Source organism: Crinia signifera, chromosome 2 (assembly GCF_055691185.1).
Source record: "Crinia signifera chromosome 2, ASM5569118v1, whole genome shotgun sequence".
In the NCBI taxonomy this organism is placed as follows: domain Eukaryota; kingdom Metazoa; phylum Chordata; class Amphibia; order Anura; family Myobatrachidae; genus Crinia; species Crinia signifera.
This window is the reverse complement of record NC_139218.1, coordinates 381,433,933-381,506,021: the sequence shown is the minus strand read 5'-3', so window position 1 is coordinate 381,506,021 and position 72,089 is coordinate 381,433,933. Positions and strand designations below refer to the sequence as shown.

General features: G+C 47.7%; 1 protein-coding gene across 2 annotated transcripts; it reads left to right on the top strand.

Moving 5' to 3' along the window:
• The first annotated feature begins 11,744 nt into the window (after positions 1–11,744).
• On the top strand, positions 11,745–69,536 carry RAB38 (RAB38, member RAS oncogene family). Of its 2 annotated transcripts, none has more exons than XM_083170160.1 (3): positions 11,745–12,148; positions 39,807–40,087; positions 69,310–69,536. In XM_083170160.1, the coding sequence occupies exons 1-3, from the start codon at positions 11,947–11,949 to the stop codon at positions 69,460–69,462; spliced, it is 636 nt and encodes a 211-aa protein (XP_083026286.1). In that variant the 5' UTR covers positions 11,745–11,946; the 3' UTR covers positions 69,463–69,536. The 2 variants fall into 2 exon arrangements, with proteins under 2 accessions (XP_083026286.1, XP_083026285.1); XM_083170159.1 differs by lacking the exon at positions 11,745–12,148 and adding an exon at positions 34,716–35,183.
• Positions 69,537–72,089: the final 2,553 nt, after the last annotated feature.

Here is a 72,089-nt window from a genome sequence, read left to right as displayed (position 1 = left end):
CCATTTCCAGAAATGCCGATTGTCCCTGCCCCCCCGAATGCCTCTGCCTGTCAATCTGGCAGAGGTAGAAGGGAGAATGCGTGTGATCATTTAGGGCCCGTACTGCACATGTGGCCATTGACAACAGTACAGTATATAATGTTAAATCAGGCCCTCTGTTATGGCAGGGGTCTCCTATGTATAGGCTCTCACCAACCTTTGTTGGCATGCCAAATTAAATCCCACTAAAAAAGTTGTTAGTAACATGGGTTTTGTGCATTTTGTATGAATAGTGGTTTCCTACTGCCTACGGGGAGTAGCGCGAATGCGCGAGCCAAAAAAGTGACATAACCAGCGAAAAGATGAGCGATCAGGTCTGAATAAGGCTCATAGTCATGTGTATGATTAATCAATCATATAAAACAGGTGATAATAATCAACATTTTCATATGTAGGTTGAAACACATTCATTAACTGAAACAGAAACAGCTGTGTAGGAAGCTTAAAACTGGCTGAGGCTGTGGAAGACAGTTTCATGTTACAGGTCATACACATGGCAAGACTGAGCACAGCAACAAGACACAAGGTCTCACTCCCCCGGGGTTGTGTGTGTGTGTGTGATGCAGCCGCCGGGGGGGGGGGGGGTTTAGGGTGGTGTCCGCTGAGCTGCTCCACGGGGTGGAAGAGTTGCGCCGCTCACTTCCATCCAGGGGGGGCCTGCTCCCAACTGCCACCCTCCACTGGCCGGTGCCCCAGGCTAATGACTAAGGGGCAGATTTATTAAGCTTGGAGAAGAGATAAACTGGAGATAAAGCGAAGAAAAGGTAAAAGGAGATAAAGCACCAGCCAATCAGCTGTGTTTGAAAAAGACAGTTGGGAGTTGATTGGCTGGTGCTTTATCTCCTTTTACCTTTTCTCCGCTTTATCTCCAGTTTATCTCTTCTCCGAGCTTAATAAATCTGCCCCTAAAGCTGCCTAGCGGTGGCGCTGACCTGGCTGCAGTGATGTTCGGCACCAAATGTAAGCTCCCAGCAGGGCCCTCAAGAGCTTTTCCTTCTCTTACTTAAACCATCTTCGATGGCACCAAATTCTGCGGGTTTTTACCACCCTGATACTTATCTCAGTAGATCCCGCCCAGGTCGCATTGTATATGTGATCGTATAATAAATCGGCACCTAAGTCCGCTACTTGCCTTCTACAGCACTTTTGCTCAGGGGAATTTGAAGTTGAAGCAAAGACACCAATCAGAACTTTTGGTGGATAATGCTCTGTGTTGTCTGTTCTTGAGCCATAGGGTCCTGTGTATTGCACTGTACACTGTAGTGCGCTGATGTCATGACCCAGCCTGTCGAAATGAGTTTCCGTTCTCCATCCTGCACAGCAGAGGACATGCCCCTCAGCGTTCCTGAACTGAGACTGCATGTAACAGCAAAATCTCTTATTTGGCACGGGTGCCGGACGGGGTCCCGACAGTCGGGATCCCGACAGGCATTTACCCGACGTCGGGATCCCGATTGTCAAAACACTGACAGACGGGTTCCCAACGGCCACCTGCTATTTTCCCTCGTGGGGGTCCACAACCCCCATAGAGGGAGAATAGAATAGGTGGTGAGCGCAGCGAGCCACCGTGCCCGCAGCATGGCAAGCGCAGCGAGCCTGCAAGGGGCTTAGTTGCGCTCACCATGTTGTCTGGGTCCGGCCAGTCGGGCTAATGACTGACGGGATCCTGACTGTCGGACCCCTGTACCACACCATTTGGCACTATGGGGGTTATTCAAACCTGATCGCACAGCTGCATATTTGATCGTCTGCGCATGTGTACGGCCCATAGTACGCATGCGCAAGGGCATCCTAAAATAAAATCCTGCTACTTTTTAATATTTTATAACTGGCCGAATGCAAGTTGATTGACAGGAAGCCGGCGTTTGTGGATGGTATCCGGCCATTTTCTTGGGGTGTCAGGGAAAATGCAGGCATGTCCCGGCGTTTGAGGGGAAAGCGTGTGACGTCAGACCTGGGCTGTGCACAGTTTGTATATTAGGATTGTGCGCCAGGCACTTTTTGTTTTTTTTGTTTATTGGTTTTGGATCCGGATCTCTCATCGTGTTTTGGATCTGGATTGGTTTTGCCAAAACCACCCTTTCAGGTTTTTGTTTTTGGCATACTTGCCTACTTTTTAACTCTCCGGGAGAAGCCCAGAGAGGAAACTGACAGCAACACTTCTGGGGGCGGGGGCCTGATTTAGACATCATCAAGCCCCGCCCCCAGCACTGAAAATCCCCCCGATTTGCAGGACCTTGGGGAGGTGGCAGGACTACATGGCACAATTTGCATATTTAGTCCCCGCCCCCTCCCCCACGAAAATCCGCAAATCGTGGTAATTCAAGGAGGCAGCCAGGCAGATTGCGGAGGGTGAGGGAGAATCCGGGAGGATTGCCCATCTTTCCAGGGGGCCAGGAGGGGGACCTGATTTTCGGGATCCTCCTGGCCAATCCGGGAGGGTAGGCAACCCTGGGTTTTGGATCTGTATTTGCTTGGAAGAAAACAGAAAAACAGCTAAAATCACAAAATATATATATATATTTTTTGCTTTTTGCTCCTACACTATTATTAACCTCGGTAACATTCATTTCCGCTCATTTACAGTGTATTCTGAACACCTCACACTTCACAATGTTGTTTTTAGGCCAAAACGACACAGATAGCGGCACCGCTGGAATTATATGGCACAGATGGTGGCACCCATTCAGTAAAAAAAAAAAAACCACACATATGGCAGCGACCCTGGAATTATACAGCACACATGCTGGCACCCCTGGAATTATATACGACACATGGCAGCACCCTTGGAATATGATGGCACCCCTGCACTGGTTTGGCACACTAGGCAGCACAGCAGTTCCCATATAGTAGCCCCCAGCCCCAGGGTGGGATTAAGAATAAAGACTGCCAAAACACAGAGTAAAGGCAGTATAAACTTAAAGACCATAGGACCAGATGTACTAAGCTTCAAAAGTGATAAAATGGAGAGCGATAAACAGCCAGCCAATCAGCTCCTGCCTGACAATTTTCAAATTCAGCCTGTGACACGGCAGGTAGGAGCTGATTGGCTGGCTGTTTATCACTCTTCATTTGATCACTTTTGAAGCTTAGTGCATCTGGCCCACTAACTGGTCACTAACATAACAATATTAACAGGAGAACCTTGCATGTAGATCACACATATGTGTAATGTCACTGACTAGTTCAAATAAACTAGGAGGCAAGTTCAAATGTAGGGACATGTTATAAAGCAAAGGTAGGAACATTGCGCTAAGAGAGTACATGTAAACCCCATGGGTAAGCGTGCTAGTCAGGGCATCTGCATTATCAGAGAGTTGTACCCATAATATATGTGGTCTACATCTGGAGGTGGGAAAGAATAGGAAAAAATGATATGGAAGAGTAAGTACAAACCTTCTGGTACTAGATGTCTTGTGGGATCTACAATGTACAACAGGCTGATAATCTGAGAGTTCTAAATGAGGAAGTGTCCATAAGGGGCTCAGGTTAAAGGATCAATGGGTAACTGCGGGGTGGGGGGATATATATACACCACATGAAAAGCCTGTGTTTGTCCCTCTGTACCTAGCTCTGTTGGAGACCTCACAGACTCAGCACTGACTAAAAACCCTCCCATGACAAGGCTGCTGCTGCGGTCCTCCACGGGCCTGAGAAGCATGTGATGATCTCCACCAATCAGAGCCTCTGACCTCTTGTGCAAAGTATAATGGGACTTAGTTGACATCCAGTAATGCACTGCACACTTGTGCCGTCAGTGTGCCTTGGCTCCCGATGCTAAGCACCATTAATCATTGGCAGATAGGTGTCACATTGGCAGATAGGTGAAGCAGCAGCACTACCCCACTCCCATGCACAAAACCTTTAGCTAAAAACAAAATAAATGAAATACATGTCAGCCACAGGGGGCCCTAGATAGAGGGGCGCCCAGGGGTACTGACTCCCTGAACCCCCCTTAATCTAGCCCTGTCCAGCCCTCAGTAGTGCCGCTATAATAAAACTCTTTTAATAGTTGTCCCTCTTAGTCAGGGCTGGGCAATTGCGGCCCTGCAGATGTTGAGGAACTACACATCCCAGGATGCTTTGCATTAGTTTTGCTATGTGGCCATGCTGAAACTGATGCAAGGCATGCTGGGATGTGTAGTTCCTCAACATCTGGAGGGCCGCAACTGCCCAGCCCTGCTCTTAGTAGTTGTCCCCCTTAGTAGGTGTCCCCCATAATAGGTGTACCTCATAGTAGCAGCCCCCCCTCTCTGCCCCATTACAGCAGACAGCACAGGACACATCTGTGATGTCTGAAATCAAGTGTGGGAATAAAGATGGCGCTGGTGACCGGGACTTCCAACAGCGGGAAGATGATGGAAATGGCAGGAAGGCTAGAACACCTTGCGAGTTGCCTTGGATCAGGTAAGTTAGGGGGGGTTCTGCTCTCTAGGAACCGAACCCACTCATGCCTAGTATACAGTATATACAGTATACAGTATGCATAGGTGTGCGTAAAGGCCCCCATACACTAATACAATTTGGCCCTAGGGAGAAAATACTGACCAGGATTTGTCCTTACACTGTTGGTCTCCTGACTGTCAGCATCCTGTCTGCTGGGATTCTGTACCTAACCCCACTGCATGACCAATTGCAGAGTTTACTTTGATAGACTATGAATGGTTCATCATCTCTTCCATTAGATTTCAAACCACTGCTTGCTGGGAATCATTGAATCTGATGCGGTACTTGTGTATTATCACGGCGCCCACTTTTACTACGTACGCAAACGTAGGGAAATCGCATCGCATTGCATGCCGTTATGGTATGGCATGCGATGTGATTTTGACGCTTATAATGGCATTTAATGTAATATAGCATTAAATGACATATAATGTCATTTTTAATGCCCCCCCCCCCCCCGCCCCTAGTATAGATGTGATCCCGAAGGACGGTGGTATGCGTCCGACCAACCTTTTCATACCCCACTATACACGTGTGGCGAGCGCAGCGAGCCACCAAGCCCGAAGCGTGGATGATGGATGGATGGATGGATGATGTGGATAGTGACATTATATGTCATTTTACCATTAAATGGCATTATTCTAGGTTCCATCAGAACCGATATCTCATCGCATAGCATGCCATACAATAATGGAATGCGATGCAATTTTTTATCGCATCCTATCTTTTTAATGGATTCACTGACACAGAGCAGTGAATACATTACATAGGAAAATCGCATCGCATTGCATGCCATACAATATGGCGTATGTAAATGCTGGTGGTGTTACAGATAGGCTGTGACCCACCACGGGGAGGTGTTTTGAGCACCCAGAAACCACATCTCCCTCCTCCGGCACTGGCCTGTGGTATATATCGGCTCCCGTCTTCTTGTGGTTGTGTGTTTGTGGCGTAACTCAAATGTCTTCATGCTGAAGAGAACCAGAAGACAGAGACACTATATGTATTAATATTGTGAACTACATCCCACCCACCGAACATCGCAACAAAACGAATCATACTGTATATGCTTTAACATATGAGATTAGTATCGCAAGGGACAGCTCTTCCGAAAAAGAGCTACCCTTTCAGCGGGTGTCAACATGTCTTCTTTGGCTCCTACTGGTGATGTCGGTGTTGCTAGGGAAGAGGAGGTTACTAGATTTGGGGAACGCTTTGGGAGGCTGCTAGCAAAGGAGATGGGTATGGATCATTGGTCAGAAAGCAACTAGGTCGACACCACAAGGTCGACATGACTGAAGGTAGACAGGGTCATTAGGTCAACAGGGTCATTAGGTCAACATGGCTAAGGTCAACAGTCAAAAGGTTGACATGGAGTTTTTCACTTTTCGCTGTGACACACATTTTGCACAGTAGAGGACATGTTGGTGTATCAGTAAAAAGGGCTAAGAAGTCCACCCATCAGCTTCTACATATCATTTTATAGAATGCATTTTGTAAATGCTACCTCAAGTCTGTTTGGATGCTATGGGAAGTGTCTCCATTCTTCCCTGATACATCAACTCCATTTTGTTTCAGTTCAGAGTGGACTGACAGACTGGTTGAACTTGCAAAATGGCCGCCTCCACTGTGTGTTGGCAACAGATACATTTTATTGCCATCATCACTACAGAAGTATATTTGCATTCATACATAATGAGCGTATAATATTTGTTTTCACCTGTACATAACAATTACCTTAATAAGCCAGTAATTGCTTACTGGTTTGGCCACGTTGAAGGCATTCATTAATGTACACCCTAAACTTTGCAAATTGTTTCAGTGCCCTGTATGCTCTTGGCGTTCATCTTGTAAATGCAGCAGAGACACTTGGGATAATAACGTGTCTAAGGATCACAGTTACAAGGTATGCTTGAAAGCACAAAGGAACGGTAATGGGTGTAAAATATATGCAGCAATTGCCTTTAAATAAATGTTTTGTGACTCATTATCATGCAAAAAGCCTCTCTTCCTCAGAGAATAAACGGAAACTTGTTGTTCTAATTTGCATACGTCAGTATGCAATGTAATTATGTTGACGAAGCAAACCTCTAAATCTGAAATCTGTGACAATGTGCCTCCTATACCACTGTGTCATAAATCTCCACAAACAACGATTTCAGAAGTACAGTAGTTTTTGATTTTTTTCCTGATTTTTCCTAAAAACTGTCATCTTATGAGTTGTTAAGACTTAATAATGACAGAAAAAGGCTCCCTTCTTAGCGTGAAGGTAGAATGTTCTGATTAACCCCTTGTCCCATGCCTCCGGCTTTACAGTGGTCTTAAAGACGACGGGGGATGTGGGAACAAGGGCAAGAGGTGGCATGGGGGCGTGGCCACAATGGCGAGATTGGACCACCATGACTTCTCACCTCTGCCCCATGACATGCACTAAAAAAAGAGGCTCAGCAAAATCAAAACAAACAAATCCCCAGATCCGGACTGGATTCATCCCAGGGTTCTAATGGAATTAAGGGCCTTATTCTGATCGGTGCGGATATTCCCGCATGCGGACGGACCGCCGATGTTGATCGTCTGCGCATGTGCAGAGGTCACTCTGCGCATGTGCAGGCGATTTCGCCGCACGGATTCTTTATGCGCCGCACAGGGGGCGTAGAGGGGCGTGAGGGGCTACTTAGCCTCATTACCCTATGCATACGCCCCGCGTTTCATGGGCGTTCCCATGCAAACGCGGGGCGTATGCATGGTAATGAGGCCGTGACGCGTGGGTACGGGGCGGGCATCTGACATCGCCGGATGTCAGCTGCCCGCCCCCATACATGATTTCACACGGACAAGTGTCCGTGTGGTCTTGTGTTGCGGGACCTGGTGGAGCGTGCGGCCCTGCATTCGATGTTCGGCGACCATCGAATGCAGGGGCTGCTCCCAAGACGGAGGAGGCGTATCCCCGTCCAATTTCATGCGGATCGCCACATATCCGCGTACGGACAGCAGGTGGCGATCCGTATGGAAGGCGGGGATTCGCCTGCACGGTTGCGGCCGCATATTCTGATCGGGCCGCACCGCACAGAATAAGGCCCTAAGAGAGGACCAAGCAAACTCTCAGTATTATATTTTCAAGAACTCATTTTCATCTGGTAAGGTGCCTAAGGACTGGAGAATAACAGATGTAGTACCATTATTCAAAAAAGGAAAAAGAGATGACCCAGCAAATTACAGACCTGTGAGCTTAACTTCAATAGTGGGTAAATTATTTGAGGGAATTTGAAGGGATGGTATCCAAAAAACATTTAGCGCTCCATAGTATAATCAGTATTTACCAACATGGGCTTGTTAAAAAAACAGCTTGTGCCAATGAATTTAATAATTCACAATTTACAAGGAAGTTAGCAACAACCCAGACAATGGAAATGCTGATGACGTGGTCTTCATGGAGTTTGCTGAGGCTTTTGATACTTTTCCACATAAGAGGTTGATGAATAAAATGGAGAATTTGGGACGAGGTGTAAAAGCTTGTAGATGGGTAGGGAACTGGCTGTGCAATAGAGAACAGAGAATGGTTGTGAACGGTGCAGTATTGAGTATGATACCAGTAATAAGTGGAGTTCCACAGGGTCCGGTGCTAGGGCCTTTTTTATTTAACATATTTATTAACAATATTGTTTTATACTCAGTATATTTTGTATACTCAGCAATGTCTCAATCTTGGCTGATGACACAAAACTGAGCAGAGTAATTAGAACATTCAAGGATGTCTTCATGCTTCATAGCGATCTGAATAAACTAGAAGAGTGGGCAAAACATTGAAAAATGAGGTTCGATGTGGATAAGTGCAAGGTATGCATCTTGGGAGACATAACCAGTGTGCTTGTTACAACTAGAGATGAGTGGGTTCGGATCCTAGAGATCCGAACCCCCCCCCCCCCCCCTGAACTTACCTTATGCGAGGCCGGATCCGAGGAGTTTGCTGGTTCGCGCCATCGTCCCGAGTCCAAAATGAGGCCGAAACGTAATCATCCCCCGTCGGATTCGGATCTCTATAAAAGACCTGGCTCCGGCGCCATCTTCATTCGGCAAGTGGAAGTCAGACAGCACGGATGTGTCCGTGCTGTCTGCACAGGAGAAAACAGCTATGGGGGACAAAACACCACAGTGTTCCCCGCATACTGAGCGGGGAACTAATAATTGAACAAATAAATGCTGCTTAAGGGGGACATCTGTATATATCGGGGAACATAAAGGTACATTTACTAAGGGGGAACTAATAGTGCAGGAACTTTTGTGCATCTCTACTGTACATCTACTAAGGGGAACTACTGATGGGGAAACAGACTATACTAAGTGGAAAACTATTCAGGTTACAACTACTAAGGGGGCATTACTAAGGCTACTACTAGAGGGGGCTGCTATATGGGACTACTGTGTGGGACATCTAAGAGGCTCCCTGAAAAAAAAGTTTTTTTGTTTTTCTTTTACTACAGGGCTGCCCCAAATTAGTCCGGCTGTGCAGCCCAGTGTCCTGTTTCAGGCCAGGGGAGCTGCCCCTATTTTTTAATTGAAATTAAAAAAAATTGTTTTTTTTTTTTTTTAACCTGCAAGAAGTGTTAAGTGTGTCATATCAGTCCAGCTGCTCTGCCCAGTGTCCCGTATCAGTCCAAGGGTGCCCGCATGTATGCCGTATAATTCCAGGGGTGCCCAGTGTCCCATATCAGTCCAGGGGTTCCCGCATGTGTGCCGTATAATTCCAGGGGTGCCCAGTGTCCCGTATCAGTCCAGGGGTACACCATGTGTGCCGCATAATGATATGGGTGTCCCCATGTGTCCCGTATCAGTCCAGGGGTGCCCCATGTGTCCTGTATCAGACATGGGGAGCTGCCCTTTTTTTATGAAAATAAATAGACTGGAAATGAGTGGAGGTGAATGCTATTGAGGTTAATAATAGCTTAGGAGCAAAAAAAAAAAAATTTTGTAATTTTAGTGGTTTTTATGTTTTTTTTTAGAAAAAAAAAATCAGAACCCAAAACCCACAACCCAAAACCAAAATGTTGAGGGGGTGTTTTGGCAAAACCCAGTAGAACCCAAAACCTGAAGGTAATCAGAACTCAAAACCCAAAACTTGAAAAGTGGCCGGTGCACATCCCGAGTTATAACCTAAACGGGGTGGCACTGGGTAAATCAGAAGGCCAGTAGGGAACAAATTAACTTTTTGGAAGGTGCAACAAAAACACGCTAGTACCAACTCTAGCCCTGCCTGTTGGGAGGGGCGGAGTCGGCAGGGAAGGAGAGTTCCACCACCTCACCATGACCATTTTAAGCACTGGTTGGGCCCATTCCTACAAATGAATGTCGGAATGGATCTGACACTAATACCCCTTTACCTCTGTCCACTTTACCTCTCTACAAAGCTTAGTGCATCTTCCCATCTGGGAGTTATTATAAAGAGTGCAGTGTATCCATTATGTGGGGAGAGGATAGGGGAAACACAGTAGTTAGGGAAGGAATGGTATTTGTACACATGTTTTTTATCGTTCCTAAATGACGGGAGTTTAGCATTTATTTCAGCTTCTGTTGGCAATACCCCCATCGTGGGGGTATTGCCAGCATTCCAAAATGAGGTAAACCCCTAATAACAGGGTTTTTACTGAATTTTTGGTTTAGTGCATCCCGCTGCTAGTCTGAATACATCTCGATATGTGACCCTTAGTGCAAAAGTGTAAAAGTCACATCAATAGTTTAACCTCCTACCAGGGTTGAACTGGCCCATTCATTAGAAATATGCTACCTTATGCTACACAGAACTGCAGTGTATTATCCATGGTGCAATGCTGTTATTTATCTGACACAATAATACATTATTATACATGGTTAGCCAAACCTCTGTGATAACTGACCACACCCCATCTGGAGGCTAGCCACGCCCCTAAGCATGGGACTCTACCACTGCATTCTCCCGGAGAGCCCTCCATGCCTTATACTAATTCACAACCAATCCTTTCTTCAAAAAAAAAAATAGTGGTCAACCTATTGAGTCAACCCTATGACCCATACCCAAATAAATATTGAAAATGTGCAGTTAGTAATAACTGCACCTGTGCACCAGCTAGGTGGCCTAGGAAACTTCACCTATTGATAGATATCAAGGACCGGTTTGGCTAGCCCTGCCTTAAAATAATGAGACCCTGTTGGAACCTGGAACCTTTAATCAGGCCGTGTTAATAACACTTATACCCCCTTTCACACGCTCAAGCAACTCAGGCTATTGCCGTGCCAACCCGGGTTGTTCTGCTATGTGAACGCACCACTGAGCAAATTCAGGGTCGAGCATCTCAGCATTTCATTCCTGGTCACAACCAGGGTTGAACACGGCTCTGACCTGGGTTGCTGAGCAGTTTGAACCAGTAACCCGGGTTCTATGGAGGCGCTTGCATACAGCAGCAGCTACAAGCGCTGCCTCCTCCCCGCCCACAATGATACGCCACCGCTCTACCCCATCTGACATCAGCGACCCGGCTTATTGGTCGCTGTGCTAGCTTTCACACCACAAATGCTGGGTCGCTCCCGGGACGGACCCGTTTCCAAATCCCTGGTGTGACCCGGCGTTTGCAGTGTGAAAGGGGTATTACCGTAATCTACCTGGTTTGTGCTCTTCACTCGTAATACTAACTTCAAATACTGGGGACTCTGGACAAAGCAAGCTGCATTTTCGATTTGTCCAGCAGGGTGGCGTACCATGGATGCACTTGATATTTCATGCAGCCATGTTCCGTTTTATGTGCATCGGTCAGTGTAACGTAGTATAAAACTTTTTTTGCATTATTTGTCCTTATAAAAGCAGGATTCAGACGATTACTACTCTGGATTAAAATGTCCGCATACAGCTTTAAATATGTACATCAACCCACCCGCACTTATTTATAAAATGGGCAAAGCACAGACAGAGGGCCAGATTCTCTAAGCTTCAAAAGTGATAAAATGGAGAGTGATAAACAGCCAGCCAATCAGCTCCTACCTGACATGCCACAGACTGTGTTTGAAAAATATCAGGCAGGAGCTGATTGGCTGGCTGTTTATCACTCTCCATTTTATCACTTTTGAAGCTTAGGGCATCTGGCCCAGAGCCACTAGTGGCATACGGGCGTATGAGCTGGGAAATACAAGTTTGCCGTTTTCAGATACCCATCTCGCTGCCCCTTCAGTCTTATCCTGATCTACTGTAAACCACAACGCTCGTATCCGTCTCCTTTCATCTCTTCCACGTCTAGCACTGTTTTTATGTTTTTGTTTTATAACATAAAACTTTGACAGTCTCTTCCCAACTCATGTTGTGTCATTCTTTCTGGGTCTGTCTCTTTCTTGCTATTTGTTCTTCTCCCTCATCCCTCCCCCTTTTCCCTCCTCCTGACCCTGGCAAGAATTCTCTACGGAGCATGGGATCATTCTGCTGGGAGTTTGGGAATTAAGATGCAGAGTCACCACACGGAACACCTATACAAGATCCTTGTGATCGGGGACCTGGGCGTTGGCAAGACCAGTATCATCAAACGATATGTCCACCAGAACTTCTCGCCGCATTACCGCGCCACCATCGGGGTAGATTTCGCTTTAAAAGTTCTCAGCTGGGACTCAAACACGGTCGTCCGGCTGCAGCTATGGGACATTGCAGGTGAGTGACGCAAGCGTTGGTCTAGTCAAGGGTGTAGCTACCATAGGTGCAGGGGTGCAGCTGCTATGGGGCCCAGAACTGAGAGGGGCCCACCTTCCTTGTGTTATATATATTTATCAATATAGTGGCCCTTCCAAACTTTTGCTATGGGGCCTACAAATATCTAGCTACGCCCCTGGGTCTAGTCACCGGGTAATCTGAATAAGGTACATATCGTTATACCCCTTACCCAGTGAGTCATCTTTTATTTTCTTTCAAAGTCAACTTTTTGTTTAAAACTTTTTCATTACATCAGACGTCTCAGAAATCGTTTCAGTGTAAGAAAATGTTTTTTTTTTTTTTTTTTATTTTGAGAGACTACGTCAAAATTCATAAATATTCATAAATACAGAATTTCTTGAGAGTGACAGAGATAGTGACACCTCTTTTCGATGGTTCAGTGGGCACAAACTTTATTTAACCCTTTGATTGAATTTGTCAAAATAGGTGTGGAAATTGCCAAGCAAACATTTGTATTTATCATAATGAGCTGTAATGTTACCCTATATAGGAAATATCATCTTTTTTTTTTTTTTACACAACATTTTTTATTTGAATTTATTGAACAAATGTGAGCGACGCTGGCATTTTTAGAGGATATTTTCTCACAGATGTTGGCACTCAAATGGTTAATAAACTATATTATTAAAACTTAACTGTAAATTGACCTTCAGGCTGTGCATATGGTGTATATGAAACATAAATGAAATCTTTGTTTAGCCTTGGATCCGATCCCCGTTACGGGATGCAATTTTTTTCCCCCAATATGGTAATATGCAATATGCCAATACATCTGCTCCCAAGCATTGTAGAGATGGGAGACTGTGGGCCAGATGTATCAAACTTCAAAGAGTGATACAGTGGAGAGTGATAAACAATCAACCAATCAGCTCGTACATGTCATTTTTCAAACACCTCTTGTAATATGGCAGTTAGGAGCTGATTGGCTGGCTGCTTATCACTCTCCATTTTATCACCTTTTTGAAGCTTGATACATCTGGACCATATTCATGTATAAATAGAAATTGTTCAAGAATTTGGGGAAAGTTTACTAAAGTTTCAAAAATGTAAGCGGTTATGTTGCCCATAGCAACCGTATTCTGTATATCATTTTCTAGGATGACATAGAGAAATGATAGACAGAAACAGACTGGTTGCTAGGGGCAACATCATTTTTTTTTTTAATTTTTAGAAGCATTAAATTTACCCCTTCGATTCTATTCAAGAAAACTATTATTTGACAAAAAAAAAAAACCTGATAGATCAGATACCTGCAATTACATAATTTGTTTAGATTATATGGCTTGGTTTTATTAATTAATAATGTTATTACTGTTATTGTTAGCATTTATTTGTATAGCGCCGGCATATTCTGTTGTACTGTACAGTATTACTATAGGTACTGTATTTTTTTTATCTGCTCAAGTCCATGACAGCTGAGCTTGGAACAGTTCTCTGCAAATACATTTACAGGAATATGTTAAATATCACAGGCCAAGCACACATTTCACTAGATTGTTTCCCCTTCATCACCGCACTTACTTTGTGCCATTGAAAAAAAGAGAAAAAAGACAATCGTCATCCATGAAACAACATATAAACATGGGAAACATTTGACATTTATTGCTTTAAAAAACGCTGCTTGTATGATTTTCTTTGATAAGAGTGATCTTCACAGTCACGCATAAGACCCCAACAGTAGTCAGCCATCATATCCCTATCCCATCTACCCTGGTACCTTTCCATCACTTTTATGTCTTGGTGAAATCTCTCACCTTGCTCCTCACTATAGTCACCTAAATTAACTGCGAATCTGTCCAAGTGACTGTGAGGAATGTGTACTTTTATGCTCATATTTGCAACTAACTAAAGGCCTTATTCTAGTTCACTCTTTCTGACAAAATCCTTCTTAGATGGACAAAACCATGTACACTGCAGGGGGGCAGATGTAAAATGTGCAGAGAGAATTAGATTGGGGTGAGTTATTTTGTTTCTGTGCAGGGTAAATACTGGCTGCTTTATTTTTACACTGCAATATAGATCTCGCTTTAAAGTAAAACCCCACCCAAATCGAATTCTCTCTGCACATGTTACATCTGCCCCACCTGCAGTGCACATGGTTTTGTCCATCTAAGAAGGATTTTGTCAGAAAGAGTGAACTAGAATAACCCCCTAAGTAACTAAAAGTTCCAGATATAGGGGCACATTTATCAAGTAATATTTGCGGCTAAATCCCCGAAAACGTTAACCGCAAATATTAAGTTTCACCTAAATGTATTAAAGGGGGACCGCAGCTGGAATCTCCGATCCCTGCTGCGATCCCCCCTGCAGCGCCGTCGGCCGCATCCCCCCGCATCTATGGGAGATGCGAAGCTGCCCGATGTATCAACATCGGGCAGCCCGGCTTCGCACCCAACTTTCTTATATGGCGATAGCCCTACACATTGCACTGTGGCAGTCAGGGCCGGCGCCACCACTAGGCAAATCTAGGCATTTGCCTAGGGCGCCAGCCACTGGAGGGCGGCACTTCGCCCCTCGCCTCTCGCATGGAGGCTGCAGGGGTGTCCGTGCCGGGTACCTGCGGCACTGTGTGATCTGGCGGCTGGGTCCCTGCAGTGATGCGCTCTATCCGGCAGCCAGGTGGCGGCGCGGGAAGCGCTGCTGGGTTTGAAAACATTCTGCATGCTGATTGGCTGAGATTTAGCCAATCAGCGTGCGGCGAGTTTTCAAACCTATCAGCGCTTCCCGCGCCGCCGCCTGGCTGCCGGATAGCGCGCATCACTGCAGGGACCCCGCCGCCAGATCACACAGCGCCGCAGGTACCCCCCCCCCCGTAGGCACCGGGGCGCCCCACCCCCCCTCGCCTGGGGCGCTACGGGGGCCTTGCACCGGCCCTGGTGGCAGTGCGGTCAGAGGGGTCACGGGGAGAGGGCAGCGCATTACCACGCATGCGCAGACCCTCCGGCTTCCGTCTCAGGGCTTCGCAGGGACGGGCTCCTTACGGAGCCCTGTCCCTGCGCCCTAACATTTATAAATACCGGCGATAGTGCACGATACCGCAGTACAATGTCCAGCGATGTCACCGCGCCGGCATCGCTCTCTAATGATAAATGCGCCCCTAAGTAAGAACACAATGAAGATCAAACATGTCTGCTAAGACAAGAAGTTCTAAAGCATTAATGGGAATGTTCAATTTCAGGGTATATGCAATATCTCAAAAACTAGAGCCAATATAGGAAAACTAATATCATATTTGGAATCAGTACCATCAAAATTACCATTAATTCATAAAAAAAAAAAAAAAATTGTTGGCCAGTGTTATTATATTATTATCATCACTATTATTTATTATATAATAAAATATGTCTCATACATCCTGGTCAGAGTGTGAAATTCCTGCACCATAATACACTTTACGCAGTGATATGTAACAGATATCTCTTTAACAGCAAGTTCTAGTGAATTTCAGTAAATATAGCATACCTCCGCGGGGACACAGGAGTCACCCCTGTCACCCGTGTATAGATGCTGCACGTGCGCACAGCGTCTATTCATGCCCCCACATTGGTGAAAATGTGGCATGGCTGCGCAATGATAATAGGCCATGCCCACTTCCTGCTAGGCCACGCCCCAAAAAATTTCAGCAACGCTCGAGCGTCCCTTCCTGAAAGTTGGGGGTATGATACAGTGACATAAACATGGGGGTTCTAGTAAAGATGGACTGTTGCCTTTAGCAACTAATACATTTCTACTTCTTATTAATGTTGCACCTTCTAGAAGATAATAGCAGGGGGGAAGTTAGGGGTGAGGACGACCCTAGACACAACAATAACAGATGCCCCCCCAGTGGGGTAACAAGAATTTTAGCGCCCCCCCCCCGCCGATATCGGCAGCACCGCCCCCCCCCCCTAGCCCTCCCACCCACCTTCCCAAGTGAGATTAAAACCCCCCTTACCCCTCCGCATGCCGCCGCAGTCAGGGTCCCGGCCGCAGCGCATATCTTCTCCCGGCTCCGTCTCCTCCTGCCCTGCAGTTCTATAATGACCATCAGAAAATGGCTACCCCCTATGGCTGCCCGCGCCTCCTCTAGCATCCCAAAAAACTGTCTGCTGTTAGGGGGCAGCCATTTTCTGATAGTTATTTTTCATTAGAAGTGAACTGCAGGAGGAGATGGAGCCTGGACAAGATCTGCGCTGCGGCCGGGACCCTGAATGCGGCGGCGGCATGCGGAGGGGTAAGGGGGCTGTGTAAGTTTACTTGGGTGGGTGGGAGGGCTAGTAACTATAGTCCCGCAGATCGGCGCCCACAGTCCCTTAGCGCCTCCCCGCCACCGCAGGGGCTGCGGGGCTACAGTTACGCCACTGTGCCCCCCCCCTGCTTACTTGTATTATTTGTATTGATTACTTATAAGCCTGCATTTGATAGATAGCCATAATAAAATTTAAAAAAGACACTAACTGTGACTTTTTAAATATTTTATTATGTATGCATATTTACTAAGTAGGACAGATTACAGGGGCAGTGTCTGCATGTCTTATCCATTGTCACTCTATTCAGGATGGAATGTGGTACAGTGCAGTGGATATTTAGCAGTTACTGGTACATTTCAGGCTGATCGTATCATCACATGCATCCAAGTGGTGCCCCCAAACATGTGCCGCCCCTAGGCATGTGCCTTATGAGCTTATGGCAAGTTCGGCTCTGGATAATAGAATCTGATTGGTTGCCCATAGCAACATCCCATCTTCAATACAACTCCCATGCTGCTGTAAGCATCCCCTGCCGGGTTACCGCGGCGGGGGGCATCGCCAGAAAAATCTGGCGATGCCCCATAGAAGCCAATGGGCTTCTACCGCAACCCTCCGCCGCCCCGCTCCGACCCCCCGCCGCCCCGCATCGCCCCCTCACCTGTGTCCGGGCAGCACAGCGCTGTGCTACCCAGACCTGTGACCTCCTCCCTGCACTGATCCTCTTCCGGGTGCAGGGAGGAGGAGAGCCCGGAGCAGCAGCAGCAGCGCCGGGTGTGGGAGGGAGGGGAGAGCCGCCGGGACCTGCTGGGACCCGGCGACTCTCACCGCAAAGGACAGCTCTTAACGCAAGAGCTGTCCTTTGCCTTAATTATCGCATATGTTACAACATATGCGATAATTAAATATGCGATGGGCGGCGAAGGGGGGCGGAGATTCTTAGAGAATCTCCCCCTCCATCTGAAGTGCACCCGATGTCGCATGCCACCTGGAAGAGGGCTGGGCGGCAGTGTATTGGAGCTGGCCTCAGGCAGCAGGAGGGCTGGCGGTGTAACGCAGCTAGTGACGGGAGGGCTGGCGGTGTAACGCAGCTAGTGACGGGAGGGCTGGTGGTGTAACGCAGCTAGTGACAGGAGGGCTGGCGGAGTAACGCAGCTAGTGACAGGAGGGCTGGCGGTGTAACGCAGCTAGTGACAGGAGGGCTGGCGGTGCAACGCAGCTAGTGACAGGAGGGCTGGCGGTGCAACGGAGCTGGCAACAGGCGGCAGAATAAAAAAAAAAAAAACATTTCGAAAGCCTGGGGCCTTTTCAAATTGACTACCACCAGCTCTCCTGTTGACCCTCCGCTAGCTCGGTTACACAGCTGCCCGCCCCCGCTGACTACCTCCACCGCAAGTCACATTGCGAGTGATCGCATGTAGTTAAAAACCACATGTGGTCGCACGGGCAATGGGATAGATATTATGTGCAGCACATAATGTCTGGCAATGTTTGACCGGCGGGCCCGCGCATCACTTCGGGTGACACATGTGATGTCATGCAATCCATGCAATTTATCAAAATCGCATGGATCACATGCAATATCTCACATGTATATGGGCACCATTAGTTTCATTTAATTTTACCTACAGAAAATATTTTTTATATGCACAGGCCCTGCCTGTCATACAGTCCTGTACTATATATCGTAGGCAGGTAAAGCTTGACATTGGATAATCACAGACTAGTAATAAAGATTCTCCCCCTCCAGACCCCACCTCCACCGCTGCGCCCTTCTTCTCAGAACCAGTGCAGTCCTTGTAATTGGGTGGAACCACTACGGCACCAGATAAAATGAAAGGGAGGCGATGATAATTGTATTAGTTCATCATGCGTGGTTTGATTTTCTATCGCCAATACTGGTATAGTTGAAATAGCGGGTAATGGTAATCAATGCCCGGAATTTGTAGACAGATACAGAAGAGGGGCTAAAAGTACTAACTAAATCTCATGTTCCAGGCTGCGTCTTGCGCTTTTATAAAATAAGTGAGTCTAGAAATGTGTTTTACTGCTAAATATTGTCTTAAGGTGCCCACAGACGCGTCGATCCCGGCGTGCGTTCTGTGCTTAACTAGCACACATAGCATTGCATCGTATGCCTTGTGCATGCGATGTGCATGCGATGCTATGCGATAAAAAGCTAGTACAAAAAGTATGTGCAGCACATACTTTTTGTACTGTGCGATGAGGTGCCGCGGGAGCGCGCACCCCATCGCATAGCATCGCACCGCCGGGATCGGTGCGTGTGTGGGCACCATAAGAATGATCTCCAAGACTTCAAGTCAATTTGGGGAGAACGTGAAGTACCTACTCATGGATATCGGGGAACTGGCCTGTAAATGAGCCCTATCTAATCCTGTTTCATTAAACTGAACCTATATTTCTAAATTAATTTCTCAATTACCGTACAAGAGTGAAGAGGTTGTCCAAAGTAACCAATAGACTATAAACTGATGGGAACTGTAGAAGCTGATTGGTTAATATGGGCACTTATACGCTGGTCCTCTTCTCTAATATTCTCACTGATTAATACAACAATCCCTAAATCTTATTCCTGCACCCTGTGCCCAACTCGTCCTAATCTGTGTTTATTAGGGAATACACCAACTCCTCCCCTTACCAAGTACTGAATGTGGCACAGATGCCGCCATCTTGGCCTCATGTCCGTGGTTTTCCCTGCAAAAGTGAACGGTCGGGAGGCTGGCATTCATAATACCAATGTCGGCATCCGGACTGCTGCCAGGAGACCAGTGCCAAAATTCCGTCAATGCTGAGAACTTAGGGTTAGGCAGCAGGGGGGGTGAGAGGTTAGGGTTCGGCTATGGGGAGGGGAGTTAGGTTACAGGGTATGCAGATTAGACACAAGTGAGGAAGGTTAGTTATAGGCTGCAGAGGGGTGGGGTTAGAGGGGCAGGGGTAAGGTAAGTGTGGGGAGGGTCAGGTATAGGCAGCAAGGCTGCAGGGGGTGGGGTTAGAGGGGCAGGGGTAAGGTAAGTGTGGGGAGGGTCAGGTATAGGCAGCAAGGCTGCAGGGGGTGGGGTTAGAGGGGTAGGGGAAAATAAGTAAGATTCCTTTGGGTTGCCGGCATTGGTATTCTGAATGTCGGCATCCTAAATGCAGATCACCCGTATGACTCCCTTGTGCACATGTAAGCGGTTTTGCACTTTGCAGGGTCACTAATGACCTTTGGTGTAACACATGTCGTCTATGTAACAAGTGATAGTAACCGCCTCAGGCTTACTGATCGCGTAGCTCTCTGCGTCACGGGATTGGAACATAGTAAGTCTATTGTCATACACAGAGACCGCACACGGGCCCAGTCAAATGATTATATTGCACATATCAAAGCAAAATGTACTTTCAGTGCTCACAATGGTATCCACCATGTGATATTGTTATATATATACTGTAGCTGGTCTATTGGCTTTGGTGCGAAAGGCCCATACACACTGGGTGGCTTTGAGTTGAAAGCCGCTCAAAACAGCAAGTTTGAGCATCTTTCAGCTCAAAGCCGCCCAGTGTGTATGCGCCGGCGATGAGAGGTGAGCGCTGCTGCGCGCTCCCGCAACATTGCCGGGAAAGCTGCTCATCTGGTATTACCAGCAGATGAGCGCCTTTGAGGATGGCTTTGCATAGCGCTGCACTATGCAAATCCATCCACCCACCCACTGACAGCGCCGGGCAGGGGGAAAGCCGCTAAGTGTGTATGGACCTTAATACTTTTAGCTGCAATTGGTTCATTTGCAATAAGTGGGTAACGGTCATATGGTCGACTGCTTAAAGGTCACAATGAAAAGGTCATCGTGCGGTTTTTGCATTTTTTTTGTCCCAAATGTCGACATAGACAAACGCAGGCAGGCCCGGCCATTGGGAGGGAGCGCCAATGATGTCATCAGCGGCCCTGATCTTTCCATGGCGATCACAGCGCAGAGCAAGTCATGACTTATGCAGCAGTGCACACATGGGGGGGGGGGGGGGGCATTCGATGGGAAGTGGTTTCATATTTATTCGCAGGGCTATGAAGGAGCTATTCTCCTGCTTTATGTAAGCGGACAGTAACAGAGAAAGTGCTGCACATAATTACCAATATAATATCTCTTACACAATGTAGACTTGTGTGAGATGCCGCTGGTCATGTGCTGCCCGGTCATATGATTCCGCTTCCTGCTCCAACTGCAGAAGAAATCATATAAACCACTGAAATTCAGGGTATGTGACAACAAGTGGACCATTGGAGTGTGATGGCCGTGACAGGGACATTCCAATCTATCAGAGAAAGGATACAACGTCTGAGAACAATATTTTTGGGGTGGCTTAAATACCGAATCGAAAACAGTTATTTTAAAACTCTGTGTGTATGGAAACTACTCAAACTTTGGAAAGGGGTATGGATCATTGAATAGACAGCAACAAGCATTAGGTCAACAAGTCATTAGGTCGACACAAGCATTATGTCGACATGGGGGTTTTCACTTTTTTTGCCCCAAATGTCAACACAGTCGACATGGACACCACGTCCCCCCCGCACGCGCTATCTTAGTAAGTCTTAGAAGGAGGTTAGTGTTAGGCTGCAGGGTGGGGGGTTAGGTTTAGGCTGCAGGGGTAAGGGTTAGGCACCAGTGGGGAGGGGTAGAGTCAGGCTGCAGGGAAGGAGAGTTGGGGGCTACAGTGGGAAGGTAAGTATACTCACCTGACCCTTGTCGGAATTCCCTCCTTTGGGATTCCGCCATTGGTATTATGAGCGCTGGCATCCCCGCCGCCGGTATTAGACCATCGGTGATATCGGCAGACACAACAGTTATGTGGACAGCGAATGATGGAGACTTTTGTTGCCTTAGTGTATACTATCGCTGCTTTGTGGGTATGGGTAAAAACCGGACCCAGACAAGACCCCAGAATCCCGGACTGGACATCAAACTCTGCATTCCGGAGCTTGTAGTGTTCAGGGGGTGTCCTCTCTGGGAGTGTCCTGTCCGGGGTGAAGGGGGGGGGGGCTTTCTGTGACACCTGCCACCAGGGAGAGAATAAAGCCTCCCTGTATGGTCCCGGCATGTAGCAAAATCCCCTTCCCCATGTAATCTCCCCTTCCCCATGTCCCTGGTGAAAGCTATCCCAGGCATCCCCTTGGACAAGACACCCCAAGGAAGGGACACCCCACCGGACCGGACACTACAATCTTCGGAATGCAAAGCTTGATGCCTGGTCCGACATTCCGGGTTTTGTCCTGGTCCGATTTTTTACTTGTGTCCCCTGCTTTGTGATCCCTGTCTGCCCATTATGAAATGCTATTGCACACCATTCTCACATATGCTAGCACCCAGTAATACTGTAATTAATAGACTAGAAATCATTAGAACGATGCCTATCGCGCATTAGTATCATGAATTATTAAACTCAATGTCAAGACAGTAGTAAAAGTAATTTAATGAGGTGAGGCTGACAGAGAGCGATAATTAATGCCGGTAGCTCACACCCCGTAACTGTGTGCAACAGTCCGGCTCTTACACCCCGGTCCCCAGGGGGATCCCCGGCTGTCTCTCTCCCACTGCCAGTCATATATTATTGTTCAAGAAACCAGTTTCCAATTTATTCCCATTGAATCGTATCTTTATGCCGGTCTCCATGGTATATAATGTTATAAACTCACTAGAAAGGAACGTGGCATTGGAGTAGTTTTCTGTCTCACCTTCTGTTGGAATTACGCGTATGTAAAACTTGTAAATACATAATTATCGTTATTAATTAATAAAGGTCATAAATGATGACAGCGCAAAAATACGTGCTCGTGCTTAATTCATGTTATGTAGCGCACAAGCCACAAATTACATTGCTCGCTGTGGGAAAATTGGTTATATTTTGTTACATATTAAACTTCACATAATGGATTTCATTTTCGTATGGATAATCTTATACTGTATGAGACAGAAATGCACAAACGTGCTGTGTACATACAGTAAGTTAAGAGACAAATTGTGTCTTTCCAACTAAAGTGAAACCAGCCTCTAGATCAGGGGTGGGCAATTATTTCAGCTGGGGGGCCACTTAATACTTCCAGCAGATATTCGAGGGCCGCACTCCAGAAATAGGGGGTGTGGTCACTCAAAAGGGGTCTTTGAATGTATTGTAGCACACCATATACCCCTTTTACACATCATGCAACACAATAGTAGGCCCCTTATACTTTACATTAGTAATGCCACACACCAGCTCCCCCTTAGTATTGCACACACCTACCCCCATTAGTAATGCCACACATGCCCCTCACATTTCCACACACCTGCCCCCATTAGTAATGCCACAGACCTACCCCCATTAATAATGACACACCCCTTCCCCTCTTTAGACATTCCAAACACCTGCGCACCAGCCTCGAAAAATGATGCCTATTGCAGCCTTATTCATTCAAGGCCACTCACCCATCCTCGGCGGCGTTGCTGTGGCTGTAGTGACATGCGTCGGGCAGGCGGCTCGGCGCTGCTGTATTTGTGTCCGATGGTGGCTGTGTGTGCGTGTGGCGTAGTCCTGCGGCCCTTCACACATGAGCCGGGCCGCACCTGGCGCCTGCTACGCACAGGCTGAGCGTCGGCTACACAGTACTATGCCACGCGCACACATTGCCGCCATATAGCAGCACCAAGCGGTGGGCCAGTCGCCTGTTGCCCGCCCCTGCTCTAGAGGCTGTAGGCCAGTGCATGCGCAGTACCACAGGAGTTACTGCTCATGCGGCAGTCCCACGATGGGAGTCAGGACCGGCAGCGGGGACCAGAAGGCGGGGGCAGTCGTGGCAGCCCCCCTCCTCCACAGACGTAAGGGCCACCACCGAGTGTAATTACAAGTCTCAGCATGCTTTGTCAGCTATGTTTATGTGAGGAAGGTGGGGGAGATATATCAAAACTTGGACCGGCCGGACCTCTAGTGTCTGTCTCTGGCAAGGCGGCGGCCATTTTTGGAGTGCAATTTCAGAAGCTTGCAAGCCCAAATACATTCTCAAAGCATTTACGTGACACGTGGTATATCATTCTTTGTTTATATACAGTGTACAAGTCTCCTGAAGTCTATTCCTGGATTGGTATACCGCTTTCACATTGCCTAAACGTTTAAGACCCGGTATTTTGAAATGGTATTTAAAACTGGGCTGAGCCACTAAACCCATTTCATATTACAGGTGAAAGTTGGTATATTACCGTTTTATACCCCTTTCACACCGCACATACTGTAAATGCAGGTTTGCAGTGTGAAAGCAGCTAGGAGAACAGGACAGACAGGAGCCATAAGACAGCGCAGTGCATATTTAATGAGCGGGAGCCGCTCATTACATATGTGCATATGTAATGAGCGGGTCCCGCTCATTAAATATTCACTGCGATGATAGCCAGCTCAGTGCTCACTGCTGCCTGAGTCCTATATACCGATTCAGAGCCGTTCACACTGCATAAAAAACAGCTCTGTACTGTGTAGGACTCTGCTTTTTACCCGTTTGCAAGTACCGGTTATTTGTAACCGGTAAATGCAGACTGGCGCTTTCACACTGCAGCTCTAACCGTTTTAAAAGGTTAAAAAATCTGCAATATACCGGTTAAGAGCTGCAGTGTGAAAGGGGTATTACTGGCACATTTACATCCACAGGAAGAAAAACAAACCATAAAATCCTTCTTCTTTCACGTTAATAACAATTTTTTACATTTTTATTTTTAATCATCGTTTCCACGATGAGGCGCCGGTAAAACTTGTGAATGAAAATGCCGCTCAGACAGATTAGCACTGTTTTTCTTTCCCATACTTTGTGAAATTCTTGTGAAGGATTATATTAATTTAAGCAAATAGCTGAAAGTATGTTACACATTTGTTTTGCTACAATGACTTGTATTAGTCTGAAAGATTAGCCCTTTTTTTCGGTTAAACTGACTTTAAGTACCAATTATAGAATGTGCAGGTCTGAGCTGTGCACTTACCAGCGGCTGTGACCCGGGCTGCTCTGTAGTATTAACGGCTGCACTGCAGCTCCCAGCGTACGGAGATCCAATCTCTTTGTCTCTCCTTGCCCCGATTATTTTTAGAACCAGGACCGGTCCAAGAGCCCAGTGCTGGGTTCTAAAATACAGAGGGACCCCAACACTTTGTTCCCTCATATTTGTGAAATCAGGACCTCGTTTTGTTTTTTGAGCTCCTTTTAGCTCATAAGCCGCCCCGTGTGTATGGTCCGGCGATGAACGGTGAGCGCTGCTGCGCGCTCCCGCATCATTGCCAGCCGCCACCATTCATCTGCTGGTATTACCATCCGAGTGGACGGCTTTCCATGCTATGCCCGCCCAAGCTATGGAAATCAGTGTGTGTGTATGCACCTTTACTCTCTCTGCACATGTTACATCTGCCCCCCTGCAGTGCAGCATGGCCCTGCCCAGTTGCTTGCTTTTCGCTTTACTTGCAGTCTCATCATCACCAGTGTCCAATTGTGACGTGTCGTGTGCGTACTGTAACTGCTGCTCTCCATGACTAAATATGAGACACTCTTATCTACTCCATCTGCGTTTTCCGTCTCGAGGCCGACCAGACAACCAGAGGGCTGATTTCCGGTTTGTTTGCACGCTTTTCTTGCATCGTGTGTTTTTGTTTCCTAAACAGAACCGTACTGTCGTTATAATCTGTGCGTGTCATCCTAATACGCCCGTCGTCAGGAATATCTGCACAAATCATGTGAAAATAATATCTCAGTGGGAGTTCCTGGAGAATCAAATTATCCCAACAGGCTGCCGACGTCTTGTGAGCGGATTTTACTCGCAGGCTTGATGGAATATTCTGCATAATTAAGACTCTTGATTCGCAAAGGTTATAATTTACGAGGTCCCAGATAAAGCGCGTTAGACAGTAATTTGATCTAGAATTGTCAGAGGATTTCAGCAATGCAGATCTCACACTGGGGAACATTATTAGCACACAATTATGTTACTATATAATAACCGTAATTGGATATTATATTTTGTAACATAATGGACCTTATTCTGGTTGATTCGCAAGGCTGGTTTCCGTGCGAACGTACGGTCCTTGCGAACGGACCAGAATAACCCCCATACTGTAGATATGCTCCTGTATTAGTTTGTTGGAACTGTTGGGGACCCTGCGTGCTTTACTCCAGATCAGCCCATACGGGGGTAATTCAGACCTGAGTGCAGGGCACATTTGTTTTCAAATGGATAAAACCATGGGCCTAATTCAGACTTGTTTGCTAAGCTGTATATACTCGCAGCCTAGGGAACAGGTAAGTGACAAACTTCCACCCCCCCTCCCCCCAAACTTGCATGTGAGTGCTACATCCCCTCACATGTGGCCGGGGCGAGAAATCTTTCAATGGTCAACGGAGGGACCGTCATCTTCCACGTAAGGTGGTCGGCCGGGAAGCAGGCGTTGCGGGTGTCCCGGCCATTAGGGGTGTCCTCCTAATGTCCGGCATCTCCTGTGCGCACACTTATGAATAAGATGATGCAAGGGGGCACATGTTAATTAGAACCTGAGAGAGGAGGGGGGCACCCAAAAATCGGGCAAAAAATCGGCCGCTACATCGCATCCGATTTTTACATGCGAGTTGCGGTGTATTCCGGCCGATTTGCATGCTATTCCGTCCTTGCACACCCCCACTATCCAAGTCAGCCCGGAGCGTGGCGAGCGGACGCGGTATGCGTCCTCCCGACCTGTTCATACCCCCACTATCCACGTCGGCATGGAGTTGACTCTATAAAGCGTGGCGAGCGCGGTGAGCCCTGTGAGGGGATGTGTAAAATTATCCCGAAGCGTGGCGAGCGCAGCGAGCCCCGCCAGGGGACACGGATTACTTGACGTGTATTCCGTGTCCGCTCGCCGCGCTTCAGGATCATTTTGCGCGTCCGCTCGCCACGCTTCGGGCACGGTGGCTCGCTGTGCTCGCCACGCTTTATAAAATCAATTCCACGCCGACGTGGATAGTGGGGGTTTGAACAAGTAGGGAGGACGCGTACCGCGTCCGCTTGCCACGCTTCTGGCTGACTTGGATAATGGGGGTGTGCAAGGATGGAATAGCATGCAAATCGGCAGGAAATCGTGGAAAATCGCCCGAAAATCGGCCGCGAAATCGCCAACAAAATCATATGCGATATTGTATACGATTTAGATAAAACCGGGCGCCGTGATAATACACAAGTACCAGGAAATCTAGTAATAAATTTGTATTATTATTATTATAGTATATAATAATTATTACATTTGGCTACGCCCCTGGGTTTGGCAACAAACACCTCTGGTGTGTCTCGTTTTTTTATTTTTTCAATATACAGTAGTAGCTAGTGGCATCTCAAGTGGGGAGCTGCAGCGCGGTTAAAAATTCAAATAGGGGAGAAACACCAACCGCCAGCAGTGAGTCAGTTTGGAATGGCAGTTGGTGGCAGTATGTGTGGCTTTCCTATTTGAATTTTCAACTGTGCTGCAGCCCCGTCCCTGGGACACTCATATATATCACCCATGCCTCCTGTTATACAGATCGCCTGCAAACAAGTGCACCAAACCATAGCTAAGTATCCTCTGATCTTGCTGGAATAGGCATGAAGGATATATTATCCATGCCAACAGACAAACATCCCCTTTGATAAAATGTAAGGAAATAATGTAAATAGACTACGCATTAACTTGCCTTGATAAAACATAAGACGAGTCTCATTCATAGTAATGGAGCTGCGAGGTTGTAATCCCGTTCAGCTTATCACACTCACAACATATTTTACATCAGCAGCTCAAGAAGGTTTTTGTTCCACAACATTTCATAAGAGGCGGCCGTCATAGGAGAGCTCAGATAGAGAACAGGATCAGAAAGACTTTCATAGTCGTTCCAGTCAGAGGCGTAACTAGACATTCGTGGGCCCCATAGCAAAAGTTTGTAAGGGCCCCCTATTTAGCAACTGATGGTGATAAATGTATGTAAAACATTACTTACACAGCAAAAATGGGCCCCCTTCAGCTCTGGGCCCCATAGCAGTTGCACCCCTTGCACCTATGGTAGTTACGCCCTTGGTTCCAGTGTTCCAGCAACGATACCATGAGTTTTAAATATCAGCGTACACTAAAACGTTACGGAAACAATGTCATTAGTTATCTATATATATGCGAGCAGGGTTATCTATATATGCCTGCCTCTATGTCTGTCTGTGATTACCCAGTTTATCTTATCACTGTTGATTCCAATTGCAAAGCGCAACAGAATACGCAGCTATATAAGAAACTGTAAATAAAAAATTAATATCATCTATATACAGTATATATATATATATATATATATATATATATATATTTGTTTTGTGTCCATGAGGCTCAGAAACACTGCCATCTGTTGGCAGCAAGTGAAACTATGCTTTGGAAGCATTTGCTTCGAGTGGGCTTACTAGCCATATATATATACTAGGTGATTCATCGCGCCCCACGGGCGCTCTTCACAACAGCGTACGGGGCTGCGCCCCCTTAATCTGTGAACGTTTGTATTGTGAGAAATATGGTTAGAATTGTATGTATGATGCCTGTATTGCAACTTGAGTTATAGGTGAAATGTGTTAAATAGAGAGCATATGATGTGGAAGGGGGTGTGCAGTGGGTGAGGGTCCAGTGTGGCAGCATGAGGAGTACAGGACGGTGGCCCTGAGTCAGTGTCTCCTCCTACTGGGTGGGACTTCGGGTGCATGAGAGCAGGAGGCTGGGCTATGAGGCATGATAGGGGTATGTGGGCAACACAGCATCAGCGACTCCCCAGTGGTGGAAGTTACGGTTCAGGAGAGCAGGAAGCTGGGTAGTGATAGGGGTGTGTGGGCATAGGGCGGACTAAAGAGGAGGGTGGGGGACACTGTTCAGCTTCTGCCAGTGGGTGAGGGTCCAGCGTGGCAGCACAGGAGTACAGGACGGTGCCCCTGAGTCAGTGTCTCCTCCTACTGGGTGGGAGTTAGGGTGCATGAGAGCAAGTGGCTGGGTGGTAAAGCATGATAGGGGAATGTGGGCAACACAGGGTGAGCGGGTCCCCACTGGCGGAAGTTACGGGGCAGGAGAACAGGAGGCAGGGCGGTGTAAGAGGTGTGTTGCCATGAGGGGTAGTAAAGGTTTTTGGCTGTTGCAGAGAAAGGATGGGCATTGGTGCAGACACCATCGATGGTTGACATTGATGGAGATTTTGCACCCTGCTATCGATAGTAGTAACATATTATATTACAATATCGATTGTTGTAGCTATCAATGGTCATCCATTTTATCTGACTGAATAGGCCGTGGGTCAATCAGAACTCGGTGGCGGACTTCCGGGTGTGGGGGGGGCGGAGCTATGCTTAGTGTCCCGCCCCTCAAAAAAGGTCTGCGACTCGCGCGGGAGGGGGGGGCATGAATCGCGGGAGGGGGGATCATGGGGTGCCATGAATCACGGGATGGGGGGTGCGGGGGGTGCCGTGAATCGCGGGGGGGGGGGCATGAATCGTGGGAGAGGGGATCGTGAGGGGCCGCGAATCACGGGATGGGGGGGTGCTGTGAATCGCAGGAGGGGGCATAAATCGCGGGAGAGGGGGTCTGCAAATCGCGGCAGGGGTGGGGGGTTGCGAATCATGGGAGGGTGTGTGTAAATCGCGGGGGGTCGCGGGGGTAGTGAATCGCGGCAGGTGCCGTTGGATTATGTGAATCGCGGGAGGGGGTCCGCAAATAGCGGGAGGGGGGCACGTGGGGGCCCGCAGGGGGTGCCGTGAATCGCAGGAGGGGGCGGGAGTCCGCAAATCGCAGGAGGGGGCGCAGGGGGGCTACAATCGGGGGAGGGGGGTCGCGGGGGGCGCAAATCGCAGGAGGGGGAGTTCCGTAAATGCGGGAGGGGGGCGTGGCGAATCGCGGGAGGGGAGGCGCGGGGGTGCCATGAATCGCGGGGGCTCCGCAAACCGCGGGAGGGGGCCGCGGGGGTCCACGAATCGTGGGAGGGGGGGTGTGAATCGCGGGAGGGGGTCGGCAAATCGCGGGGGGGCGTGAATCGCGGGAGGGGGGGCGCGGGGTGTGCCATGAAGCGCAAGAGGGGTCCATGATGGCAGAGGAGGGGGTTGCGGGATTAATGGTGGATGGTGGCTGTGGAGTAATGGTGGATGGTGGGCGTGTACTGTAGCCCTGGCTGGGCAGGGGGAGGTGATGTCAAGGGCGTGGGGTGTGAAGAACACTGGTCTTGAATCGGGCCCCGTGTAGTTTGTGTGTTGATGTTGAAAGAGAATGATAGGCTGCGTAGGTGGATGTTCCGCGGTGTTTGCGTACACTATAGAAGGTGAGTGTGTGACATAGCTGGTGTCTGTCTGTGCTGTCCCCATGGTACACACCTGCCAGGGATATATAATTATATGGTGCTGTAGGGAGCAGTGTACAGTACAGTACTGCAGAGCTGCAGATCTCCCCGATTACAGCTCAGCGAATGGATTCTGTAGGACATGACATTTTCGGAAATTGGGAATTGCTCTGTAAGTATCACGCTGCCCCCCCCATCACAGTAGCGCACGAGGGGGGGGGGGGTTCTGAGTACCCAGAAACCCCCCCAGGAGTCTAAGGGCCCTAGTCTGAAAGCTGAGGGTCCCCTCTTTCTACAGGTACAAGAATTTAAAAAATCGGCCATTGGGAACTATCTGAGATATCTGACTTCAAAGCAGTGGTCCCCATCCAAGCCTGTTAATTGCTCTTCCCAGTCAGATATTTCAGATTCTGTCTGACTAAGAGTTTTTCTGAGGGTATATTCCAAAAGCTGGGACTCTCCCCCTTTGATGGACATTAGTAGCTTGTCTCTGCTGTTCCCAGAACCAGAGATATCAGCCTTCCAGCAGCTGGTTACTGCTCCAGCTCCACACACCTGGTATGTAGTTTTATATACTCGTTGGCAGATTGCTCTGCCTCCTGATCCCCTAGTCCCCAATACCATTTGGTAGGTGGGATCCTCTAGTTTATAATTCCATTAAAATCTAATAAATGTATTTCCGGGAACTGGAGATATCTGCAGTCAAGCAAGCTGTCCTCCCACCAGAAAATTATGAATAATAAGCCCACTCCACTATACACCCCTCCTCTGCGTATTAAACATCCTCTATCACCCTGGAAGTTATGTATCAGGGCCCCTTCATTCAGCCCAATGCCCCCTTCTCCCACCTCATCTCCCACCATCTGTGCAGTAAAGGGGTAATTAGTGGAAATTACTGATCCAGGCCCTACATGCTGAGCGGTTGATATAATACCCCCAACCACCCGCGGGACATCAAAGCTTCCCCCACCCCTACCGCTGGAGGATCGGTAGGGGCCCCAATACATTGCTATGCCCAGGGGCCTACACTGCTGTTGACGCCCCGGTATGTAATATATATATATATTTTTTTTCAATTATTATTATTATTATTTGTATACATTTGGTCTATCTATAATACTTTAACTGACCCGGCATATACTGGGTCACCTAAGTGTCCATCTCCGTGCTTTGCTCCGCCCCTCTGGAAACCCCCTTCTGAAAATCCTGCGTTTGCCCCTGCATCAGAAATCAGAACAAATTATCACCTTGTGAAATGCTTTTAAAAATTCTAGAACATTGAGTAAGATTTTATTAGAAACAAACTTTATCTTAATAACCTTAAATCGTTATTGTAAATGAAACCTGTTACGATGGCGTAGGGCCAATGCGGGTTTGAATGTCTGTTTGCGCCGCGGAATGTATCGTTTGCTCTTCCATGATGTGCTTGCTCTGCAGACGCGCTCCCTTACCACCATTTCCAGTTACCCTGCCTCCTAATGGCCCTGTGTGCTGCACCTTTTTTTTGGGGGACGGTCCCGTGTCCCGCCCCGGGGCAGGCAGTGCCCTGAGATGGAAGGGGGCTAGTTGGAAGTCCACCCTGCTTCCTGCGAATAGACACTGCTAGGAAATGCGGCCACATGCGCACAGCATCTGTTCACGGAGACAGAGCCACTGGCCATGCCCCCACAGCAGGGAAAATGAATTTCACAAGTTGGGAGGTATGCATGCCTACTTCACTAGGAAGTGGCAGGATGTGGAAGATGCTCCAGGGATACAGTGGATTTCCTAAATAAGCGTGAGTCTCCTGATCCTTCTGGGAGAGTCTGTAAGTATGTAGCAGGAAGGAACCCTCAGATTGGCGCAGTCTCATTGAAATCAGGATGTTTGAAAAATATGTCTCTCTCTTTCTCTCACCCCTTCCCCTCCACTCTCTCTCTCTCTCTCACACCCCCTCCTTTCTCCCTCCTTCCTCACCTCCTCTCTCCCCCTGCCTCCTCTCTTTCTCTCCCACTCTTTCCCTCCCTCCCTTCCCCTCCTCTCACCCCTCCATCCCCTCTCCCCTCTTTCTCTGTCTCTCACCCCCTCCTGCCTCCCCTCCTCTCTCTCTTTTTCACCCCTTGCCCTCTCTCACCCCTCCTCTTTCTCCCTCTCATCCCTCCCTTTCTCTCTACCCCTCCCCTCTCTCTCACCCCTCAATTCCTCTCTAACCCCTTCCTCCCCTCCCCTCCTCTCCTCTCTCTTTCTAACCCATTCCATCCTCCCTACCCTCCTCTCTCCCTTTCTCTGGGGTAGATTTATTATAGCGGCGCCAGGGGCGTAACTATAGCACCGCAGCCCCCGCGACCGCGGGGGGGGGGGCGCTGTGCATGTGCGGGCGCCGGGGGCTGCAGTGCTATAGTTACACCCCGCCGCCCCGCCGCCATCCCCCACAGTCTTTACCTGTCAGTCTTCCGCGCTGGTCCCGGCTCCCTTCTTCTGCTATGAGGACCACAACAAAATGTCCGCCCCCATGTAGCAGAAAGTTCTCTGAAACTGTCTACTGCATGGGGGCAGACATTTTTGTGGTGGTCCTCATAGCAGAAGAAGGGAGCCGGGACCAGCGCGTACTGAGCGTAGCCAGGTAAGACTAGGGGGGGATTGCATGGGCGGCGAGGCGGGGGTTGGTGCGGCGGGGCGGGCGAGGGTTGGTGCGGTGGGGCGGGCGGGAGTTGGTGCGGCGAGTTGCGTGGGTGGGCGCCCTCCCTTTAACGGCGGGGGGGGCGCCCAAAAGCTAGTTACGCCACTGAGCGGCGCCTATCGCGCCGCTATAACAGTTCCTGCTTCACTTCATTAGCGAGGCGAAGCAGGAGGGGACACCGACAAGATCTATTAAGATCTTGCCGCTGGAGTGGGGGAGCGCTAACTCCCCACTCCGGCGATGTCCCTCCTGGAGACAGCGCATCAGTTAATACTGATGCGCCGTCTCCTTCCCCCCCGGCCGGCTCACTGCGCATGCGCGGGATCTCGCTAGTCTCGCGAGATCCCAGCGCAGCTCAGCGCCAGCAGCAGGGACAGAGCTGTCCCTGCTGTTAGGTATAGGGCATCGCCGCCTGCAGCTGGCGAAGTCGACAGCTGCAGGCGGCGGAACGGTCAGCGATGCTGACCGTTCATAAATCTGGCAGGAGGCAGGGGCGCAGTGCAAAATATCGCCCCTGCGCTATGCCTCCTGCCCCACACCGCCGGCGTTAGAGTAAACGCTCGGCGGGTGTGATAGATCAGGGGAAGAGCTATCCCCTGCTATAACGCACGGGGATATCGCAGATTCCCCTGACCGCCATATAATAAATCTACCCCTCTCTCCCTCTCACCCCTCCCTCCCATACTCTCTCTCTTGCCTCCTCCAGTTTTGTCACTGGTAATAGATTTGACCCACTGACACGGACTGATGTGATGAAACATTCTCTGTAATATGTTTGTGTTGTATAATTATTATTATTATTATTATTATTATTATTATTATTATTATTATTATTATTATTATCTCTGTCTCAACCCTCCAGTGGTGTAAGTTTGTCCCAATTGTCCAGAGGCAAGATAAATATTGTCCCCCCCAAATAGCCCAATCACTAAGGTGTCTGTCTCCAGTAAAACAGGTCATGGGATCTAATACAGGGTGTGACGTGCAAAAATTATGTTAAGAGGGGGAGTCAGCCACAGAAGCGATATTAATATAATTCAAACTTGCAGGCATAGGTGTGCGCACATTGAGTGTTAGGGGTGCACAAGCAACCCCTAATGCTGTGCCCACCTTCCTGGTGCTGGCTGTATTTTATTAAAAGAAGCATTCATCAATATGTGTATTTTGCAATGTTAATCACCACATACCTGCATCATCCAAATGTATTTTCTACTTTATTTGCTTGTACTGTTACACAGAGTAATAAGAAGATTAAGACTGAAATAGGCCGGAGATTATGGTGCGGCTGAGAGACGTTTTATATTGTAGTGAGTGCCAATAGATGATGATAGACACGCCTGATTGGTGGTGTTAGACACACCCAATGGGCGTGTTAGACATGCCCAATACTTGGTGCTTGGCACACCCCTTTGACGATGCACCCCCTAATAAATTGTGCTGCGCACACCTATGCTTGCAGGGAAGGAGTGGGGTCTCAGGTAGCAGATGACTCCATTGCCTCCCAGAGTTACGCCTCTGCACCCCACCCTTCCTCTCTACCCTTCCCTCCTTACCCCCCCCCCCCCCCCCTCACATTTTACCCTCTTCTGACCCCCTCTCTCTTACCTTCTCCAATCCTGTCACTGGTAATATGTTTGTGTTGTATATTTGTTATTATTAATAATAATAATAATAATAATAATAATAATAATAATAATAATAATAATAATAATAATAATATGAATATAGAACAATGTAAAGCATTCAGTTTCTTCTGGATATTATGACCATAAGTATATAATCTGTAAGAATGACTTGTTCGGTGGGGCCACAGCAGGCCCTTTGTTGGGTGCATGATGTCACCGCTCACCCGCCCGGTCATGAGACACACTTATGAACTACAGCCCGTTAAACTTTGCATAGCTCAAGCCACGTGCAATACTCTTTTTCACAGATAAGCTGACGTGCCCCCCCCCCCCCCCCCCCCACACACACACACACATACACAACTCTGCTGTATCTTCTACAAAGGAACATCAGTGTTTAGTTCCCTGTATACAACTTAGGAAACAAATTCCCCTTCCGATGCGGCCAATAGATGAGTTAGTGCATGGGTGTCAAACTCAAGGCCCGCGGGCCGAATCCGGCCCGCCGGACCTCTTCAAGTGGCCCCCTGCCTCTGCCCACACCCCCCCTCGCCGCTGCCCATCCGCCCCCGCTGCCCGCCCCCCCGCGCCTCTCCGTCCTTGCACACAGAATGTTCAGTGTCTGACAGGAAGCACAGCTCTGCGACTTCCTGGTGACATGCAGAGCTGCTCTTCCTGTCAGACGCTGAACATTCTGTGCGCAGGTAAAGGCAGCAGTAACTGTGGGGTGGGTGGGCAACCCCTTGGCAATGAGCTGGAACCCCTGGCAACGGACATTAACACCCCCTGGCAACGAGCAAGAACCCATGAAAACGGACATTAACCCCTGGGCAACGAGCTGAAACCCCTGGCAACGGACATTAACCCCTTGGCAACGAGCTGGAACCCCTGGTAATGGACATTAACCCCTTGGCAATTAGCAAGAACCCCTGGCAACAGACATTAACCCCCCTTGGCAACGAGCAAGAACCCCTGAAAATGTACATTAACCCCTTGGCAACGAGCTGGAATCCCTGGCAACAGACATTAACCCCTGGCAGCCACCACCAGCAAAAAGAAAAATCGTGCAGGAGACAGTTTGAAGAGCAGCTCTCCCTCTCCCCGTCCTGGTTGGACACAGGTAGGCAGCCTACTACTCACCATGATACTTGTAGTAGTACACATTCGGAAAGGGGACGTGGTAACGCCCTTTTTGCCCATGGCCACTCCCATTTGTTCATGGCCACGCCCCCTTTCTGAATGTGTACCGGCCCTTTGCGGGTGACCAATCTGCTGATGCGGCCCCCGATGAATTTGAGTTTGACACCCCTGAGTTAGTGTATCTGCGGCTGGAAATCTATTGGATGCACATTCATTAGCGAAACGCCACATTATATGAGCAGGACATAGTTCTCCATTCCGGGCTGTGTGGCATAAAAACCAAGAATATCCGGTTATACGGTTGTTAGGTCGACAGTGTCTAGGTTGACAGTCAATAGTTTGACACATGAAAAAGTCGACACGTAGATGGTTGACACAGAAAAAGATCGACATGAGTTTTTAAATAATTTTTTTTATAACTGACTTGTTCATACACAGTATTGGGATCGGGATCGGCGAGATCCTGGGATTTGGCCCCAAAATTGCAGAGATTTGAATCCTGGGATTTTAGCTTCCAATCCCGGGATTCAGGGAATAGTCTGCCCAAATCTAATGTCAGGCAGCGCTGCGCACCCGCTCAAACGCTGCTCGGCTGCTCTTGACCCTGGCACGCGGATCTGCGCAGGGTGGCGTGATATCAGAGGTCATGACCTCTCCACCTTCCGTTGCACTTCGCTGACTTTCTCCGCCCACTGCCACCACACAGCTCCACCTCTCCATCACACTGCTCCCACTGGCTGACCCTCACTGTCCAACACCGCACCGCTCCCTGTTGGCTCCACCTCCCTGCCACACAGCTCCGTGCCGGCTCCACCATGCTGCTGACTGCCAGACCTGCATAAGTAAAGCTGTGTGGCACCCGATTTGGGAAGGGGAGGTGGGGTTGACCCAATCCCGGGTATTGATGGCCTATGTAGAATACTTAACCATCGATGGGGAGAACCACATGGTTTACCACCATCGATTATAAATAAGCAACTGAATATTTGCTTTAATTTAAAGAACAGGGCACATAGCCCCACTCTCAGGCTCTGATTGGCCTACAGCCATGTGTATAGGAAAACAGGGGTGACCATCGATGAGGTGAAACCATCGATGGTTCCCATGAAGATGGTTGTACTTCATCGATGTTATCCACTAATATTGACAGCGATGATGACCAGTAGTGGTTGACCCACCGATGGCCATCCCTAGCCAATGGGGCCATCTGAAAGCTGGTAACCATTTCATATTTATAACCAATTGAAAATAACTGTATTCCGTCCATTTATAGATTATGTACTAACATTTTACACAGCATTTACCATGGATTTTTTTGGGCTGTTAACTTTTAAAATTAGGGAGTTTTATTTGCTTCACCCGGTTAACATGACGTGGCGTTAGAGCGCTGACGTCATGTTGCCTCTGCCGCCGGCCCCGAGCAGGCAGGGGAAAGCCTGCATTCCCTGGGGCCCGAACAACGTTTTTGTGGGCAGGACCTTGAAATGCCGGGTGTCCATCCTCTAGGAGCAGGTCTGAATCGGGCCTAAGGGAGATTTTCAGACCTGGTCGCACGGCTGCAGATGAACAGGCCAGGCATTATCAATAGACTGCGCATGTGTAGGAACAGAGCGCGCATGCGCAGGGCCTTCCTGTGATAAAATCCTGCTATTTTTTTTTGTATAACTGGCCTTGCCAGTTGGGGGTGGTCATCCGGCCGTTTTCTGGGAGTGTCAGGAAAAATGCGGGATATCATTCAGATGGGGCATCGTTTACCTGATCGCAGGACTCTGCAAATTAGCAGTCCAGAGATGGGGTCTGAGGTACCCGATAAATGCATGCAGTAATAGCATATAGTAAATAATATAATGTATTATAAAAGAAAAAATGTTCATATTTCAAAATTTTATGGGTTCCGAGATTGCTGGAGGCGGGAGATGCTGGCAGATCTCAGACGTCGTGTTACAACAGCAATCATTTGTAAGGCAAGGTTCTGCTTCGCAAATGATTGCCACTTTAAAAAAAAAAAAAAAAAACATTTGAGATCCATCAGCATCTCACACTTCCAGCAATCTCGGACCCTATTACATGCTGTATATACACTGATGTGAGGCACACTGATGCTGTATATACACTGATGTGAGGCATACTGATGCTGTATATACACTGATGTGAGGCACACTGATGCTGTATATACACTGATGTGAGGCATACTGATGCTGTATATACACTGATGTGAGGCACACTGATGCTGTATATACACTGATGTGAGGCACACTGATGCTGTATATACACTGATGTGAGGTACACTGATGCTGTATATACACTGATGTGAGGTACACTGATGCTGTATATACACTGATGTGAGGCATACTGATGCTGTATATTCACTGATGTGAGGCTTACAGATGCTGTATATACACTGATGTGAGGCACACTGATGCTGTATATACACTGATGTGAGGCACACTGATGCTGTATATACACTGATGTGAGGCACACTGATGCTGTATATACACTGATGTGAGGCACACTGATGCTGTATATACACTGATGTGAGGCATACTGATGCTGTATATACACTGATGTGAGGCACACTGATGCTGTATATACACTGATGTGAGGCACACTGGTGCTGTATATACACTGATGTGAGGCACACTGATGCTGTATATACACTGATGTGAGGCACACTGATGCTGTATATACACTGATGTGAGGCACACTGATGCTGTATATACACTGATGTGAGGCACACTGATGCTGTATATACACTGATGTGAGGCACACTGATGCTGTATATACACTGATGTGAGGCACACTGATGCTGTATATACACTGATGTGAGGCACACTGATGCTGTATATACACTGATGTGAGGCACACTGATGCTGTATATACACTGATGTGAGGCACACTGATGCTGTATATACACTGATGTGAGGCACACTGATGCTGTATATACACTGATGTGAGGCACACTGATGCTGTATATACACTGATGTGAGGCACACTGATGCTGTATATACACTGATGTGAGGCACACTGATGCTGTATATACACTGATGTGAGGCATACTGGTGCCATACATACACTGATGTGAAGCACACTGATGCTGTACATACACTGATGTGAAGCACACTGATGCTGTGTATACACTGATGTGAGGCATACTGATGTTGTATATACACTGATGTGAGGCATACTGGTGCCGTACATACACTGATGTGAGGCACACTGATGCTGTGTATACACTGATGTGAGGCATACTGATGTTGTATATACACTGATGTGAGGCATACTGGTGCCGTACATACACTGATGTGAGGCATACTGATGCTGTGTATACACTGATGTGAGGCATACTGATGTTGTATATACACTGATGTGAGGCATACTGGTGCCGTACATACATTGATGTGAGGCATACTGATGTGAGACATACAGATGCTGTATATACACCAATGTGAGGCATACTGATGCTGTGTATATACACTGATGTGAGGCATACTGGTGCCATACATACACTGATGTGAGGCATACTGATGCTGTATATACACTGATGTGAGGCATACTGATGCTGTACATACACTGATGTCAGGCATTCTGATGCTGTACATACACTGATGTGAAGCACACTGATGCTGTGTATACACTGATGTGAGGCATACTGGTGTTGTATATACACTGATGTGAGGCATTCTGATGCTGTACATACACTGATGTGAAGCACACTGATGCTGTGTATACACTGATGTGAGGCATACTGATGCTGTATATACACCGATGTGAGGCATACTGATGCTGTATATACACCGATGTGAGGCATACTGATGCTGTATATACACTGATGTGAGGCACACTGATGCTGTATATACACTGATGTGAGGCATACTGATGCCGTATATACACTGATGTGAGGCATATTGATGCTGTATATACACTGATGTGAGGCATACTGATGCTGTGTATACACTGATGTGAGGCACACTGATGCCGTATATACACTGATGTGAGGTATACTGATGCTGTGTATACACTGATGTGAAGCATACTGACGCTGTATATTCAATGATGTGAGGCATGCAGATGCTGTGTAGACACTGATGTGAAGCATACTGATGCTACATATACACTGATGCTGTATATGCACTGATATGAGGCATACTGATGCTGTATATACACTGATGTCAGTCACACTGATGCTGTATATACACTGATGTGAGTCATACTGATGCTGTATATACACTGATGTCAGTCACACTGATGCTGTATATACACTGATGTGAGGCACGCTGATGCTGTATATACACTGATGTGAGGTACACTGATGCTGTGTATACACTGATGCTGTGTGGTACAGCAGCTTTCCCTGGGATCCCTTCCTGAAGCCATTCTTTATCCTGGGACACGCCACCTAATTTGCAGGGCACCTGTCAGACTGGTACTGTGGCACCTCAGTATAATATGGAGGTCATGCATTTATTTACAGTTCCTTTTATAGCGCCAGCGTATTCCATTCGCCTAACAGTACATCCAATCATGTCATTCTGTCCGCTCTGATTTATTTGCTATAATGAAAACTAAGAATCTTGTTGTAACTCCTGCGACTGTCCTCCCATAGGTCAAGAGCGGTTTGGGAACATGACGAGGGTGTACTACCGGGAAGCTGTAGGAGCGTTCATCGTCTTCGATGTGACCAGGCCGGCGACGTTTGAAGCTGTTACGAAATGGAAAGAGGATTTAGACTCAAAATTGACTCTCTCTAACGGCTTGCCCGTAGCCGCTGTGCTGCTAGCTAACAAATGTGACCAGGGAAAGGACGGGTTTAAAAACAACTGCACCAAAATGGACCAGTTCTGCAAGGAGCACGGCTTTGTTGGCTGGTTCGAAACCTCAGCAAAGGTAACGCTGCAGCGATAGCTGATTTACACCAGTAACAACAATCATTATGCGCTGTGTTATGGACTAACATCCGCAGCCCCTTATAACCACCCTCCGGCTACCGCATTGATACTAATCGCATATGCTAACATATCTGCCCTTTGCGAAGCGGCCAGCGGGGGGTGAGCGGGTCCCCAGCTGCTCTCCCCCCTCCTCCTGCCCGGCTGCTGCTTCTTGCTGATGCGGGGCTCCGCCTCCTCCTCCCTGCACCTGGAAGGGGAAGTACGTGGCTGGGGAGGAGGAGGTCACTGGTCTGGAGAGCACAGCAGGAGTCTGCCCGGATGCAGGTGAGGGGGGAAGCTGCAGGGGTCCATGCGGGGCAGCGCGGGTCCATGCGGGGAGGTGCCTGATAAGAAGCACATAGGCTTTGATGGGTACCCCCCATCACGGTAACCCGGCGATCGGGTTTTAGTGCATTCCAAAATGTGGTAAAAACCCAGATAACAGGGTTATTTATCTTGTTAGTGCAGCCCGCCCTCGGAGAGAGACAAATTACCAAACCAGCTCCTAACTGCCATTTTACAGGGTGAGTTGGACAGGAGCTAATTGGCTGGTACTTTATCTCCGTACACTTTATCGCTCTCTGAGGCTTAGCAAAAAGTACAAGCCAATCAGCACCTAACTGCCATGTTACAAACTACATATGAAACAAAGGCAGCCACAGTAGGAGGTGATTGTTTGGCACTTTATATCTCTCCACTTTATCACTCTCCAAGGCTTAGTACATCTGGCTCTTTATCTATCTCCAAGCGTTGATTTATCTCCCACACAGTGGTGTTTGATTTCAGATGCAACTTGTAACGGTACTTGTGGAGTATCACGGCTCCCATCGCATGCCATCGCATGCCATATATAGTGGCATGCGATGCGATACGATTTTTACAGTTTTTGGCCGATTTTTTACAAAATCGTATGCAATCGCATCGCATGCGATCGCATCGCATGCAATTTGATCGTATGCGATCGCATACGATTTTGCACTGAAAAGCATCCAAATGCATTGGAATTAGTATTAAACATGTTCAATGGCCCCCAACTGGCATTTTTGAGGCTGTACCACCCCCACTATCAACGCGAACCCGAAGCGTGGCAAGCGCAGCGAGCCCGTGAGGGGCGGCGGTACGCGTCCTACGACCTTTTCATACCCCCACTATCCACGTCGGCGTGGAGTCGAGAATAGAAAGTGTGGCGAGCGCAGCGAGCCACCGAGTTCGAAGCGTGGCGAGCGGACGCGGACACCTGTGAAGCCCGTGAGGGGACGCGGATACCTGTGAAGGTATCCGCGTCCCATCGCGGGGCTCGCTGCGCTCGCCACGCTTCGGGCTCAGTGGCTCGCTGCGCTCGCCACACTTTCTATTCTCAACTTTACGCCGACGTGGATAGTGGGGGTATGAAAAGGTCGTAGGACGCGTACCGCCGCCCCTCGCGGGCTCGCTGCGCTCGCCACGCTTCGGGTTCGCGTTGATAGTGGGGGTGGTACAGCCTCAAAAAGGCCAGTTGGGGGCCATTGAACATGTTTAATACTAATTCCAATGCATTTGGATACTTTTCAGTGCAAAATCGTATGCGATCGCATGCGATCAAATCGCATACGATGCGATTTTTTGGCATACGATGCCCATCGTGGGAGCCGTGATACTCCACAAGTACCCTTGTAACAGTGGTGGCTGTTTGGCCAAGCATGCGTATAGCGGCTGCGAGGTTGGGTAGTTGAATACTGTGCTTGTGAGTATTTGCATTTTGTTCCATGCATGCAGTGTAGATGCAAATGTAGCTGACGTGTCCTACACTGAATCAGTTCCCGCCATTTCTGATTGCATAACATCATCCAGTATGACCAGTGGGGAACTTGTGGGTGGTGAACACAGGAGCAAAAATATCATCTGGGTTCCCCTCCTCCACCCAGACCCTAGTTAACAATTTGAAACATGGCAGTGGGTGACAGGGGGAGGCAGAGTGTGACAGGGAAAAACTGTGGTTACAGGGAAAAACAGTGGGTGAGAGAAAGACGGTAACACGGGCAACGGTGGGCTCACTGCTGCCCATATTATCATTCTCTTCCTGTCACCCACTATTTTTTCCGATGCCTCCCCCTGCTTCTCCCTGTCACACACTGTCGTATGCATATTGTGAACTTGGGCTTGCAAATGGACCCACAAGTTCTGCCACTGGACAGAGTTACACGGGTGGGGAGAAATTTGGAGCAGTGAGACCATCGATGCAAGACATTTGGTGGTCTTCTTTAAATAAATTGCAACATTGGCATGTGGAAATTGTTCTGTAATATTGTTCCCATTAAGGGAGTAAATAGACCAGAGCTGTAACCTGACATTTTTTGTGCCCACCGCAGGCAGACGTCTGCTTCTCCCATTCACCATGTGCAGAATATCTAAACACAGTTGCATGAGTGCAACTATAGACGGTGCAATTGCTATGGCGCCTGGACCCAGGTTATAAAGTTACATACCAGTTTCTCAGATTTGCATGCTAAGCAATCAGATCTGATCTATTGCCCAGTCTGCATTGTGTGGCATTACATTATCAGAGAGAGGTGTATGTAGTGTATGCTGTAAATGGTATAAGGCATTAATAGAACTGGCGCGCACTGTAATGCGGCATCATTTGCACTGGAGGGCACTGTAATGTGTCATAATCTCATCTGCTTATTGTAACATGAAGGACACTAATGTGGCACAATTTGAAACAGAGGCACTATAGTGTGGTATAATATGAACTGAGGACACTGTATGGCATAATGTGATATGAGGATACTGTGTACTGGCAGCCCTATTATGAGCCAGTATGTAAAATTAGGAAGTACAGTAAGATAGTTCATAAAATAAGCATGCGGTTAACATCTCGATGGTCAGGATGCCGGCGTTCAATATACCGACGCCGACATCCTGACAGCCTTCAGAAGACCGATGCTGGATCTTCGAAAGGGTCAGAATCCCGACAGCCGGCATCTCAATCAGAGAATATGCGGGATTGATTCGCCAGGGCTGGGGGAGTTAGGTTTAGCCACTAGTGGGGGACGGCAGGGAGGGAGGTTAGGCTTGGGCGCCAAGAAGGTGGTTGGGGTTAAAGCTGCAGGGTGGGTGGGGGATTAAGTTTAGGTGGAGAGGTGCGGGGAGGGTTAGGGTCAGGCTGTGGGATGGATAAGTATATTTACCTTCCCCTGTCAGCATTCCACCGGCCATCCGTATGTGTCCCCATAGAATATACTAGGGTACTACTATTGGACATAATATTAACTAGGGCACTGCTATGGGACATAATATTATGCCCCAAAAAATAATCTAGGGCACTACCTTGTGGCATAATAATAACTAGGGCACTACTATGGGGCATATTATTAACTAGGGCACTACTATGGGGCATATTATTAACTAGAGCACTGCTATGGGACATAATATTATGCCCCAAAAAATAATCTAGGGCACTACTATGTGGCATAATATTAACTAGGGCACTACTATGGGGCAAAATATTAACTAGGGCACTAATATGGTCAGAAAATTAACTAGGGCACTACTATGGGGCATAATATTAACTAGGGCACTAATATGGTCAGAAAATTAACTAGGGCACTACTATGGGGCATAATATTAACTAGGGCACTAATATGGTCAGAAAATGAACTAGGGCACTATATGATGAACTTAGTGATAACACTCTGTGACCCTGATTCTAATTGATTCGCTCCTCTGGGAGCTTCTCTGCATGTGCATAAGCATTTATGCGCATGTGCAGGGTCTTTGTGCGAGTGGGCACGGCAAATTGATTATTCACCGGCCGCTCGCACACAGCAGTGCTGGTGGGGGGCGGCAAGTCATGGTCACGCCCATGGGAACGCCCAGCATTTCATGGTCGTTCCCATGAAAATGCTGGGTGTTCCCATGGAAGTTCGCCCATGACGAGGGGGCGGGCAGCTGATGTCAGCAGATGTCAGGTGCCCGCCCTCTTCCCATACGCCCTCTTCAGATCTGAGGCCTACATATCGCATAACAAGGGTCATTCAGACCCTCTTGTAGCTGGCTGAATTCACTTGCCCAGTTGATTTTTGAGGTTTGCGCATGTTCAAACCGCCTGGGGGGGCTGGATGCCCATAGAAACGCTGGGCGTACCCCTGCGAATGCAGGCATGTCAATGTCAGCTAGGGGTGGGCGGCTGATGTCCCATGACGTCAGTGCACTACCCAAATTCGTCCATCTACAGACAGAATATAAGTCCGTCGCTAGCTATGAATATACGCAGCGTCGCCAACAGTTCTGAATTAGGCCCTGAGTGGTAACACTATATATCGCATAATGTTTGCAGGTAAGTTTCCTGGGGTCAACGTACCTTTGAAAACATTCTTCATTCTGACTGGTTTATAACAGAATTTAATAACGTTGTGTCCGCTCCCTATTAAACAGTATGTGAGATCATGATAACGCTGCGCAGGGCGGAATTCGGAATGTTTACTCCGGCCCGAAGCCGCCTCGTCTGTAACAATTTACTCAAATTAACTTTTCCCACCAGAATGAAATGGGTTAGAGACATTCTATCACTTTCAATAAGTCTTTTCCCAGAAACAATCGATGCGGTTGCCGATGGCAACAGACTTAGCATTGTGTCCACAGGGTTTCCAAACAGCAGGCTGATTATTTTATCCGTGTGCTTTTCAGATTCGCTACCAGCACTGACTCATTCCCTGAAAACAAAACTACACAAAGAACACAATACAGTAACAATATTCGTTTCCTATGTTAAATGCTAGAAAAACAGAGTCAATGATACTGTATAAGTATGGAATATGAAAGAAAAGTAAACCCCTTTGATCAGGATGCGTATACTCGCAGCCAAGCAAACAGGTCAGCGCTGCCCGCCGCACCACCAAATGTGTCATAATCTGATCTGCTCATTGTAACGTGAAGGACACTGTAATGTGGCACAATTTGAAACAGAGGCACTAGTGTGGTATAATATGAACTGAGGGATTCAGTATTGAATCCCGGCGGTCGGGATCCCGGCGTTCAGAATCCCGACGCCGGAATCCCGACAGCCGAAATGCCGACAAGGGGGGGACGTGGATCGCCCCCCCTTGCGGGCTCGCTGCGCTCGCCACGCAGCGGGCCCGGTGCCTCGCTACGCTCGGCACGCTAATTTATTCTCCCTCCAGGGGTGTCGTGGACACCCCAGGAGGGAGAATGTGTCGGCATTTCGGCGGTCGGGATTCCGGCGTCGGGATTCTGAACGCCGGGATCCCGACCGCCGGGATTTTAACTGCATCCCGAACTGAGGACACTGTATGACATAATGAGATATGAGGATACTGTGTCCTGGCAGCCCTATTATTAGCCATTCTGTAAAATTAGGAAGTACAGTAAGATAGTTCATAAAATAGGCATGCGGTTAACATCCCGATGGTCAGGATGCCGGTGTTCAAAATACCGACACCGACATCCTGACTGCCTTCAGAAGACCGATGCTGGATCTTCGAAAGGGTCAAAATCCCAATCCCCGGCATCTCAATCAGAGAATATGTGGGATTGATCTGCCAGGTGGTTGGGGTCAAAGCTGCAGGGTGGGTGGGGGATTAAGTTTAGGTGGTGAGGTGTGGGGAGGGTTAGGGTCAGGCTGTGGGATGGATAAGTATATTTACCTTCCCCTGTCAGCATTCCACCGGTCATCCGTATGTGTCCCCATAGAACAATCTAGGGTACTACTATTGGACATAATATTAACTTGGCACTGCTATGGGACATAATATTATGCCCCATAATATAATGTAGGGCACTTCTATGGGGCATAATATTAACTAGGGCACTACTATGTGGCATAATATTAACTAGGGCGCTACTATGGGACATAATATTAACTTGGCACTATTGTGGTAAGAAAATTAACAAGGGCACTACTATGGGGCATATTATTAACTAGGGAACTACTATGGTTCAAAAGATATCCAATAATATATGATTGGAAACTGAGTGATAACACTCTGTGGACCTGATTCTAATTGATTCGCTCCTCTGGGCGTTGGCACAGGGGAATAATTTTCAGAGACTGTGCAGCATGTGCAACCTCTTTGTGCGAGCGGGCACGGCAAATTGATTATTCGCCGGACGCTCGCACACAGCAGTGCGGGTGGGGTGGTGACTGCCCGTGGTCTTGCCCATGGGAACGCCAGCATTTTCATGGGAAAGACCGTAAAATGCTGGTACGGGTGGCGGGTAGTTGGCGTCAGCAGATGTTAGCTGTCAGCCATCTTCCCATACATGACTACGCGGTGCGTGCGGCGGGTGGGCATTCGTGCGGGTGGTGGGCAGCGTTTAAATGACTCGCAAAGCTGCCAAATTCACATAATGTCAACGTACCTTTGAAAACATTCTTCATTCTGACTGGTTTGTAACAGAATTTAATAACGTTGTGTTCGTTCCCTATTAAATAGTATGTGAGACCATGATAACGCGGAATTCGGAATGTTTACTCCGGCCCGAAGCCGCCTCGTCTGTAATAATTTACTCAAATTAACTTTTCCCACCAGAATGAAATGGGTTAGAGACATTCTATCACTTTCAATAAGTCTTTTCCCAGAAACAAACGATGCGGTTGCCGATGGCAACAGACTTAGCATTGTGTCCACAGGGTTTCCAAACAGCAGGCTGATTATTTTATCCGTGTGCTTTCCAGATTCGCTACCAGCACTGACTCATTCCCTGAAAACAAAACTACACAAAGAACAGAACACAGTAACAATATTAGTTTCCTATGTTAAATGCTAGAAAAACAGAGTCAATGATACTGTATAAGTATGGAATATGAAAGAAAAGTAAACCCCTTTGATCAGGATGCGTATACTCGCAGCCAAGCAAACAGGTCAGCGCTGCCCGCAGCACCACCAAATGTGTCATAATCTGATCTGCTCATTGTAACGTGAAGGACACTGTAATGTGGCACAATTTGAAACAGAGGCACTAGTGTGGTATAATATGAACTGAGGACACTGTATGACATAATGTGATATGAGGATACTGTGTACTGGCAGCCCTATTATGAGCCATTCTGTAAAATTAGGAAGAACAGTAAGATACAGGTTGAGTATCCCGTATCCTATATCCAAATTATTCCGAAAACCATACATTCCAGAAAGTGAAAAAAAAATATATTTTTTTGCTAAAAACTCACTGGGGACATTTGTAACAGCACTACTGGTGACATGATATGTAACTGGCACTATATATGTGCAAGAAAATTATTGCTTGGCATTCAAATTCAATATCTGAGATAGTACACAAATTTTGTTTCATGTTTTGAAACTTTGTTTTTTGAACAAATAAAATATATTTGTGTGTATTTTATGTGGTAATAAAATATATTTGTGTGTATTTTATGTGTTTATACAGCATACATGCAAGATACTTCAAAATACATCATTGAAATATTAAAATATTCCGAATCACGGAATAATCCGTTATCCAAAATTCTCCTGGTCCCGAGCATTTTGGATACGGGATACTCAACCTGTGGTTCATAAAAAAGGCATGCGGTTAACATCCCGATGGTCAGGATGCCGGCGTTCAATATACCGACACCGACATCCTGACTGCCTTCAGAAGACCGATGCTGGATCTTCGAAAGGGTCAAAATCCCAATCCCCGGCATCTCAATCAGAGAATATGGGGGATTGATCTGCCAGGTGGTTGGGGTCAAAGCTGCAGGGTGGGTGGGGGATTAAGTTTAGGTGGTGAGGTGTGGGGAGGCTTAGGGTCAGGCTGCGGGATGGATAAGTATATTTACCTTCCCCTGTCAGGATTCCACTGGTCATCCGTATGTATCCCCATAGAACAATCTAGGGTACTACTATTGGACATAATGGGGGACATAATATCATGCCCCATAAAATAATCTAGGGCACTACTATGTGGCATAATATTAACTAGGGCACTACTATGGGACATAATATTAAATAGGGCTCTATTGTGGTAAGAAAATTAACAAGGGCACTACTATGGGGCATATTATTAACTAGGGAACTACTATGGTTCAAAAGATAATAATATATGATTGGAAACTGAGTGATAACACTCCGTGGACCTGATTCTAATTGATTCGCTCCTCTGGGCGTTCGTAGAGGGGAACAATTTTTAGAGACTGTGCAGCCTCTTTGTGCGAGCGGGCACGGCAAATTGATTATTCGCCGGACGCTCGCACACAGCAGTGCGGGTGGGGTGGTGACTGGCCGTGGTCATGCCCATGGGAACTCCCAGCATTTTCATGGGAAAGACCGTGAAATGCTGGATATTTGCCTATGACGTGGGTGCGGTGGTGGGTAGTTGGCGTCAGCAGATGTTAGCTGTCAGCCATCTTCCCATACATGGCGCTGCAGATCTAAGGCAGATCTAGGACTTACAGTAGATCTGCGAGCACTGGTGAAATCACTCGATGTTCAGCAACCATCAAATGACTACGCGGTGCGTGCGGCGGGTGGGCATTCGTGCGGGTGGTGGGCAGCATTTAAATGACTTGCAAAGCTGCCAAATTCACATAATGTCAACGTACCTTTGAAAACATTCTTCATTCTGACTGGTTTATAACAGAATTTAATAACGTTGTGTTCGTTCCCTATTAAACAGTATGTGAGATCATGATAACGCTGCACAGGGTGGAATTCGGAATGTTTACTCCGGCCCGAAGCCGCCTCGTCTGTAACAATTTACTCAAATTAACTTTTCCCACCAGAATGAAATGGGTTAGAGACATTCTATCACATTCAATAAGTCTTTTCCCAGAAACAATCGATGCGGTTGCCGATGGCAACAGACTTAGCATTGTGTCCACAGGGTTTCCAAACAGCAGGCTGATTATTTTATCCGTGTGCTTTCCAGATTCGCTACCAGCACTGACTCATTCCCTGAAAACAAAACTACACAAAGAACAGAACACAGTAACAATATTAGTTTCCTATGTTAAATGCTAGAAAAACAGAGTCAATGATACTGTATAAGTATGGAATATGAAAGAAAAGTAAACCCCTTTGATCAGGATGCGTATACTCGCAGCCAAGCAAACAGGTCAGCGCTGCCCGCAGCACCACCAAATGTGTCATAATCTGATCTGCTCATTGTAACGTGAAGGACACTGTAATGTGGCACAATTTGAAACAGAGGCACTAGTGTGGTATAATATGAACTGAGGACACTGTATGACATAATGTGATATGAGGATACTGTGTACTGGCAGCCCTATTATGAGCCATTCTGTAAAATTAGGAAGAACAGTAAGATACAGGTTGAGTATCCCGTATCCTATATCCAAATTATTCCGAAAACCATACATTCCAGAAAGTGAAAAAAAAATATATTTTTTTGCTAAAAACTCACTGGGGACATTTGTAACAGCACTACTGGTGACATGATATGTAACTGGCACTATATATGTGCAAGAAAATTATTGCTTGGCATTCAAATTCAATATCTGAGATAGTACACAAATTTTGTTTCATGTTTTGAAACTTTGTTTTTTGAACAAATAAAATATATTTGTGTGTATTTTATGTGGTAATAAAATATATTTGTGTGTATTTTATGTGTTTATACAGCATACATGCAAGATACTTCAAAATACATCATTGAAATATTAAAATATTCCGAATCACGGAATAATCCGTTATCCAAAATTCTCCTGGTCCCGAGCATTTTGGATACGGGATACTCAACCTGTGGTTCATAAAAAAGGCATGCGGTTAACATCCCGATGGTCAGGATGCCGGCGTTCAATATACCGACACCGACATCCTGACTGCCTTCAGAAGACCGATGCTGGATCTTCGAAAGGGTCAAAATCCCAATCCCCGGCATCTCAATCAGAGAATATGGGGGATTGATCTGCCAGGTGGTTGGGGTCAAAGCTGCAGGGTGGGTGGGGGATTAAGTTTAGGTGGTGAGGTGTGGGGAGGCTTAGGGTCAGGCTGCGGGATGGATAAGTATATTTACCTTCCCCTGTCAGGATTCCACTGGTCATCCGTATGTATCCCCATAGAACAATCTAGGGTACTACTATTGGACATAATGGGGGACATAATATCATGCCCCATAAAATAATCTAGGGCACTACTATGTGGCATAATATTAACTAGGGCACTACTATGGGACATAATATTAAATAGGGCTCTATTGTGGTAAGAAAATTAACAAGGGCACTACTATGGGGCATATTATTAACTAGGGAACTACTATGGTTCAAAAGATAATAATATATGATTGGAAACTGAGTGATAACACTCCGTGGACCTGATTCTAATTGATTCGCTCCTCTGGGCGTTCGTAGAGGGGAACAATTTTTAGAGACTGTGCAGCCTCTTTGTGCGAGCGGGCACGGCAAATTGATTATTCGCCGGACGCTCGCACACAGCAGTGCGGGTGGGGTGGTGACTGGCCGTGGTCATGCCCATGGGAACTCCCAGCATTTTCATGGGAAAGACCGTGAAATGCTGGATATTTGCCTATGACGTGGGTGCGGTGGTGGGTAGTTGGCGTCAGCAGATGTTAGCTGTCAGCCATCTTCCCATACATGGCGCTGCAGATCTAAGGCAGATCTAGGACTTACAGTAGATCTGCGAGCACTGGTGAAATCACTCGATGTTCAGCAACCATCAAATGACTACGCGGTGCGTGCGGCGGGTGGGCATTCGTGCGGGTGGTGGGCAGCATTTAAATGACTTGCAAAGCTGCCAAATTCACATAATGTCAACGTACCTTTGAAAACATTCTTCATTCTGACTGGTTTATAACAGAATTTAATAACGTTGTGTTCGTTCCCTATTAAACAGTATGTGAGATCATGATAACGCTGCACAGGGTGGAATTCGGAATGTTTACTCCGGCCCGAAGCCGCCTCGTCTGTAACAATTTACTCAAATTAACTTTTCCCACCAGAATGAAATGGGTTAGAGACATTCTATCACATTCAATAAGTCTTTTCCCAGAAACAATCGATGCGGTTGCCGATGGCAACATACTTAGCATTGTGTCCACAGGGTTTCCAAACAGCAGGCTGATTATTTTATCCGTGTGCTTTCCAGATTCGCTACCAGCACTGACTCATTCCCTGAAAACAAAACTACACAAAGAACAGAACACAGTAACAATATTTGTTTCCTATGTTAAATGCTAGAAAAACAGAGTCAATGATACTGTATAAGTATGGAATGTGAAAGAAAAGTAAACCCCTTTGATCAGGATGCGTATACCATACCTCCCAACTTTTGACATGAAGAAATAGGGACACTCGCGCGTCCGAAAAGGGGGCGGGGCGTATGCAAATGAGGGCGCGGCTTATGCTAATTAGCCGCGACCTTATTTTCATACGAGAATAGACGCTGTGCGCATGCGCACAGCGTCTATTCTACTAGATTGGGGGGTCTCCCAACTGCCACCCCCCGCAGCGGGACAATGCCTGCCGCGGGTGGGACAGCGGGACAGTACCCGAAAATCGGGACTGTCCCTCTAAAATCGTGACAGTTGGGAGGTATGGTATACTCGCAGTCAAGCGAACACACTGGGGGTACTGTGTGGCATAATGTACATACTGGGGGTGCTGTGTGTGGTATAATGTACATACTGGTGGTACTGCTTGGCAGTGTCCATAACTTATGGCTTTTGCCTAATGACAATGTATTCAGAATAACAATGTATCTGCCTTTTGCCCTTTTGCCTTTCCTCTGGTTCCTGCTGATCCCTCACTTCTAGTTCTTAAACATCCCAAATCTTATGTGTTCCTCTAAAACATTTCACGTTGTTAACTTATATAACTAAACCTGAAATAACGACTCGGAGACATAGGTTTGGCAGAAATTGTTAACTGATTTACTTATCGAACTTTTAAACTAGATTGATTATTTAAATTAATTAATTAACTAATGGTGCCCAAGAAAGAATGGCTAATAAACTAAACTCCACCCCAAACTACAACGTAACTGGCCTAACTCAAACAAGCTGTATCCACTCCACCCTACTGGAGGGTGGGGTCACTGTCCCCGAACTGGTGATACAGCGAAGGCCTAAGTCAATGAAAGAGGAGTGCACCGAAACAAGCCATATATGCAGGGCCGAAACTAGGGTTTCCGGCACCCGGGGCAATGCAGTCATTTGGTCGCCCTCCCCACTGACTTGGGGGGGGGGGCAAATGACTGCCTTGCCCCTGGCGCCGGAGAATGAGCAAACCCTGCGCCCACATACCTGTTGTGCAGCGGGTTCCGGGGACGGGCAGCGGGGGACGGGCAGTGGGGTCCGGGCAGCGGGTGTTCCGGTCCGGGCAGCGGGGGGACGGGCAGCAGAGTCCGGGGACGTGCAGCGCTGCGGCGGCTTTCACTTGTAGCAAGCTACGCTATTTGCCTGGCGGCGGAAACGCTGCTGATTTTGAAAATACTTGCCGGACGCTGATTGGCTGAGAGAATTCAGCCAATCAGCATCCGGCAAGTCTTTTCAAAATCTGCTTCCCGCCGGGCAAATAGAGTAGCTTGCTTCCAGCTGCCGCTACGCCCATCCCCGGACCCCCGCTGCCCGTCCGTGGACACCCGCTGCCCGGCCCCGACAGTGCCCCCCCATGCAGCGCCTGGTGCGCGTAACCCCCCAGCCCCCCCCTAGTTACGGCCCTGATATACTTAACATCAACACATAATGTCATCTATTTTGATTAAACCTGCCGTTCATTCCCGCCTATCAGCTAACGCAATGAAACAGACCACCCTCTAAGAAAGCAAAAGGGGAGGGAGGGCGGGAAAACACTGCAGGAAGAAGAGGAAGCCTCCTCCCCTTCCTGCTACTGATATCTCAGCCAACCCTGCCAGACCCATACACCTTATTGGATCCCTGAGTCACATGCTCCCCACGGGTGACACACAGCATGGGATGTTTAAACCACTACGTGCCTATTGCAGACACTGCGTTATTCATGTCTGATTTCCGAGGGGTAGTTAAACAATTACAGTTAGGGTCTGATTGGTTGGTGATTTGTCACTCCATTTTATTACTTTTCAAGGTTTAGGGCGGTGTTCAATCCTGGCCATTTCCGCCTGTGTCGCCTATCCGTTTCCTACAGCATTGAAATATAAGTTACTGGAATATAAGTTACTGGTTCTCTCTGTAAATATTTGTACGTGAGCAGTCAGAGCTTTATTTCTCTGGAATGGCTGAAGTTACGCATTCACTTCCCCGGGAGTTGTATAAGAGTTGTATAACAGTGCAGAGATTTACTGTACGGAGAGAGCTTATATTTTGTCAAGTGCACTTTGCTGAGAGTTGGTAATTTCCTGGAGAGTTCTTGTGCAGAGGAGGTGTAAGCTTAGCAGGACAGGGTCATTCATTAGTCTGGTGCGGATATAGGGCCTGATTCAGCTCAATATCTGCCCAATTATGTGCTTTTTTGATTTGCTAACACAGCTGAAATCAGGGATGGGTCCCGGAAATCGGGTCCCCCTCCCGGCCCCCCCGGAAAGAGGGGCAACCCTCCCGCAAAACAGCCTGGCTCCCGCGACCCCCTCGCCGGCACCCGCGACCTCCCCTCGGCGGGGGGGTCCGAGGGTCAAATGACGCGAATAGCACCGTTTTAGCCCCGCTCACCACAGTGCAATGCCATAAAAAAAAGGCATTATACGTTGGGGGCGTGGCTAAAATGACGTTATCGCTCTGGTCACGCCCCCAACAAGTAGCTCCGCCCCTCCCCGCCCCGTTTCACTCCCGGCGGCCCCCTTCCCCCCCCTGAGCTGGCTGCCCTCTCCCGGAAAGGGCAGCCAGAAAGTCGGTAAGTTCCTGTTGCCATCACCTGTGGTGAAACACCTTTCTTATCAATTACCTAGCTCCCCACAGGTGATGGCAATCATACATTACCAGGGAAGTCCAGGAGCAGAGCATTTTCTCCCTGAAGGAGAGGGTCAGGTAGGCAACCCTGATTTCAGCTGTGTTAGCAAATCAAAAAAGCACATCATTGGGCAGATGTAACGGGGGAAATTTACCAATATGAAAAACCTAGTTTTTCGTATTGGTATTTTCCCTACGACTGCATACGACTGTTTAAGTCGTATGCAAAGTCGTGTTCCGGAGGATCAGTTACAAAACAGTCATATACGACTGCTTTGTAACCCTCCGATGTCGTAGGAATTCGTATTAGCAGCCGTATATACGGCCGCTAATACGAATTATTTCTAGCAGTCTGCACGGATCAGTCAGATCCGTGCAGGCTGCAAGGTGTAAAAAAAAATAGAAAAAATAAATAAATAAATAAAAAACCGGCGTGGGGTCCCCCCCACAGCCGAAACCAGCACCAGGCTGAAGGAGCCGGGGCCGGTAATTAAAAATCAGGGAACCCGACAAATAGGGGTTCCCCGATTTTTAACAACCAGCCCCAGGCTCCAGGTCCGGGGCTGGTTCCCAAAATACGGGGGACAAAATGACTAGGGGTCCCCCGTATTTCAAGAACCAGTCCCAGGCACAACCAGCCGGCAGGGTAATGCCACAGCCGGGGGGAGACTTTTTATGCAAGTCCCCCCGGCCAAAGCATTAACCCTACCGACCAGCCTGGCCAGGGGCCCTGGGGGAGTGGGGACCCCCCCAATGAAGGGGTCCCCCCCCTCCAGGACTTACCTGACCAGGCTGAAGCCTGGTACTGTCCCCGATGCCCCTGGGCGGTGGGCATCGGGCTGATTCAAGTGTAAAAAATAGAATAATCTATTGTTTTTTACTGTGGCACTACAAGTGCCAGCAAGCCTCCCCAGCAAGCTGGGACTTGGAGAACCACAAGTCCCAGCCTGCTGGGCATTAAAGGGCCCGCTGGCACTTGTAGTTCTACAGTTAAAAAAATAGTGCACAAAACACACTGACACACTTTTAAAATAAAACTTTATTACATACAAAGCCCACACATACTAATACTTACCTACAGTATCTTCTTTCCGTAGGTAGCCCTGATGTCCTGTGTCGGCGTCTTCTGGTCCTGTGTCGTCTTCTTCCTCCATGTCGACCGTCGCTGTCGCCGTCCGGATCCGACGAAATCCATAGAGGAAGCTGTGGAAGGAAACCATACTCACCTGTCCCAGCGCGACGTAGTCCAGGTAAGGGTCTTGGCAAAAAAACAAACAGACACCCGAAACCAAGCGGACACGACGGAGACGCACGGTGTTTGTTTACATCGTGCGGCTCCGCCTCCCGAATGCCGCTATTGGCCGCCTTGCGGCCTAGCGGCCAATCAGGAGCCGCTAGGCCGCAAGGCGGCCAATAGCGGCATTCGGGAGGCGGAGCCGCACGATGTAAACAAACACCGTGCGTCTCCGTCGTGTCCGCTTGGTTTCGGGTGTCTGTTTGTTTTTTTGCCAAGACCCTTACCTGGACAACGTCGCGCTGGGACAGGTGAGTATGGTTTCCTTCCACAGCTTCCTCTATGGATTTCGTCGGATCCGGACGGCGACAGCGACGGTCGACATGGAGGAAGAAGACGACACAGGACCAGAAGACGCCGACATCAGGGCTACCTACGGAAAGAAGATAGGTAAGTATTAGTATGTGTGGGCTTTGTATGTAATAAAGTTTTATTTTAAAAGTGTGTCAGTGTGTTTTGTGCACTATTTTTTTAACTGTAGAACTACAAGTGCCAGCGGGCCCTTTAATGCCCAGCAGGCTGGGACTTGTGGTTCTCCAAGTCCCAGCTTGCTGGGGAGGCTTGCTGGCACTTGTAGTGCCACAGTAAAAAACAATAGATTATTCGGTACTTATGTAGTAACTGGGCTGCCGATTTTTTGATTGTATGCCTTAAGTTAAGGCATACAATCAGATGCGATGCGATGCGATATCGCATCGCATCGCATCGCATCCGATATCGGATGCGATGACCCGATTTTTCCATAGGAATCAATGTTAAAATGATTCCTATGGAAAAATGGGTCCTTTTCATACCCCTACTATCCAAGTGGGCATGGAGTTGGATATAAACCTGTGGCGAGCGTAGCGAGCCACCGAGCCCGAAGCGTGGCGAGCGAAGCGAGCCCCGCGAGGGGACGGTATTCGTCCCCTCGCGGGGCTCGCTTCGCTCGCCACGCTTCGGGCTCGGTGGCTCGCTACGCTCGCCACAGGTTTATATCCAACTCCATGCCCACTTGGATAGTAGGGGTATGAAAAGGACCCATTTTTCCCATTGAATTCCATGTTAAAATGGACTCAGTCCATTTTAACATTGATTCCTATGGAAAAATCGGGTCATCGCATCGCATCGCATCGAATCGCATGGTCGCATGCGATGCGATGCGATCTCCCGATCCGACCCGATTTAGAAATCGGCAGCCCAGTTACTACATAAGTACCGATTATTCTATTTTTTACACTTGAATCAGCCCGATGCCCACCGCCCAGGGGCATCGGGGACAGTACCAGGCTTCAGCCTGGTCAGGTAAGTCCTGGAGGGGGGGGACCCCTTCATTGGGGGGGTCCCCACTCCCCCAGGGCCCCTGGCCAGGCTGACTGGTCGGTAGGGTTAATGCTTTGGCCGGGGGGACTTGCATAAAAAGTCTCCCCCCGGCTGTGGCATTACCCTGCCGGCTGGTTGTGCCTGGGACTGGTTCTTGAAATACGGGGGACCCCTAGTCATTTTGTCCCCCGTATTTTGGGGACCAGCCCCGGACCTGGAGCCTGGGGCTGGTTGTTAAAAATCGGGGAACCCCTATTTGTCGGGTTCCCTGATTTTTAATTACCGGCCCCCGCTCCTTCAGCCTGGTGCTGGTTACGGCTGTGGGGGGGACCCCACGCCGTTTTTAAAAAAAAATTATTTATTTTTCTATTTTTTTTCACTGAAGCCTGCACGGATCTGACTGATCCGTGCAGGCTAAAACGCAAATAGAACAGGAAAATGGTGTTCTATTTTCCTGTCGTATTTGCGTGGGTGTTTTACACCACTAAGCAGCCGTATTATCAGTACGGCTGCTTAGTAAATCAGGAATCACCATTCTTTTGAATGGTGATTTCTGTCGTATCCTATCGATGGTGTAGGGCATTCGTATTTGTAACTACAAATACGAATGTTCCATCTTTAGGACTACGAATTGTTGTATTTTTGGGATTGTAAATCCCGAAAATACAAATTCGTAAAAAAAAGGTGTATTTCTCCCTACGAATACACCTTTTTTCTACGAATCCATTTTGGTAAATTTCCCCCAACATGTTCAGAGAGATTTGTTAGGACAATTAAGTTGTTTATCAGTAAAACATAATTTCAGTTTTTCATTTGGCCACAAACCATTGAATTTGATTCAAACCAGGAACTGGGACTGTTTATTAATTTATTGTGTGAGAATTACTTGCACTTTCTTAATGCTTGACCATTGACAACAAGAGAATTTGTATTTAATCCCTTTTCTATTGTTTGATTGCTCTTTGCTGATCCACTTACTTGGGTCCTGGTGATTGTCTCAACATGGGACTCTCAATCACTGTCAGTGGACATGATTTAGGACTTCAGTCAGCTGGGACCGATCAGGTGTCCTGGAGGCCAATTACTTCATCATTGCATGAGACTCAAAGGCAGAGCAATCTTATTGGGAAGACTCCGTTCTGCAGGAGCCTTTAGGGGCTGGAACAAGGCCCCAATGACAAACAGGATTTTACCAGCGTGTGCATCTCTGCATGTATTCCAACATGACCCTTTCCAGGAGGGACACAATGCTCTATTCCTGGACATCCCTCTTAATTTAAGATTGCCATCACCTATGTTGAAATGCCTTTCCTATCAGCTAACCTGTTCAAAGCGGATGGTGGCAATCATAAATTAAGAAGGAATTCCAGGAACAGAGTATTGTGTCTTTCCTGGAATGGGTCATGTTGGGAGGTATGGACTCCCTGCTGGAGCCTGAGACATTGGGGCTCAGTGGACAAAGTGCCGCTATACTGGTAGAACAGAAATTCTAAATAACACCCAAGCCTATACAGGAAAAGCAAAACTGTTAAATGAGTTCTTCTCATCAGTATTTACTAAAGGAGAGCAGACTGTGGAACGAACATTTACCACAAACGGGACAAATAAGCCAGATCTCATTGTGGATTTCATGCCGAAGGAAATAATACTGAGGCTAAGCAAACTCAAAACAAATAAATAGTTCCACAGTAGACAATAGTTTTTCTTCTATTTTTTTACACATCAATCAGCCCGGGTCCACCGGGGACAGCACCAGGCTTCAGCCTGGTCAGGTAAGTCCTGGAGGGGGGGGGCTTTATTGGGGGGGGGGGTCCCCTATTCCCCAGGACCCCTGGCCAGGCTGACCGGTCAGAGGGCTGAATGCTTTGGCCACGGGACCTTATCTAATAAGTGTCCCCCGGCTGTGGCATTACCCTGCTGGCTGGTTTGGCCTGGGGCTGGTTCTTAAAAAACGGGGGACCCCTAGTCATTTTGTCCCCCTTATTTTGGGAACCAGCCCCGGACCTGGGGCTTGTTTTAAAAAATCAGGAAACCCCTATTTGTCGGGTTTCCTGATTTTTTAATACCAGCCCCGTTTCTTTCAGCCTGGTGCTGGTTACGGCTGTGGGGGGGACCCCACGCCGTTTTTTTTTTTAGTCACCCTGCCGAGAGATTATGCAGCTATGGAACGCCCACATGGGCGTTCCAGCTTTGGTAGTATAGTCGCAAGGATGGCAGCATATCGGTCGAACGTGCGTACACACTGATCTTTTGTTCCGATATGGGGCCGTCCTGTCGGATTAAAAGTAAACAGCAAAGAACCGTCGACCGACCGAGTATGGACGGTCAAGACAGTTTTTTGCCGTTTATCGCTCGTACGGGACAGCGTACACACATATACAATTGAACGGCGGTCCGACCCAGAACGGAAGAACAGCCCGACAATTGTATATATGTGTACCCAGCTTTAGTGTCAAGACTGAGATATAAGATTGCAGTACAGTATGAAGGTATTTGAGGTGGTTGAGGGCCTTGGAAGTCAGGGAAAGTCAATTATTGGATTTTCTGTGGACAAAGGGAACCAGTGTATTCAGTGGCAGCTCCAGACAGAGGTGGGGCTGAAGCACAGTATACATTTCAAAAATGGGGGAGAAACACAAACTGCCGGTGAGTCTGTTGGAATGGCAGTTGGTGTGACTCCCCTATTTGAATTTTGAACTGTGCTGCACCACCCATCTCCCTCATCACTAGAGCCTCCCTTGAGTGTAATGACTTACCAAGTAGTGCGGCAGGCGTGGAGCAGTGAGACCGGGAGATCAGAGACAAAGGTCAGTCTTAAGCCCCGTACACATGGGGGGATAGATCGCTGAGCGATATGTCGCTCGCAATGAGCGATATATCGCTCAGTGTTCCGTTTGCATCAGTGACCAGAGATGGTCGTTGTTGAAAAAGAAACTGCCGGGGAGCCCGGCAGTGGAAATCGGCTGGTCGCAGGAGCATGTTCCTGGGACCAGCAATCACTACGGGGGAGAAAACAGGAGCGTGCACCTGCCGATATATCGCCGGTGCACACTCCCATCGCGGGCAATATTCTCGCTCAGCTCATATTAGACAAAATCACCCCTGTGTGTAAACAGCCTTACTGCTTTCATTGTAAATCCCACACTGACCTACCCACACATTTAATTACATGGAAAGGCGGGCGGTCAGGAGCGGGGCAAACTGGGCTTTCTGGGTGATGCGGCGCCATGACGCTCCAGGGGGGGGTGGCTTGCCGGGTAATGCGGCGTAGGTCACTGCGACGCTCCCTGGGGGGTGGGGGTGATGCAGCGGCCCCAAGTCGCTCCAGGGGTGGAGGAGGGAGTTGTGGCCGCAACCAGCGCCGCTCATCTCCATCTAGGGAGGGAGGGTAGCTCTAAACTGCCACCCTCCAGTGGCTGGCGCCCTAGGCAAATGCCTAAGGCTGCCTAGTGGTGGTGCCGCCCCTGATGGGGTGCAACTTGAAGATGCCTGATCTGATGACCTTGGCTGTCAATTGCTTCTGATTCACTGCAGATTGCAGCAGGACTATTGGATGCCATCTGAATTCACTTTCTAAGGGACATCTCACTGGACCAATTCCAAATTACATATATTATAGAGGTAGGGGGTCATAGAAGAACCTCCCTGTTTCATTTGTACTCGGCCTTGCAATTTCCTTCTGCACCTCTTGTTGTAGTAGTCGAGGTGGGAGGTGCTAAGAGGATGGACAAGTTTTGGTAGTAACTTGTGTTTTAATAAATGGTATTCTGGATGAATGAATCAAGTGTAGCACTTCGGCAGTAGGCCTGGGAGCACTAATGGAATTGTGGCGATAATGAGAGTAGCTGGTGACTTTGGGAGAAGGGAAGATGGTATTGGTAACCCGAGATTTTGGAAATGGCAGGGAGTCATTTAAGGGGTCAATTCGGCGCAGTTAGATTTGCGCTGTGATAGCGCTGTATGGTGATGCATCCAACAGTGGAGATCCCTGATGTCTTCACATCCCCTAAATGGTGGTAGCACATCTCTGTTTTCCCAAACAGAGGCTGACACCCCCTCTTTCCATCCCCAGAACAACAGCAGACTCATTCTGCTGCATTTCTGCTCCCGATGTTGCAAGACCTGTTCTCACATGTGCAGAATGGGTCCTGACTCCTGCGCAAAATACTGAACATCGATACTTTGCGCATTATATTCATGGTAGGCTCCAGAGGAGGGGCTGCAGCACAGTTCAAAATTCAAATAGGAGATTTGCACCAACTGGCATTCCAAACTAACTCGCTGGCAGTGGGTGTGGCTCCCCATTTGTAGCCACACCCACTCTGGAGTCACCACTGATTATATCATAGGTGCAACCGCACCTGAATTACTCCTTCGGTTACATGTGAAAGTACAGCAATGGAGAGGACAGGGGAGAACAGGTAACATTAGGCCTCATTCAGACTGATTCATGTGACATCAGCTGCCCGTCCCATGCAGGCATGGACACGCCTGCATTTGCAGGGGTAAGCCCAGTGTTTCTATGGGTGCGCCCACTCATTTTGTGGGCACACCATAGAGGTAGAACTGGAATATATAAAATGAATTTACAGGAACCACAGTAAATGATACAATATTTGCCAATACTATCACATTGTTATTCTTTGCAGCAGATATTGGCCCTTATTCTGGTTCACTCACAAAGGCACATTCCTTCTCAAATGGACAAAACCATGTGCACTGCAGGTGGAGCAGATGTAACACGTGCAGAGAGAATTCGATTTGTGTAAGTTATTTTGTTTCTGTGCAGGGTATATACTGGCTGCAGTATGTTTACACTGCAATTTAGAATTCAGTTTCAACACACCCCACCCAAATCTAACTCTCTCTGCCCCTGTTACATCTGCCCCACCTGCAGTGCAGATGGTTTTGCCCATTTTGAGAACAAATTTGTACTGCAATCAGTACAAATAGACTCAGGGGCGTAACTAACTATTTATCGCCCCCCGCCGCACGTTTATTCGGCGCCCCCCACCTAACCTGCCCCCCCTTCTTACCTGCGGTCTGCGTCCGACTCTCGCCCGGCTCTCTGTCGGGACCTTCCTGACGTCACGGTCCCGGCCGGCTCCTGCTGCTACAATGAAAACGGACTCTTAGAAAATGGCTGCCCCCATACTGCAGATAGAAAACTGTCTGCAGTATGGGGGCAGCCATTTTCTAATTGTCAGTTTTCATTGCAGCAGGAGCCGGCCGGGACCGTGACGTCAGGAAGGTCCCGACAGAGAGCCGGGCGAGACGCAGACCGCGGGTAACTATAGCCCCGCAGCCCCCCCAGCGGCGCCCCCAATTTCTCTGCACCCCCCCGCCACCGCGGGGGCTGCGGAGCTATAGTTACGCCACTGCATAGACTATTAGCTGATACAGAAGTAGGCAGCCCATAACGTTCCTTCTGTCCAGGAACTACAGGTACCAGCATCCCCAGCTCCCTAAGCCTAGGCTTGTCATTAGATCACTAATGAGCATTGTACGATACAACTTATTGTCCAAGAGGATTACTGTCAGCTGTGGATGGTGCCGCGGAGAGTAAATCAATGCTGAAAGAGTGTGAATGTGACCTTAATCTGCCCCAGTCCATAGACTTTTATGCACCTATTAAAACCTGAAGGCGATATAATCACGTACAGCTTAGGCCACCAATAAATAAAGTCTGAGCGTTCGTCAGACTCAGCGCGCCATTGATCCCTCCACCATTGCCCTGATTGTTGTAAGTTTATAGTCCCACTAAATCGCTCCACAATTGTTTGCCAATGAGGCCTTTCGTCAGGCTGACCTTGGAAATAACGATTGCTATAGAAATGCCAGCGATTGTCTGTTACATAAATGGAATGAAGTGTTTACCGGCTCAGTATTTACAGTGTAAGACAGAAGATAACATGATCTAGAACCGAGCAGTCTGGCTAAACTACCAGCCGGGAAACCTCTGTATTATTGAGATCTACAGTATGTGTCAGTAGTTAAAGTCCAGTGGCTGCACCAACTGGGTGCTGTGGCCCCGCAGGGTGTCACTCTCAAAAGTGCCACCACTAAAGACAGTCTTGTCTTCAGGAGCATCCAGCATTTTCAAGGATTCTGGCCACGCCCCTGGAGTGCCGAAAATGGGCTTTCTGGGAGGCCACACCCCCTTTCAAATAGGCCACACTCTCTTTTCCGGCTGACGCACCCACCTCCGGCGACAATGCAGAGCGCACACCGGGTGTCACCACACTTCTCTATGGCCCTAATTCAGTGCTGCACGCAAGACAAATGTCCATGGAACTGAGTGTTTTTTTTCTAGTGCGTTTGCACGTGTGTTACACTATGGGAGTTATTGTACTGTAATCGGTCCCCCCCGCTAGATCGCACGGGGGACCGAAGTTTTGTGTCTGCACATGTGCAAATGCAGGGTGCGAGTGGGCACGGCGAACTACATGTTCGCCGCACCACTCGCACCTGGCGGAGCTGCCAGGGGGCGGAGGAAGGGGGCATAGCCCATGGGAATGCCCAGAGTTTCATGGGTGTTCCCAGGTAAATAGCCCAGTGACGCGGGCAGGTGACATCAGTGGATGTCAGCTGCCCGCCTGCTTTCTGCACAGGGCGTCCGTAGATCAGAGACACCAGGAGGGTCCCAGCACGTGTGAGGGTCCGTGGTCCCGTCAAGCCGGTCCTCGAGATCTGCCAACAGCTCACGTTTTCTAGACCACCTACTGTAGCTGGAGCAGTCATTAATAACTGTCATTTTCAAACATGTGCACTCAAAAAGGACTGCTTCGGCCACTCCTGATCTGAGGCATCTGTGTAGCATACTTGCCTACTTTTGAAAACTACTTTCAGGGAGATTATAGTTGGTAATAGAATTTTGCACAGCGTCCCATTGAAGGGGCGTGTTATGTTCCACCCAAAGGGCGTGTCTAGTTCCATTTATGGAGAGATTGTGAAAAGAGAACATCTAGAAGTGTGGGTGAGTACTGCTATATCTGAGAGGAATCTTTTTAAAATGACTTCTATACAAATGTAGATGATGCCCCACAGCAGTCAGTAAGAGTTACTATACTTGGTAAAGTCATACTTGCCTACCTGACCCTCTCCATGAGGGAGAAAATGCTCTGTTCCTGGACTTCCCTGGTAATGTAGGATTGCCATCACCTGTGGGGAGCTAGGTAATTGATAAGAAAGGGGTTTCACCACAGGTGATGGCAATCATACATTACCAGGGAAGTCCAGGAACAGAGCATTTTCTCCCTCATGGAGAGGGTCAGGTAGGCAAGTATGGGTAAAGTGCTGAGAAATAGGGGCTGATGATTCAAAGTAAATGTATCTATCGCTCATTCCTTTTTTCCCGAAAAATTTAACAGTGTAATGTGGGCTAGGTGACATGAGGGAGATTGCTAGACTAATGAGGGATACAGGGAGATTACTTCCATGTCAGGGAGTCTCCTGCAGAATGCAGGAGGGGAGGTAACTGGGATGTAACAGTGTTATGTGAGCTAGGTGACATGAGGGAGATTGCTAGACTAATGAGGGAGAGAGGGGGATTGCTGCTATGTCAGGGTGTCTCCTGTAGAATGAAGGAGGGTAGGAAACTATGATGTAACAGTGTAATGTGGGCTAGGTGACATGAGGGAGATTGCTAGACTAATGAGGGAGAGAGGGAGATTGCTGCTATGTCAGGGTGTCTCCTGTAGAATGAAGGAGGGTAGGAAACTATGATGTAACAGTGTAATGTGGCTAGGTGACATGACGGAGATTGCTAGACTAATGAGGGAGAGAGGGAGATTTCTGCTATGTCAGGGAGTCTCCTATTGAATGCAGGAGGGGAGGTAACTATGATGTAACTGTGTAATGTAGGCTAGGTGACATGAGGGAGATTGCTAGACTAATGAGGGAGAGAGGGAGATTGCTGTTATTTCAGGGAATCTCCTGCAGAATACAGGAGGGTAGGTAACTATGATGTAACAGTGTAATGTGGGCTAGGTGACATGAGGGAGATTGCTAGATTAATGAGGGAGAGAGGGAGATTGCTGCTATGTCAGGGAGTCTCCTGCAGAAAGCAGTAGGGGAGGTAACTATGATGTAACAGTGTAATGTAGGCTAGGTGACATGAGGGAGATTGCTAGACTAATGAGGGAGAGAGGGAGATTGCTGTTATTTCAGGGAATCTCCTGCAGAATACAGGAGGGTAGGTAACTATGATGTAACAGTGTAATGTGGGCTAGGTGACATGAGGGAGATTGCTAGATTAATGAGGGAGAGAGGGAGATTGCTGCTATGTCAGGGTGTCTCCTGTAGAAGGAAGGAGGGTAGGCAACTATGATGTAACAGTGTAATGTGGGCTAGGTGACATGAGAGAGATTGCTAGACTAATGAGGGAGAGAGGGAGATTGCTGCTATGGCAGGGTGTCTCCTGTAGAATGAAGGAGGGTAGGTAACTGTAATGTAACAGTGTAATGTGGGCTAGGTGACATGAGGGAGATTGATAGCAGCAATCTCCCTCTCTCCCTCATTAGCCTATCAATCTCACCTCATGTCACCTAGCCCACATTACACTGTTACATCACAGTTACCTCCCCTCCTTCATTCTACAGGAGACTCCCTGACATAGCAGCAATCTCCCTCATTAGCCTATGTCAGGGAGTCTCCTGCAGAATGCAGGAGGGTAGGTAACTGTGATGTAACAGTGTAATGTGGGCTAGGTTACATGAAGGAGATTGCTAGACTAATGAGGGAGAGAGGGAGATTGCTGCTATGTCAGGGAGTCTCCTGCAGAATGCAGGAGGGGAGGTAACTGTGATGTACAGTGTAATGTTGGCTAGGTGACATGAGGGAGATTGCTAGACTAATGAGGGAGAGAGGGAGATTTCTGCTATGTCAGGGAGTCTCCTATTGAATGCAGGAGGGGAGGTAACTATGATGTAACTGTGTAATGTAGGCTAGGTGACATGAGGGAGATTGCTAGACTAATGAGGGAGAGAGGGAGATTGCTGTTATTTCAGGGAATCTCCTGCAGAATACAGGAGGGTAGGTAACTATGATGTAACAGTGTAATGTGGGCTAGGTGACATGAGGGAGATTGCTAGATTAATGAGGGAGAGAGGGAGATTGCTGCTATGTCAGGGAGTCTCCTGCAGAAAGCAGTAGGGGAGGTAACTATGATGTAACAGTGTAATGTAGGCTAGGTGACATGAGGGAGATTGCTAGACTAATGAGGGAGAGAGGGAGATTGCTGCTATGTCAGGGAGTCTCCTGCAGAATGCAGGAGGGGAGGTAACTATGATGTAACAGTGTAATGTGGGCTAGGTGACATGAGGGAGATTGCTAGATTAATGAGGGAGAGAGGGAGATTGCTGCTATGTCAGGGAGTCTCCTGCAGAAAGCAGTAGGGGAGGTAACTATGATGTAACAGTGTAATGTGGGCTAGGTGACATGAGGGAGATTGCTAGATTAATGAGGGAGAGAGGGAGATTGCTGCTATGTCAGGGAGTCTCCTGCAGAATGCAGGAGGGGAGGTAACTGTGATGTAACAGTGTAATGTTGGCTAGGTGACATGAGGGAGATTGCTAGACTAATGAGGGAGAGAGGGAGATTTCTGCTATGTCAGGGAGTCTCCTATTGAATGCAGGAGGGGAGGTAACTATGATGTAACTGTGTAATGTAGGCTAGGTGACATGAGGGAGATTGCTAGACTAATGAGGGAGAGAGGGAGATTGCTGTTATTTCAGGGAATCTCCTGCAGAATACAGGAGGTTAGGTAACTATGATGTAACAGTGTAATGTGGGCTAGGTGACATGAGGGAGATTGCTAGATTAATGAGGGAGAGAGGGAGATTGCTGTTATGTCAGGGAATCTCCTGCAGAAAGCAGTAGGGGAGGTAACTATGATGTAACAGTGTAATGTAGGCTAGGTGACATGAGGGAGATTGCTAGACTAATGAGGGAGAGAGGGAGATTGCTGTTATTTCAGGGAATCTCCTGCAGAATACAGGAGGGTAGGTAACTATGATGTAACAGTGTAATGTGGGCTAGGTGACATGAGGGAGATTGCTAGATTAATGAGGGAGAGAGGGAGATTGCTGCTATGTCAGGGAGTCTCCTGCAGAAAGCAGTAGGGGAGGTAACTATGATGTAACAGTGTAATGTGGGCTAGGTGACATGAGGGAGATTGCTAGATTAATGAGGGAGAGAGGGAGATTGCTGCTATGTCAGGGAGTCTCCTGCAGAATGCAGGAGGGGAGGTAACTATGATGTAACAGTGTAATGTGGGCTAGGTGACATGAGGGAGATTGCTAGACTAATGAGGGAGAGAGGGAGATTGCTGCTATGTCAGGGTGTCTCCTGTAGAATGAAGGAGGGTAGGCAACTATGATGTAACAGTGTAATGTGGGCTAGGTGACATGAGGGAGATTGCTAGACTAATGAGGGAGAGAGGGAGATTGCTGAATACATGTATGATGTATACTAAAGGGGAATGTACTGGATTGACCTAATATTACACTGGCCCCAGAATACTTGTGAGAAACTAGGTCGCACAAGTTACTACTAAACAAATGTATAAGATGTGTGAAACCGCTCGGCACAAAGGCAGTGGGAACCGAGGCATCCCTGCTTTAATCGCTGAGGTCTACCTAAACCCTTGTGATGTTTCAGAAGCTAAAAATATTTTCCTCTGTGCATTCCTAATCTCCTGTTAGCCGGGTAACCCGCTGTGATGGGCCTGCTCTCCGATTGGCTCTTTCCCCTGATTAGACTTTCACACCGCTCTGAAAATGATGTTATATAGCTGTGGAATCTGGGCACCCAGCCTCAATATGCCCTCTTGTGATTTATTAATAGTTTTCAGGACTTGAGCTATATCCAGCAATGGTTATTACTCACAGGCGAGCGAGGAAACAGATTCATTTGTTACTTTCCCTCGTTCCCCGTCACTAGATTTGACACTGTGCAGAACATGTACTGTACTGTACTTCTGGGAAGATGTAACTTTACTGTCTACGATGGGCTTATAAAATAACCGTTATGTTGTTATAAATTCCAATAAGGGTGAAAGTATACTTATAGTGTAAATCTATTGATGTTGCATTCAGTGGCGGCTCTTACCTTGTCGAAGGAGGGGGGCTGCCGGGGTTCCCCCCCCCCCCTCCGGTGCCGCTGCTGGTCCCGCCACCTCCAACTCCATCTTCTTGTCCCGATCACCGTCATGGGACTGGCGCATGCGCAGTAGCCTCTTCGGTAGTGCACATGCGCTGGCCCCAGCCTCTATGAGGCTGCTTTGGGAGCAGACTCATAGTAATGTATTGACAGTACCGTATATGGCAAATGCGCAGTATCGTCCATGGTACTGCGCATGCACAGAACTCGTTTTAGGGGCTGCCCCACAGCTGTGCAGAGAGAGGCATCCCGGAGGGGGGCAACACCTCCCAATGGGACTGCCTTGGTGACTGGCAGGTCGGACTTCCAATAGGTACTCGCTGCCAGTCACAGTGAAGCCAGTGCAGTCTCACAGTGGCGGATTTGACCTGGGGGGGGGGGGGGGGGGTTAGCCCTGCAGCCCATAGGTAAAAACGCCACTGGTTGCATTGCTTGTTTCTTACCTGCCATCTTCGAGGTAAATTTACTACATATTTATCTACACTCCCGGAATGGCCGGGAGGGTCCCAAATATCGTGTCCCCCTCCTGGCCCCCAAGAAGAGTGGACAAGCCTCCCGCATTCAGCGGGGCCCCGCATCAACTCCTGCACAACCTCCCTCTGCCGGTCATATACCGGCATTTGCAGCTCTTTGGGGAGGGGGCGGGGCTAAAATGAAGCTAATCGTGTAATTTAGTACCTACCCTCTCCAAAGACTCAGGAATCCCGGTATTTGTAGAAAAGGGTGCAGGCCTAATCACAGTAAGCCCCCCCCCCCCCCCCCGAAAAGCTTCTCCTGGAGAGAGACGAAATTATGCAAATTGCATCATTTTAATCCCTCCCCCCTCCCCGAAGAGCTGCAAATCCCGGCATTTCAACTAGTGGCTCCAGGGGTTGCAGGGAGGCTTGATCACCTTCCCAGGGGCCGGGAGGGGGATTCGATTTTTAGGAGCCTCCTGACCTTTTCGGAAGGGTAGGCAAGTATGGTATGGCTGCACGCGATTGGATGTGCGGCTACGTACTACATAAATCTGCTCAATTGCACTGCAAATTATTTTTTTTACAAAGTACAATTAGCTTCATATAGTTAGAAATTTCATAGTTCTTATGCTCAATGGGTAGGGTGTTAAAGTGGAATGCAACAGGTTATGAGCTTGAATCCTGGGTATGGCACTATATAGTGAAATATGTTATTTCATAAAGGGTATTGTAACTGGATAAGAGAAAGCTCTTCATAGTCTCCATGTGGTACAAAAAGGATTTAATTTCCATATCAATTTTCTTACAATGATCTATGAATGTGTGTGTGAAATCTACAGTATATAATGTGGGAAGTTGTATCATAGCAAATACGGTACTTATGTATTATCTGCGCTCCCATGTTAAATGCACCCCATTTTTTCATAGCCCTACTATCCAACTACGCATGGAGTTGATTTTATATAGTGTGGCGAGCGCAGCGAGCTACCGTGCCCGAAGCGTGGCGAGCGCACGTGGTCTCATAAGAAAAACGTGAGCCCAGATATTACATAAGTACGGCATGTCGTACCTTATTACTTTCTTCTCATTTTAATGGCCTCTTTATTTCCTTTTTTTTTTCTCCAGGAAAATATAAACATCGACGAGGCCTCGAGGTGCCTGGTAAAACACATTATCGCCAGTGAGAGCGATATAATGCAGTCCGTGGAACAAGACGTTGTAAAACCCCAAATGAATTCCTCCAAAATAGCTAGTTGTTCTGCTTGCATTAAGTTCTAATGTTTCTCTGTTCTTTCCATCCCTTGGCACAGTTGTTATATAATATCCAATAAACATTGTGTGGTTACAGCGACCATTCTCAGTGCTGATTCATCCCTCGGACAAAATGTTACAGTCGTATGTATGTCTGACTTTGTGAGTTGTCAAGACACAAAACTCCATTCAGTCGTGAGGTAAATTATTTACTAAAGCTTCTTAAAATGAAAAGGTGGTGTTGCCCATGGCAACCAATCAAATTCTCTCTCTGATTTTTCAAGGCTACAACAGATAAATTATACACAGCACGTGACTGATTGCTTTTTATTCCATAGTTGCAGTTTTATAACACTGGGTGACATTTAGTAGGATGCAATTTTTGGATTTTTTAGATGTTTTACCATAAAAAGTCTACAAATCGCCAATTTAATGGGATGCTAATTCGTAATTAGCAAAAAAAAAAAAAAAGACAAAAAATTGCACCTCATTAAGGGGGTTATTCTAGTTCACTCTTTCTGACAAATACCTTCTTAGATGGACAAAACCATGTGCACTGCAGGTGGGGCAGATGCTATTTGTGCAGAGAGAATTAGATTTGGGTGGGGTTTTACCTTAAAGTGAGATCTATATTGCAGTGTAAAAATAAAGCAGCCAGTATTTACCCTGCACAGAAACAATATAACTCACCCAAATCTAATTCTTTCTGCACATTTTACATCTGCCCCCCCCCCCCCCCCTGCAGTGCACATGGTTTTGTCCATCTAAGAAGGATTTTGTCAGAAAGAGTGAACTAGAATAAGGCCCTAAATGTTGCCCAACGGATTTACAGAGGTTTGATTTACAAAGAACACTAGTAAAAAAAAAGGTTCTGTAAGCGCCATCTTCAGGGTATAGTGAGGTACTGCACAACGCAGCCAAAAACCCAAATTACTGTATGTAATACATATAAAATTACATTTTGAAGGGGGCCATATACTACCGCCCAGCAGGATCACATACAATAATACACGAGGACCCTATTCTGGTTCACACGCAATGCTGTGAAATTCACAGCGGTGCGTGTGCACTAAGCGCCACCCGCAGTGCTGCCCCCCCCCCCTTGCACCCTCATACCTGCAATCACCCGCACCTGCAATCACCCGCACCCGCAAATGGATGATTTGCACAGATGCAGGCGCTGACATTACTGTTACCCGGTTCCATCATTTTGACGGGCTGGAAACTGATGTATTATAGAGAAAATAATGTATTACAAAGCTGCACAAAATATATTCTAGAGCAGGGCTGGGTAACACCGGCCCTCCAGATGTTAATGAACTACACATCCCAGGATGCTTTGCATTAGTTTTGCTATGTGGCCATGCTGAAACTGATGCAAGGCATGCTGGGATGTGTAGTTCAGTAACATCTGGAGGGCCGGTGTTGCCCAGCCCTGTTCTAGAGGCTACAATGGTGTAAAGGCTGGCTTTAACAAAGGAGAAGATGAACCAGCAACCCAAATACCTATAACCACCGGTGGCGGGTCCAGAGGAAGTCGCTGCATCCAAACTTCAAATAACGGAACTACAACAACTGCCAGTGAACACCGTCCGGTGATGTTTGGCAGGGTTTGGCATGACAGTCGGTGCGGCTCCTCTATTTCAATTTTTAACAGCGCTGCGGCCCCGCCTCTGGACCCGCCACTGCCTGTACCATTAACCAGATCCATCCTATCTTTATTTGCCCCCTACCTCTGATTCACTCTCTATTTGTGCAATTTCCAAGGTTACACCTCTTTGCAACAAATAGACAACAATTTGTTTAATAGTTGAATTTCTCATAATTCTCTGCATTGGAAGTTCATGATTGTGTGTGAGCAAAGTTACTAACAAGCGCTTCCATCGGAACCGCTAAGTGCAGGAACAATCAATGGTTTCAAAGGGAAGAAATCCTCACCCTCCAATATATGGTAACAATATGCTACTTAATATTACATCCGAGCATCTTCCCCTTGTGAACGCTTTATCCCCGGTCTATCTTTTATCCATGCTTCCAGGCTTTCATCTTCATGTAATCTTAAGCTTTCTCTCACTTACATTTATGACCGTTAGAACTACTGTTTTTCTCCAAAATTTCATTGATCCCTTCACATAACGGGGTTTATTTACTAAGATGGGAATTCTATTGAAGATGGGATGTTGTTGCTATGGGCAACCAGTCAGATACCTTCTATTATATTCTAGAAGGTGCTAAATAAAAAGTAGATTCTGATTGGTTGCTTTGAGCTAAATCCTATCTTCAATAAAACTCCCATCTTACTCCAACATTTCTGAAAATTGACAAATAATGTTACAAATTTATGGTTCATCACAAATAGTTATTTTTTTGGAAATTTGTTTCATTATAGCATTTTACTCAATGAAATATAATAACATGACAGGGAATGTAGTACAGGTTGGTTATCCCTTATCTGGATATCCCAAATCCGAAATATTCCGAAAACTGTAGGAGTCGGGGTGTTTTTGTTGTTGATCCCCCCCCCCCACTCCTTTTTTCATACTCACCTCATCCCCTGATGTAAACGGTGGCATCCCCAGTCCCAAGGATGCATTTCGCCAGTGAGCAGGTGACATCACCGGCACACCGGCGCAATGCACCCTTGGAACGGGAGA

Excerpts from the sequence above, each read along its gene's own strand:
- RAB38 (XM_083170159.1), top strand. The coding sequence starts at position 34,958 with ATGGACATTAACCCCTTGGCAATTAGCAAGAACCCCTGGCAACAGACA. Across the intron at positions 35,184-39,806 it reads CCCGTCCTGGTTGGACACAG|GTCAAGAGCGGTTTGGGAAC; the intron begins GTAGGCAGCCTA and ends GTCCTCCCATAG. Across the intron at positions 40,088-69,309 it reads GGTTCGAAACCTCAGCAAAG|GAAAATATAAACATCGACGA; the intron begins GTAACGCTGCAG and ends TTTTTTCTCCAG.